The sequence below is a fragment of the Protopterus annectens genome, chromosome 14.part0 (genome assembly GCF_019279795.1).
Source record: "Protopterus annectens isolate FY-2018-M chromosome 14.part0, PAN1.0, whole genome shotgun sequence".
NCBI classification, from domain to species: Eukaryota; Metazoa; Chordata; order Ceratodontiformes; family Protopteridae; genus Protopterus; species Protopterus annectens.
This window is the reverse complement of record NC_056748.1, coordinates 643,911,859-643,983,947: the sequence shown is the minus strand read 5'-3', so window position 1 is coordinate 643,983,947 and position 72,089 is coordinate 643,911,859.

The following is a 72,089-nucleotide window of genomic DNA, read 5'->3' as shown; positions in this document are numbered from 1 at the left end:
TCAAGGTCAGGGTCATACCAGCCTGTGCCACATGCTCAGAGAGCCCCTCTATGTCCCCTATCATGTAGTCCAGGGAGGTACATCACAGGTCATTCACACTGGCACGGACAATGACTGAGTCATATTTCTACATGCCTTGGAGTGACCTGTATGCTTGTGTTGTGTGGTGGATCATAGTGCCCGACGGGCATCTCACCGTGACTTTCTCCTTGTTCAGCCTGGTGAGCAGGACCTCAGTGTACCTGACGATAGAGGTACCTATTACAACTGTAGCAGGTGTGTTGTTAAGCCGTACGGGCTGTGACTGTTTGGCACACAGGCTTTGTGAGCTATGTGTTGCAAGTGCTCTGTTCTGGCGTAACGTTTGCTTGTGTGTCTGCTTCGCAGGTGTCTGCTGCTCAGGCAGGATGCTATTCTGAGACTCTAAGAATGTTCCTGTGTGTTTCTGTGTTTGGATTGCTGTTGTGGCAGGTCTATGTGAGACTGGTATTGTATTCACTGTAGTATCCCACTCCACCTGACAGGGTATGCCAGTACTGAGTTAAGAGAGCTTAGCCCCCAGTTTGGCTATGTGGTTGCATCTCTCACATGTCTTGTAAGTTTATGGGAAGGGGAGAGGGTTGTCTGTGTACATGAGGCAGCTGTAACATTGCCACATGACTCACAGATTCACCAACTGGACCAGAGAGCAGATTGACAAGTGAACTTTGCACATGCTACCATAGTATTGTGAATCCCATAATAATTAACAACACATAGGGCCAATGGGGAACAAGGTACTCAAGGTGAGTATGTGAGGGTCTAGTGCTCCTGATTTGTTAGTGCTGGCATATATAAATGCTTTTGTGAGCAAATGCCAGGTAAGTCATATGCAATGTGTTACAGACAACTTACATGCAAACAGGACGAACAGTGACGTTCTGTCAAGTGAGACATGGACATCAGCACAGTAAGCAATACAGATGTCACTAGGAATCCACAGAGGCACTGTAAATCTGCATTGCAGGTGGAATCAGTGTTTCAGGGACATAACAAGCAAACATGCATACAAACAAAGCTACAGTCAGCAGGCCTGGATCTAGACTATGCTACAACAAACAAAGTGCATGACTTCCAGTAGGTAACAGTGCATATATGCAGGCACTATAAGCCTGTACCCAGACATTCACAGGTGAGACGGGCAGGGTCCAGCCCCACCTCCCACAAGTGTACAAACCATGTACCTTCGTAATGTAGAATAACTGGCCTGAAACCCAAGTGCTCATACCTGAACTAATACACATTTCGAATAACAGACACTGAGCCCTCACTCAGCAGTTCCAAACTTAGTAGGATGTATGCTATCTGTCCTGGCACCACAGTATCCTTGACATGTATGGAGACTCTCCCTCCTGTCATAGTTAGTTCTGTGTTTTGGGACTGTCATGCATGGTATGAGATGTGACCTTGTAGTGCTAGGGTGCTCTTGTGAGTCTTGAACCTGTTGTGCATTACTGCACAGATATCAACATCCTCAAAAATCCTCATTGCAGAGTCGGGTGTGGACAGCATGCAACTTGCAGTTGACATGTCCATCATTGAGTATCAATACTTACATTTTCTTATCCCCTGTGCTACCTATGTAGGTGGCCTTCTGTTGACAGCCTCACCACCAGTATGCAAAGATGTGCAGACATTACACTATGGTAATTACTATGGGTGTACAAAACAATACAATGACATTCATACTGTAACTGCATCAGGCATGCTGGGATATACCCACAATGATATCATTACACTGTACTGTTGACAACATGATACTATTACTACACTTCTATGTAGTCACCCTGTGCATCAGCACCATGTTAAGCTGTTCCTGCACCGATGTTACAGATTGCAGGAGGTGGCACAGTTTCATCATATGCACAGGGTGTGTATTGGTATGCCTGAGTTTGCCACTGATACAACCAATTGACATGTCTGTGTGTGTGTGTGTTGGTGAGGGACAGCAGTACAAGATGGGGCAATCTTGATGCAGTGTGTGTGTGTATGCGGTAGCCCTAGGTGTTATCAATTCGCATGTGTGTATGCATGCACACAGTTCCACCTCATGGCTGCCATATACAGGTGTTTGTGGACAGCCACAGACTGTACCTGCCAGGTCATACAGATCACTGTCTCTGGCCACGGACACAGTACCTGTGCCTGGCAGGGGTGCTATGGACCATATCAGGTACTAAGCCAGACTGGGTACTGTCATCAGAAGCAGGTGGTTGGTGATTGGAGACAGGTCCCTGTTGGGACTGTCCAAAGCCATGTGCACGTGGTCTCCTGGGGCAGTCTGATGACAGCACAGACCCAGCATTGCTGGGGCTGCTGCTGGCACTGTGGGAGCGGCCATGGGCCTGTTGTCATCCGCGACGGCTGCCAGTTGCTGCTGTTGCTGGCATATGCCCATGTCGACACCTCAACCATCCACCATTACCCTGGCTCATGGACATGTAGTTGGGGAACAGATCTAATGTGTCCCCCCAACGTCTGTCAATGACCTCAGTGAAATTACGGATGACAGCCGCAACATCACGCATACTGTCATTCATAGCTGTGCGACATGCTCTCAGCTCCCTCAGACCCTGTCTGGTGTACCATTCCATATGTGACTGTGCCTGCATTACAGCCCGAAACATAGCTGAGGTTGAAAGACCTCTGTGGGCATGTATGACAGGGGCGGTACCCCCACGGATGCTCCCACGAGAACCCCTGGACATCTGCCTGTGTGGTACCATGTCAGGACCCTGGCCATGGCTGCTGTGTGGGGATGCATGTGTCACCGATACCACATTACCCTGGTCAATGCCCACTGTATCCTGTCCATCACCTAGGGACATTGGTGACAAAGGATGTATTGGCAGGATGACTGTGCGCATTGATGGGGTCGACAGCTGTGTACTGTCAATTGGCTGACCAATGATGGACCCTGGCACACCTCCCTGTGCCATTACACAGGTATCATCATTATCACTATCCACGGCATCTGATTCAGGTTCCCTGCTGCACAACACCAGACAAGCACCAGAACCTGTGGGAGTAAGACAGGAAACACAGTTTACAATGTGTACACAATGTCACCACTGATACACACAGGCACACATGCACACATGCACACATGCGCACATGCGCACATGCACACATGCACACAGGTGCACATGCACACATGCGCACATGCACACATGCACACATGTACACATGCACATGGGTGCACATGCACACAGGTGCACATGCACACATGCACACTCCTCAGTATATGAGATATCAACACACAGACACAAACACACCTGCAATCAAACACATAGCACTACTGTTTCAGCCTATTATTACTATTAGTATCAAGAGTATTGAAGGTATTGTTATTACACACTCACCAGCATGGATAGGCTGCCTTGCTGTTACACCAGAGGGACCTGCAGAAATGAGACATTTATTGTCAGTGGGCACAACTGTGCCATTGATACTGTGAGTATGATACAGTTCAGTAGTACAACAGTTGACTTCCATAGGTCTACTGCTGATATTGAGAATATCACTCTTGCACAATAATTACCAAGATAACAGCTACAAACCGAGGACACACCTCACACATGCATAAACTAAAAGTGTACAGAACAGTCAACTATACATATGGCATGTTACCTGCAGGCTCCGAGTCCTGCTGCTGGGTGACTTCAGCCTCCATCATTATGCATGTATGCTGTTGCTGTTGGGCTGGAGCCACAACACTTAGGAGTAGTCCCTCCAGTCTGGTGAGGGGGGGGTGTATAGCCACCCCACCACCTGTGGAAAGCTGTTGCCTGTGGATATCCGACGCACGCTGATGGACATTTCTAATTAAATCACTGCAGTGACGGCGTACCTGCTCATATGTCCGGTTATGTGTGCCTATGTCATTTACCCGACGGACTAGGTCTTGCCACAGTGCAGCCCTCTCCTGCTGGTTCTGGCTGGTGCGGGAAAAGAGTATTGTGAAATCCTGCACCAGGCTCTGGTGTATCTCCTCATCCTCCGCAGCAGAGTACACAGGGTTTCGCTGGTGAACCATAGCCCTGAAAAGGAAAAGAAAAATATGTTAGCAATATATGTCAGCAAAATATGGCACACATAATACACATAATACTCGACTGTAGTGATATAACTTAACCCCCATATATAGTATCTGTCTGTCTATTGGGGGATACACATGTAAATGACCAGATGTCAGTGCTCTGCTGAGAACTGTGCAACAGTACCTGGCACACTCCATACGACAGACTAGTATACTCCAGCAGTCAGCACACTGGTTCAGGTCCAATGCACAACCTCACACTGGGGGTTTGCATCAAGGTACTGTATGGGGAACATTATCAACCCATGCACTGCATGCAATGCACGTTACATATTTCACTGGTAATGCACACTACTCTTACTTGCCATAACCCTACCTACACCACAGTCACATACAGGGTAATACAGCACAACATATGGCAATATAGTATGTTTTGATCACAATACCTCACACATCTGTCTCTGGCCTCACACCAAGGACACACACTACCCTGACAGACAGACAGTCTTGGTGAGCAATCACACCAGTACATAACATGCACCCAGTCACTGGCACACTCATTGCTCCTCACATATTTGGTTTGCAATGGGTTTGTGGGTGTGCATTGTGTCTTAGGTTGGTAGTATGCTATTGGCCCTGGGCCTACAGCAGCATACTGTTATGCTACCCTGCCCCTTGTGACACATGTGATGTGATCGTACCTGCTCCTGTTAAACAGTTACACAGGGTGACTCATATGGCACATTACCTATCTGCATAACATTCAGCAGGGGTATGTCTGACATCTACTCATGGGGAGCCTTGCTTCTTAATGCTGTGTGGTTTACTCCAGGGTATGTCTTATCTGTGGGTAGGGACCTGTACCTCCACCATGTGCTCTTTACTGCGGTGACAAGGACGACAGACATAGGTAATTTGGGTTGTGGTTGTTGTGAGGTGTTACCATGGTTGTTGGACAACTGTCATGGGTGTGACTTAACTATGTATATCCAGCAGTGGTAACCTCTATGTAGGTAGTCTGGGTGCACTCTGTGGTCTTGTCAGTCACTCTGCATAGGTAATGTGTTTGAGTGCATTGACACAGTTACTTACGTATGACTGTGTCCTTCTCCATATCTGTAGCTGTCATGGGAGGTACATACTGTGTAGGACATTGTGGGGTGTAGAGGGGTACAATGACCTACATGTCCATAGCTGACACACCATGTCTGCTGACACATACCATGTACAGGTATTACAGGACTAGTGTGCCACTGTGTATATCAATGGGGAGCCTATTGTACACTTGTTGCCCCTGTTCCCCCCTGACACATGCAGTGGTGGGCAGGCATGCACATATGTGGTGGTTACTGGTGTCAGTGTTTTGGAATGGGGTATGGTACTCCAGTATCCACACTGGTGTTCACTCCATGCCTTTGTCACCAGGCACCTGTTGCAATACATCTGCACACATGTGCCTCAGTATATATATATATATATATATATATATATATATATATATATATATATATATATATATATATATATATATATATATATATATATATATATATATATATATATATATATATATATATATATATATATATATATATATATATATATACAGATATATAGATATAGATATATAGATATAGATATGGGGAGAGAGGGGGAGAGAGAGAGAGAGAGAGAGAGAGAGAGAGACAGAGGGAGAGAGAGAGTGAGAGGGGGTGGGACAGAGAGAGAGAGATAGTCATATACAGACATATCTGTAGACAGTCAGATCTGTCTGTATATGTATATGCATCTACATATATCTATATATGTATGTGTGTATTACATATATCTGTACGTACATATTCTATCTATCTATATATGTCTATGTATTTCTACATCCCTCTCTATCTATGTATACATATATGCATATTATATATATATATATATATATATATATATATATATATATATATATATATATACATACATATCTCGATATACATACGTATACACATGATAGATATATATATATATATATATATATATATATATATATAATCCTTTTTATTTACACATATGTATACACACACTAACGTACTGATGAACATCCATTACTGTACAACCTACATTGTACATTGCACTACAACCTACATTGATATGTGCACATAGCTACCTTCACATACATATGTATGTACAGCCTTCAGTGACAGTTGAAGTATGTCCCCTGCCCTATGCACATCTTCATATACATAGATACAGACCAATAACACATATGGAGGGTTCACAGTATGTAGACTATTATATTAGTACTTTACATTACCTGTGTTTGTTAACAGCTGTTTGCGTTGGCTTTCTGATAGTTGGCTTGCTGCTGCTTCTCTTGCCAGCTTCAGTTTGCCTTGGCAGTGTCAGGTTGTGCTGACAACTTGTTTGTTTTGTTGTTATATATTTTTTTTCTTTCTTTCTTTCCTTTCTCTTTCTCTTTCTCTGTCTCTCTCTCTCTCTCTGTCTCTACCTCCAGAGGGTGCAATGAAAGTATTGCATGTGTGGACTGGGAGTACAGGATGCTTTTGTAGGTATCTGCACATGTCCATGTGATTGCCTCTGCACCAATTGTTAGCCAGCATTTACTAATTGCATGCAGCCTGTTGTGTAGTGATTGCAGTTCTCACTGTGATTTCAGGACAGTGCTATAAAAAGGTTTGTTAGGTAGGCGTAGCCCTTTCAGATTATCAGGGTGGGGACCATGCTGGTATGCTGTGGACACTGTTCTGTGAGTGTAAGGGTTGGTATGTCTCTCATATTTCAGGCTGTGTTGTAGACACTGCAATGCATGTTGTACTGTAACCTGAGTATTCCTTCCTCCAGTTTCCTCTTCTCAGTGTGTATGTAAACTGACACCTATGACTAGTAATACTGTGTATATGGGTGTGTGTGCTTTCCTGTGGGAATCGTGGTGTACTGGTATATAGCAGTGGCTCTTGCAATCTGTTGCTATGGCTTCAATATTTGCCCTTTACATTCACTCCTTGTATGCCTGCTAGGTGTCTTTCCTGTAATGTGTTGCTATGGCTTTCCTATTTTCCATTTACATTCACAGCTTGTAATGCTTGCTATATCTGTTTGAGCAGCAATTCCCTATGTGTTTGTTGTGGTAGGGTGGTACTGCATGCAGTGTGGTCTGGCCATGGTGTGGGCCTTGACACTTAGAAGGGTATTTGATCATGCTGCTGAGCAGGCCTCAGATACTCTCAGGTGCATCTTTTATCAGCCTCATGGAATGGTACATATCAGTGGGATACACCCATGAAATATTCTGATATTCTGCAGTTGTGACTGTGGGTTATTTTGAGCATATGTATTACTACACCATTTGTGACGTGCAAGTGGTGCATACTTTCAGTAATTCATAGTTACCATTGCATGTGTTGTAACACCTTTCTGCCTACTGTTAGTACATTTCACAGGGAGTCAGTGGGGCACAGTTGACATTTGTTTTCAAATCAGGGACATCCCTGTAACTCAGTCACAGTTGCTATGTCTGGGCTCTTAACTATTCAACTATGGCAGTGTTTATCCTGCTCTGAGTATGTGTGTGGCTTGCCAGGTGCTACTGTGACATTATTACCTACTAGCTACCAACTAGCATGGCTGTTTCTCTTCACACAGTAATATTTTACAAATCCACTAGATTTGACAGTAAATATACATGACATGCTTTGTGTACTAGACTTGCTATATTCCCTTTACATTAATTCCTATTATTTCATGATATGTTTCTTTCAGCACAATGTTCTTGTATAGCAGTCATGGCTTAGTGGTTTCCAAGGCCCTGGGTTCGAGACTGACAGAGGAATTTTATTTTGCTGCTGAGCAAACTACAGGCTTTGTCATTCAGAGTGACTAAGGCACTGTTAAGCAGTTTTAAGTGGGTTAGCGCTGGTTTGCGTGGTGCTCATGCATGCGCACTGTCGCTTAGCTTCGCGCACACATGCTTAGCTAAGCGCACAGAAGCACACACCCGCTTACTACTGCTTGAAAGTGCTTACTCTCGCGCACACCCGCACTAATTTCTTTGAAAGAAAAGAAAATGGGGAGATAGGAAAGTGGTGAAAAAGGGGGCACAAAGAGGGTAGGACAGTAGGAAAACAAGCTCAGGATTTGCAGGAGGGATGTAGGAAAGGCCCATAGCTGCCCATTTCTTTATCAGCAACAGCTTTGCGTATGTTTGTAATTTAGTGTGAAATTTGAAACCTTCCACCCTGAGAGAGGGGTGAGGACAACAATATTTCTTGTACAGCCAATTGTAATTGCCAGTTTACATGTCCAGCAGACATGTGTGCGAAATGGGCAGCTATGTATGGGGCGTAATTTTTTTGTGGGAACAGAGTGCCCTTTTTTTTTTTTTTCAGGTGAGAGTGGAATGTCAGGTACAGGAAGTAGGTATAGCTGGAGAGGTAGGTATGGGAGGTTAACAGACAAGACAAACAAGACACATACAGAGGTGGTGTATGACACATGTGGGGGGATACACAATTGACGGGGACAGATGTTTGGATATCTCGAGCCCATGAGCCCACAGATGGCAACAGTGGAACTGAGATCCCCACCCATGAGCAGTTGCCACTGTGCGTTCACTGCCCAGGACAGGGCTGTGCTGGGGGCTGTGTAGGATGGGCAGCAGGCACACCCGTGAGTTGTGCCACCGGTGCCTCAAGCTGGCATAGGGGCGCAAACACAGAATGCCTGATCTCCCTACGCACCACAGTCCGGACACTACGGAGGGTGAGTGGATGGTCTCCTCCGGCCACGCTTGCAGACAGGGGACGAGCCCCATCCCCTGCAGTGCTTCCACCTGCAGGTGGCACAGGGCCACCGGAGGAGGGTCCGGCCTGGGCACTACTTCCAGGTGCACTCGCCAGCTGAGGTGGGAGAGGTGGGTCCGCTGGAACCCGCCTTCCCTGTCGTCCCATGTTTTGCATTATTTTATGACAGTTTGGGTTAGTAACATACAATACCATTCACAGTTAGTTGTAACAGCATGCATTAGTATTCCCATTAACCAAACACCCATAAATTCAATCCATTGAACAGTAAGCATAACACATGCATAATTTGAACAACAATACACAATCCAACAACATGCAGGGTTGATTGATGGCAACAGGCCATCAGGTTTGGATGTATGAACAGGGCACATGCATCAACGTACACGCAAATATGTATGAACCAACAGGACAAATGTCCAGGGGAGTTAATTGTGAATACACATACCCATTTCATGTGGAATGGATTATTTGTGGTTATAGGGTAGGGTGAAGAAATATTTCATTAACAACTTCAAATACCTATACATATAGTGTACATTTCTACTAGCTGCAGATATATACACCCTACAGATCTGACTAAAGTTTCCTATGTGTAAACTTACGCATGTTGGTGATGGGAATGTTACTGCTACATTAATATACATTGCATTTTTATTCATACACATTCATATCTGGCTCTGTTCAGCTACAGCATCCTGCTACATTTGATTTATATGTCTCTAGACAACTGTGGATGTTTGGTATTTCATACAACCATACTATCTGCATATTGCAAAGGTACAGCAACATATCCAAATTGTGGGACACACATTCCAGCTTCAGTACTTTATTGCACACATTTCACTCTTTGGTTGTGCCTGTCACATTCATTTCATTCTGTACTGACTGCAGTATACTTTATTCAGGAGTTATTACAACTTTATTGGCGGATTCATACCACTTTCTCACACTCTCACTTGTTTTGTTTTTACAATTCAGGATGGTACTTAATTCTAGGCTTTATTGATATGTTTTACTTGGTTACAACAATCCTTTCCAACAGTCTCACTTGTGTCATGTTTCAGATTTTAAACGGGGATATATTTCACACATGTGTTGTACTCAGCTTGTGTAGCTGTAATTTACAGCCTGCTGCATGTTATGTACTATTACATTACAGGTGGAACATCTTTATTTCAGACTTGTTTCATTTTTATTTTTGGATTACAGGCTGCATCACACTTATGTAATCACACAGTACTAGCAGAATCTCTCTTACACTGTTACTTGCACTTTTTATTAATAAGTGACTACACTGCACTCTTTTGCAAGCTGTCATACTTATATTTTTTAACAATTACAGGGAGAGAATTACTAACCTGCCTGGTGGCGCAACCGCACAAGCCTATCGGCATAGGCTCGACGATTCATGGAACGGACAACTGCAGCTGTAATATAAATGAAGTAATATTGGAATACACATCTCCATAATATCAGCTAGGTTAATTTCTTACATAAATAATTACATGTAACTTACTCAGTAGTGGGGCGTTGGGCATTTGCCGGGCCTCCTGGATCCAACGGTTCAGTTGGTCCTGCTTCCATCTCTTCAGGTACGCATGGTGGTGACGGACCTGTTCACCAGTCCTTGGTATTCCTGTGGCACTGTTGAGATCATGTGCCAACCGGTCCCACGCCTCAGCCTTGTATGTTCCCCACAGGACCTGGCCCTGCATGAGTTGGGCCTCATGATCATGGACGAGGAGCCAAACCATATATTTGGACTCCTCAACACCCCACCTCTGTGCTCTGAAGCAACTACCCTCTCCTACACATGCCATTCTGACTGCAAATCGATTCCACAATCAGTTATGCTGTGTATTCCCGCCTATGGGGCTTATATATGCCGTTTTTCCCGCACTTATCTGTGATTGGCCATTTTGAAAATGTATCAGCTTTACAAAACCTGCTTTGTCATGCTTGTCTTTCCATTCATTCCTATAAATATGCTAATACTGCATATCTAAGAGCAACTGTCATGGCTTAGTGGTTCAGTACTTTGACTATAGTGCATGGTATCCTGAGTTCGAGCCTGGCCATTGCTTTTTTTTTTTTATGACTGTCTACACAAGCTAGGAGGTGTGTCTGTGTAAAGGCAGTTTTGATACAGCTTGCTCAACGTTGCCCGCCGGTTATCTTGTTGGCACGGTGCGCAGCTCCGCACAAATGGGTTATGCTGATTTACGCGTCATTTGGCTGTCAGCATGCATATTATGCTCAGCTCAGCTATGAGCACACAATTTCAGTGTGTTACAACACTGCTCAACCCCGGGCACTCATTTTACACCTGTTAAACCACTGCTCACCTACGGGCAGATATACTCAGCTTGTTAGAGCGTATCTCAGCTATAGGCACTTCTGACATTTTATTTTTTTTTTATTATCTCACATTTCTTCAAAATACATGGCCCATTTCATTACATTTTACATAAAATATAATTTTATATATGTACATATATGTCAGGGAATTCTTTCGTGCTTATTTCACTAGAAATAAAAATTGATATTGTGGGGGCTCGAACCGTGACTGCCTCGTCTTCAGCCGATGTCTCTCCCACTACGCTATTGCTTCTTGGCATACTTTGCATATTTAGATCTTGAATGCTTTTCCATTGACTGCTAACTGTGGCTAAGCGATGGGCACTCCCACACAAACGAGCGCAATTACGGGCAAACATCTTTAGAACTTATAAAAAAATATATAACATGTTCATTCTTACTTTTTATGTTTATAGTCTGTGGGGCCATGTGTTGTGTTGTGTTTGTTGACATTTACGCGGACTCTCTCATGGGGGTTTACTTTCGGGACTGTTCCTCTTCTGGGGGGCGTGTCCGTTTGCAGGACTCGCCCTGCGGACATGCCCCCTACTTTCTTACACGGACCGTGTTAGCCTTGGGTGTGAGTCAGCATGCCCTCATGAATATGCATGGCATGCTGATGTCACACCGTTTAACTGCAGCCTCCGTGTAAGACTTGTAACTCTTACATGGAGGCTTTGTGAATCCTGCCCCTGGTGCTTTATACCTGGCTAACAAGGGACACATCGTTCAATGCTATGCTAATAAGGACATTTAGGGCCACTGCTTCTGAATCACAGTTACAGCATTTTGTACTAACCAAGTAGTCTAGCAGCAGCTGTGCATGTCTGTGTGATAACGAGGTATATGACCAATTTTCTAATACATGTAGCATGTGTATACCAGCAGCATCATGGCACTGCACTGCAGAGGTATACTAGTACTACAGTACAGCACCATATTGTGTGACATGTGATCTAAAATGCTTGCCTGTTTGCATGGGACTACTGTGTTGTTCAATAAGCTGACCTGACTGAACATGGGCCCTTGCAGAAGGGAATATGGCTGGCTGGTATGAACTTGTAAGGATAGTGAGCTATGTCACTGAAGTCACTAATTCGGATGAACAGTTTCGGTAATGCTGCAGTAACTTGAGGCAGTGCCACCTTGACCTGTTTTGATAGTGGAAAGCATATATTAGGGAGAGATAGCCAGAGATAATATTTTTACTTTTTTCTAGTATTAGTTTGTTCTGAAAATACCTGCTTTACACATGAACTGCATTTTGATTTACAGCATGGATGTGCTGGAATTAAAACGGTTGGATATCAAAGAAGGCAGGAGTGACTCAGTAACTCTGTATGCCATGTGTGGCAGTCCATTGTGTGAGGGCAATGGTGCTGCTATCATGTGTGCTTGGGTAATAATTTTGTCTAATTGTGTTGTGCTTCTGCAGTTCCAGTTGTAGCAGTGGGGGAGGTGCAGAATCACTCACTTGGGTATATGCCAGCTGAATCATCTGGTACTGGGTCTCCCCTGCCAGGCACCCAGGGTTATTCCTTAGCAGAAGAATGATGATTTTTTTGTTGGAGTTGACCTGGAGGTGCCATTGGAGTTCACACGACAAGGCTTGCCTTCTAATGGTGCTCCAGTGTGGTCTGTGTGGTCTTCCAGTATTAGGTGGGGACACTGGTAATGGATGAATTGTGGGAGACAAGGATATGCTTGCCTCAGCAATGAGGACTGCATTCTGTTATGATTCGTTGAGTCACAAAACTGGTAGATCCAACTCACCTGGCAACCAGTGAAGCAGCCACCCCCTAACATCATCCACCCAGACAAAGGATGCTTGGGTTTGTTTTTCTCTGAGCCAACCTGACCTCTAACCATGTCAGGACCATATTCTGTTCCCATGCTGGTGTTTTCTCTACCATATTTGTCATGTTCCATTACTCATTCATTGTACAATCCTCCCCATCACCACTTGTCCATCCTCTGCATGTCTGTGTCCATCAACTGCCTTCTCCAACTTTTATATCTACTGTCCATGCTACCTCCCCTTCTTCATATATCCAATATACAATTTTCTCTCACTATCTTCCCTATATATCCTTTCTTTCCACCTATGAATAAAGGATTTATTAACTAATAAATAAGTTATCCCCCCCAACATTCATGCCTGATGGTTACACCAGCAGGTTTCCTCTGGCTTGCTATTCTCCAGTTTCCTGTATTCCTATCTACCCCGTTTCCTGTCCATTTGTATTATGAAAAGGCATTACATACACAATTTTAGATATATGTTACATTGTGGCAGGGTGCAAATTTTATGTGTAGTACTACCCTGGGCAGATTTCATAACACACGTATCATATGTGAGTACTAATGAAAGTTCATCATATTGATCGCTGCTGCAGTAGCCTTAGCTGTATAGATTATATCCTTGCCAAGGATATAATGGCCAGCCAGCTTTCAAAGCTTCAGGGCACCTTCCAAGTAGCTTGATCTAAATGGACTGAAAGACAAGTTTGGGCACAAAGCCCTTCAGAGCTTTCCTGCCACTGAAGAATATGCCCCTCTGAGGCTTTTAAAGATCGACAGTCGGCTTGTGCTTTCCCTTGCTGGGCAGATAAGTTCTCTTTATGGACAAAAAAATTCCATTTTCTTAAATGTATTGATGTTTTGTTACTTTCCTCTTCAGAAAAGTAATTTTAAATCTAGGAGTGTTGTGTTTTGATGGACTGTCTCAAGACTGTAACACACTTTTAAACAGAGATCTCATTTTGTCTGTCAGTTTAAAAGTAGCGTTAACTAACTGAAAACATATTTCCTGTTGAGAAATTGTGTTTATTTTTCCTTGGTGGGGCTGGCATAGTGTTTCAAAAGTACTGAGTTTTTACTGTCAAAAAGAAAAGGTAATTTTTGTGGACTCGTAGTTTCACAGGCATTTACTGCTTGCCTTCCTCAAGAAACAAGCACTATTTTCGGCTTGGCCATAGAACCGACTACCTGCCCCACAGTAGGGCCTTCTTCCAGCCACAAAAAGAAAAAGTTAAGCAAACAGCCTTTGCCACCACAGCAAGCTAGCAATTTGTCTCAGCCACAGATGGGTGACTCTGTTGTGGCCATTAGGTGTACCTCAGACCAGTCATCTTTTACCCCAGATCTCTCTGGTGTAGCACCTACAGCCACTATCGGCTAGGGGTTAGCTACATCCTCTGAAGTTGTTGGAGTCCTTTCGATGGGCAAGAGACAGACAGTCTTGGTCCTGGGAGTGGGAATAGGGAAGGTTTCCCTGTTGTACCAGAATGCTGAACTCATCCCTGGGGAAGTAGCTGCTGCCATCAGTAACACACTTCACCTCATTTTTCCTATCAAAAAGAAAAAGAAAACCAAGTATGTATCTAGTATTCTTATAATTTCTTAAGACATGAGTAGTTTACTGGTTTTGGCTCAGGATTTAAATCAGGGCATTGATACTTCCAGTAAAGTGGTTTCTGGTAAAAAAAAGAGGAATTCCTCTGTTTCTGAAGAGATTTTGGATTCTGAACCTAAACAGGAAGATTCAGGGATCTATCCATTTTTTTCTGCCTCAGATTTCTGATTTACACTCCGAGATCTCAGTTTCTTTTTCTCTGAGACTATTGCTAGAATGTGCCTGTGTTTTCAGTCCCTCAGAAGATACTATGAGGATTTTCCAGAACCTACATCCATTCCTCCTGTTCTGTCATCTTTAGAGGATGTTTGCATTACTGTCTGCTGTTTTCCTTTTAGTCTGCCAGCTGCCCCTAAAGTGGCAGATAGAATATATAAAATTTCTCAGTCATAAATTTTTTATACATTATTCCCAACCCTGGCCTGCAGTTGTAGCTTTAGTTTATCCCACAGCTGTTAAGCCCTTAATTAATTTCAATCCTCCTGTTGCTCATAAGGACTGGAAAATTAATTATAGGTATGGAGGGCATCCTCTCAACCTCTTAAAGCAAGAAATCTGGACAAAGCCATACATAAAAGTGGTGCAAAGGACCAAAAACGGGGACTTTTTTTTAAATATTAGTCTTACAAACTTAGAAAGTTGATAGAATAGCAGGTTTTGCATTAGCATGAATTTTCTGAAGGGTATGACATCTGAAACTCAAATGTCTGTCATTGTTTTCTAACCTAAATCTTTAATAATTTACCACTAATTTGCCAGAAAACCACAATTTTATAAAAAATGGACCAAAAATATAAGGCAAAAATCTGGACATTCTGTTTAAATCTGTACAGTTAAGAGGTATGTTGGGGGAAAGTGTATACTTCTGCAACTTTGGTTTTCAGAATTCTGAATTGTCAGGTTTATATGTTCGTATGTTAAAGCTTGTTCTGACGAATTGTGAAAGTATGAGGAATTATTTCCTTCTTGTGAAGAAAATCTGCTTTAAATAAATTAGTTTCTTTTTTCAGGTCATTGTTTGCAATGTGCTGTATGAATCTGTTGATACCTCTTCCTGGACTATGGCCACTGGTACTGTTTTAAGGAGGTTTGCTTAAATGCATTCTTGGAATCTTCCAGATGTTGTTAAAAATAAGATTTTAAATTCTCCTTGGATGGAGATATAGTGTTTCGCCCCTTTGCTGCAGAGGTGATCAAACAGTGAGATGAAATGGGCAAACCAGGAAAACTGTAACGTTTGTCAGCTCTGCTTTTGCCTAATTGTTCAAGGGATTTTCATTCTCCTCTTCCATTTTTGGTAGAAATCAGAATAAACAGTCTTTTAACAGAGTACAGGTAAACAGATGGCATGGCAAAGGAGTTCAAAAAAAGTCTCTAACTACCCAAAACCAAGGACCGTTCAATATGCCTGACTGACTATTCAAGACACTTTGTGACCCACTCTCACCCTGGCTCCCTTTTTCTTCCAGAAATCTGTAATCTCCTTTTTTTCTGTTTGGGAACAGATTGCATCAGACAAATGCATTCTAAATATCGTTCAACAAGATTACAGATGGCAGTGAGGAAATTCCTCCTTTCCAGGGAGTCAGTCATCATCCTCCAGATCAGACTCTTTTGTTTCTGCCTGTTCTTCATCACATGCTTTCCCAAGGACTGACTAGCTCTGGATCTTCTGATAGTGCCATAATTCAAAATTATGTCACCTATTACCTCTTCTTCCTCTTTCAAGTTTTCTGGAAACACTAGACTCGTGAGATGTTTATCATCACATCCCTATTCAGCCAGACATCAGATGTTTCTTAAGGTTTTGTATGTCTGGATCACATTATGAGTTTTCTACCCTAACTCTTGGACTTCCCACTGCACCAGCAGTGTATACAAAGTGTCTAGCTCCAGTTATAGCTCATTGCAGGCTACAGGATATCCACATTTTTTTCATATTTAGATGACTTGCTTATACTTGTAGAGTCTTTTTCAAAGTGTCAGGAATCTCTCTCTTGGGCGAGAGCTCTCTTACAGAAGCTGTGAGGGAATACCTCAGGATTTTGGGTCTCATGGCATGTTTGATTCTCATAATAGCCCTGGCAAGACTCCATATGACAAATATGCAGTGGTCCCAGCATCAACATCCTTTTATCTTTTCAAATCCTAGTGCTGGCATTTGTCAGAAGAGAAATCTTTTGATGGAGACAACAGATATCCTTAATTTCAGGTCTCACCTTCTCTCTCCTTGCTCCAAATCAGTCAGTCACCACAGATGTTTAGACTTTGCAGGGTGAGTATTTTCAGGAGGGATAACAGTATAGGGATGTGGGACACCAAGGACAGATGCAAGCACATAACTAAGAGATGCTTGCCCTGATCAAGGCACTCAATTCTCTGAACCATATTTGGCCCCTACAATCTCTTCAAAGTGGCTTCAGGCAATATCACTCTCTTGTGGTACACCAACAAGCAAGGGGAAACAGGTTGTACCCCATTTGCAGTCTAGTCAGATTAGTCTGGAATATAGCTTCACAGCCCAATCTCACTCTGCAGTCTTCCAACATTCCATCAGAGCAAAATTATGTGGCAGACAATCTGAGTAGGACTGGGTCAGACTGTCATGAATGGAAACTAGATCAGGAGGTCTTCCAACATTTGATACATCTGTGGGGAGTTCCTCAAGTAGACCTTTTTGCCTTCTTTTTGATCAATCATCTGGCAAGATTCTGTTCCAGGAAGGCCTACAAGACAGGTACCTTTTCTTTTTTCATTTCTTTTCTTTATACATGAATGTTCCTGGATGCTTTTCTACCCTTTCCACTAATATCCAAGGTACTTTTGAAGATTCAAAATGAATCCCCCAAGATCATTGTGATGACTCCCTTCTGTCCTTGGCAACTGTGTTTCTTTCTTCTTTTGAAAATGCCCAGAGGCAATTACCACAAGATTCCACATAGACTGGATTTACTCACACAAGAATAGGAGTGTGTCAGCCCTACCTCATTTTCAAAGGGATAGGGTTTCTTTGAGAACTAATCCTTCTTTTATGCCTAAAATGGTATCCAAGTTTATCATACCATGGATGTCCACAAACAACTCAGGTGCTTTCTTGACAGAACTATATCTCTCAGATCTTCAGATCAATTATTTATTTCTTGTGAAGGTAAGAATAAGGGACAACCTGTGTCAAAACAAACTATTTGCAAACAGTTGTCTAAGGCAATTACCTTTTGTTATACTCACCATAACATATCTATACCAGGCAGGGTCAAGGCCCTCTCTTCCAGGGCCTTTAGCTTCATTTATGGCTTTTTGGAAAGGGGTTGATTTTAGAAATATTTTAGAAGTTGCTACTTGGTTCTCTGTACATACTTTTAAAAATTATTATAAACTTGATTCTTTCTCTAGGTCCAGATCAACATTTGCTAGGACTATTCTCCAGGGGTTCCTGGACTCTTCTCCTTCCACCTCCCAAATCCAGTTAGCTATGGTAATCGATCCATAATAGCTAAGGCTTCTGCAGCAGTGATCAATATGATTAATGTAATAAAATTCTATAAGTTGAACTAACCATAGCAGTAGATGTTCGAATGATCACTGCTGAAGGAGCCACTCCCTCCCACCCTCCATCTTCCTTGTTTTTAGTGTGTTTTTTTAATACCAGGGTGTGGACACTTATGTTTTGCTGTTCCTAGTATAGTCAATTCAGGGTGAGCCACTCTCTTTCTGCTGTCAAGAAACCTCTGATCAGCTTCAAGCTGCTTCACAGTTTAAACATATGAAAAGCATCCTAATGCTTTGGAAACTGACCAGCTGTTATATCCTTGACAAGTTTATAACCAATACAGCTAAGGCTAATGCAGCAGTGATCATTTGAACATCTACTATTATGGTAAGTTCAACTTACATAACTGTGCTCTTCTCTTTTTGTTTTCTCTTCCACCTGCTAGTCTTGTTGTTGCAATAGCAGAGAAGCAGCTGTGTTCATTAGAGTCAGGGCCTGTTAACACCTCTGGGGCTGTGAGATCAGTGAGCACCAAATCTGTCTGCTTCTCAGCAGGAAGATAGAGGACTCACAGGTGAACTCTCTGGTCACTGTGCGAGAGTGGTAGGGGAGAGGGTCCTTTTCTGTGATTGGCTCAAAAAGGTCTCCTGTGGTCACCCAGTGAAATAAGAACTGGCTAAAGTCATCTGACATGCACTGTCAGCTAGATGCCTGCCTCACAACTATTGAGTACCTCTTGACATGTCTGGTTGAGTCATATGATTGACAGGCTCCCAACAGTCAGACAACCAGAACACAGCCTGTACATGCTACCAGCCATGGAGGTAGCTGATGTCTGTGAAAGCTGACCTTTGGGTCAGTATGGCATCTGCCATATACCCTGCCATGTTACCCATTCTTGTCTTCTCCCACCTTGTGTGTCACTCCCTATACCTTGTTTGTTTTGCAGTATCCTCCATCACTGAGTATTCACCTTTAGTCAGTATGTATTTATCCACTGTTGTCCCCAGTCACTTTGTGGCAGTTCCACATGGTTTGTCTTTGTCTATTTATGTGCTCCTGCAACATCCCATTCTCCCTGTACCTCTTTCCCAATTATTTTTCACATTTCCTCTGTTCTCTTATATTAAAATTAAGAGCTTGCTTGCAAAAAATGCCCTTCATCCTCTCCCTATTTTTTCATTATGGTGACCCTTATGTGCTTTATTTTGTTTGCTATTCCCAATAACTTTGCTATCTCTCCTTTCCTCCCCATTTACATGATTAAGTAAATTGTTATTTTGCTGTGTTGGTCCTACATCTCTTGGCCTCTGCATGTGTGGCAATGTTAAGGCATGTTATTCCAAATATGCGTGGTGAACATGGACATAATTTCTGCAACATCTATTACTTCTGTCACTTGCACTTGACAGCAATACTCTCCCAAATGTGCCTGCATAATGTTATGTGTCCCTCTAACATTTTTTAATTTATTTTTTTATTTTATATTTGATTATTGGGAAAGTATGACTGGATAAAAATCCTTTTTCAGAGGAGCACCAGGGAGAAAAGGTCCACGTTTAACATGTAACAATGATTATAATTACAAATACAAGGTTTACATATACATGACTTGACATTTCTGTTAAATATATAACACTGGATAAAACACATTCATGTAAATATTCTTATTAATGGCATTGTTGTATAGTCTAGTACAGGAAAAGAGAATTAATTGTTTAAGTGAAGAACTCTATCAGGAAAATGAGTGACTAATAGAATGTAAACAAGGTATTATTAATAACAATCAGTGAGTCAGCAATTTTCATAGATATACTACATTGACTGATAGCCTGTAGTAGGATGAGATACAGTAGAGTATAAATATTGAAACATAATTGCAACTTAAGGAGAATAGTTTTACTATAGTCCTTGAATAACATGACAGTACTAATTTCTCTTGCACTATATTGTGCCATCTACCGGTGTTATATGAGCTCCAGTTCATGTCTAAATAGATATTGGCTATAATGTTCTATGACATCCTTGCAATTTAATACTGCACATCACAGCTACAAAGTTCTTGTCTATGAAACACAGTCAATATATATATATATATATATATATATATATATATATATATATATATATATATATATATATATATACTGTTTGATATATTGTTATGGGCCCTGAAAATTAAAGTTACTGTATCTTATGATTTCAGTCCTTATGTAGAGTCCATGTAAATATTTAAATAGTACATTTTTAAGGGATACATGATAGTATTATTAACTACTTTCATAGGAAATAACCAGGATGATTTTTTTTTTCAATTCTGATCTATCACACTCTGAGACTACTTAACAGGGAGTCAAAGGTGACACTTTCTAACCCCACTGTTAAAGACATCTGGTCATTTAACATGGTCAGTGATGGGAAAATTTGACCATAGTTTATCAACCACTTTACTGTTGCTGAAGTACCAATCAAACTTATGGTTCCTTCTCTACATGACATATGTGAGTGTGTGTGTGTGTGTGTGTGTGTGTGTGTGTGTGTGTGTGTGTGTGTGTGTGGTGCAATAGGTGAACTGTGAAATGTATTCAAGAAAATCCTTAGGTTCATCAGCATTTATGAAACAGCAGTGAAGCATATATCATATGTGAGTACTAATAAAGATTGCTGTGAATACTAAACACAGCTGAATTCAATGTTATGCTTCCGCAGTAAGGCTTTCACATTTCCCATGTTTTAATTTATTCGTTCATTGATTGCAGTGACAGTGTGTGTGCCCTCTGTACTCCCTCCTCTGTTCTAGAATAAGACTGTGAAAATGCCTGCTACACAATCTGCTAGTTACCTTCCAGTACCCTTTAGTATCCTTAGCAGGGTACCAAAGGCATATCATATCCTCTTTTAGATTTATTAATTCTTATGCAACTGTGGATCATCTGAATCAAATAGTCCCTTACCCCAAACACTTGTGATTCTCTGTACCTACACAGTCCTAGTAGCCTTACTTCCTCCCTTCCTTTAAATATTCAGTATAACCTTCTCTTGCATTCACACTTTGGCACAAATCATGTTTTTGTAAGAATTAAAAAAAAAATCAGCTAATAGAATCAGTGGGGAGTCCAAATCATGAATACCAAATATGCAGTCAAAGATAAACAATGGCTAGCAGAAGCTATTTACTGCAGCGCTTTTCACTGCGCAATTAAAAAAAGCTTTTGCTCACATGTGGTGCTTTCACAAGTTCCAGCTTGTCTATATATAATCATACCAATTCATTAAATACCATTCATAATCAAAATCAGAATAAATACTAGGAAAAAACATCAAAGGGCTAAATGTCCTGTGTAATTAATATGGTCTACAGAAAAAGTGAGATGTCTTAAGGAAACTACAGTATATGCAGTTATATTTGTATATACACTGTATCACATCACAAATAAAACATACAAAGGAAATGTACTACATTATCAATACATATATTTCAAAAATAAAGCAGCTAGTCATGAAAATGATTCTCATTAATTTGTTTACACATTATAAGAAGAATAAGATTAATTTGCAAAGGTTCTGCCATGTCAGAGTGAGAGATAGATCTTGCATGCAAGTAAACTGTTGATACTCAGAGGGTAACACAACAAAATCAGGGTGGAATTGTTACTGAACAGTAAGTCAGATCATAGCTATTGCAAATGGTAGCAAACCATATACCTTAAGGGTGAAGTAACAGAGAAGCTCAAATAGCAAAGTGATTCACTGCTTAAAACTGTCTGTGACAGTGTGTCAAATAAGGCTTCCTAATACAACTTCAACAGCAGTAGCCAGTGAATATGTGTCAGAGAAGCAGAATGTAACAATAAACCCACAGACATCTGCAACTTGAGTGAGATATGCACAGATGGCAGTGACATGTAGTCATTTATATATACATATATGTGCACGCACACACACACACACACACACACACACACACACACACACATCTATATATCTATATATATATATATATATATATATATATATATATATATATATAAAAGGTGCCTGTCAACAAATGGCACATGATCTACTGACAGACTAACATGTGAATGGTTAAGTGTAAGAGTGCAGAATGCCAAAACATAAGCTTATACTGGCTAATTCAGCATTCGGGATATGTGTGTATGCAAGACTGTACATGACTTAGGGATAAGGTAAGGGTGAGGGATGGGGATAGATGTGTTATTCTTGGGTAGAGGTATGTATGAAGAGAGTGTGTGTCTTGTTTAGTAGTACTGCTAGAGAAAGGGTGTTTTGTAATGTAACGTGTAGAGTTGGGTTATTGTAGGAGTGGAGTTATCCCGTATGAGTAAGGTGGTGTAGATGAGTGAAACTTCCCACCCTACCTTTACTCATGTGTGGTAAGCCTAAGCCTTTCCCTACCACTACCCCAACCCAAACTCTGGATAGTGCATTATCTAACACTCACTCCCTAACTGTACCATGAAAATGTGTAGTATTCAAGGATTAATGTTGTGTTTTAGTTAGTTTTCTCCTGCATGTTGTCCTTAATCACAAAGATTCTGCATTCAGGTATAATTTTTTGAATTAGTGGCAGACACCTATATCAGTTGCACAATAGGTAGCACACTCGTATTTAGTGCAGAAGACTGTGGATTCTATTCCCATTCCAGAGAGATGGGTTCCTGACACTACAGAGTAGCAGTGTGTGTGTGTGTGTGTGTGTGTGTGTGTGTGTGTGTGTGTGTGTGTGTGTGTGTGTGTGTGTGTGTGTGTGTGTGTGTGTGTTGTCCTTTGGATGAGAAGGCAACATATATAATTTGAAGTGACCTCTCCCTCATGCATGGCATAAAGTATTTAGGAGCTGCCTCTGTCCATTAGTAGTACAGGGGGAAGTCCTGGGGTAAGCTTCCTGTTTTCCATCTATAGATCTAGTGACACTTGAATATGAACAGGGATTAACTTTGTTTTTTGTGGATGGGGAGTTTGTTCTACAGTTGCTGTATCCTCTGTATGATATACCTGTCTCTCCAAACTGTTCTGTTGATGTTGCATAACACGTTTAGATCCCTAGATAGAGTATTTTGGATGCCATTTGACTTGCTGATCTGTATTAAATCCATCAGTAATGGGTCAGAGGATATGGTGTACGGCAGACACAGGTCACCTCTCAGCAGTCTGTAGGATACAGAGTACAGTATCAGGACTTTCAGTTGATTCATGTAGGACATGTTGCTGAGGCCTTGTATCCTATTAGTAAGGTATTTCTCTGGGCATTCCAGTTGCTGCATATTTTTGGACAGCTATATGCCAAAGGGGCATTATATTCAATGACTGGCTTAATGAGGGCTGAGTAAAAGGGAACAAGGGCATTCCTAGAACTCATCATAATCCACTTATTTATAAGCTGTGCAGTATAGAAGGACTTTCTTTCAACAACTGGTACAGGTTGGTTAAAGTTAGGTCACTGTCCACATAGGCTCCCAAATCAGGAACATGTGGGTCAAACCATAGAGATGCATTGTCAATGTGGTAGTTTCCTGGGGTAGACAACTTTCCAAATGATGAAATAAAGCACTTTTTGGCATTCAATTTCAGTCCATGATTTTGTCTAAAGTTATTTATTTGAGACAAACCTTTCTACAGGATGGCTAAGTCATTTGGGGATTCAGTGACTATTCTTAAGTTGCAGTCATCTGTAAACTTAGTCAGCCTCAGCACTTTGGTACTGGCTTTTACTTTTGGAAAGTAGATGCCAAACGACACAGGTCCTAGCACAGAGCCCTGGGGGATACCACTGATGACTCTTTGTGGATTTACACTTTTTGACTTTCAAATCTCCTTTGTAATTCATCTTTCAGCATATTAACATTTTTCATACACCTTATTAATTCCCCTCCCCCCACTATTTTATCCACAACCAAAACCATATTTTTTCAATGTTGTTGTTTGTCTTTCGGCTTTTCCTGGTAAGGGATCGCCACAGCGGAACTCCAGTTCGCTAATGATTGGCAGTAGATTTTTTACAAAATGCAGAGGTGCCAGCTCAATGCTCAACCTTCAACGAAGGCACGCCCATTTACGCATGCATGTCTTTTGAACGCTACCCAACCACGAGGAGGACATGCAGACTCCACACAGAAGGCACTCTGAAGCCCAGCCGAGAATCAAACGGGAGAACCTCTTGCTGTGAGGTAACAACGCTACCGCCGTACCACCGTGGCAATATTTTTTCAATATTTCTAATAATATCCATTTTCCATTATATTTTATCTCATTCATTCTTTCATTCCAAATAATCCATATTATACAAAATAATGTTTTGTCTAAACTATTAGGATCACTTTCTTTTCTATTACCATAATAGCCGTATTCTATCATGTCCATGTTTATATCTTATATACTTTTTAAACCTTTATTTTCATTTTCACATATTTTTGCCATAATTGTTTTACTCTTTTGCATGTAAAAAAAAAACATCTTCAATAATCTCTACCTCACTACAATGAATATAAATTCTTTCTTTTATCTTAATATGTGGCATATTTGTGTTTGCTGGCATCTTACTTATCAATACGCTCCACAAAAAATCACATTCAACATATCTCTCACATCTCCTTAACCTTGCTTTTATAGTTTTTATCTTTTTTTCTCATAAACATTTCCATGGAAAAATGTAATAATATTTATTCATTATATTTATATAACATTCCTTTCTTGTTTTCTATATTACTTATATTGATTTTTAATATTAATATTTTATCTTGATATACCTTCATTTCTGCACTTAAATATATTTTCCCTATTTTTAAAAGAATAAGTTTATCCCAATTTTCTTTATACATTTTCATTTTCCTCGCTATCAATCTATTGTTATTTTCCTTTAACCATACCAACACGCTGTAGAAATTCAATGATGGTATATGGAAAATAGGACTAAGCCCAATCCTCCTTCATATTTTTTTAACATAAAGTATCCCTCTTTTAACAGGATTTAGTATTGATCCTCATATAAATGAAAACAATATGGACAATAATTATTTCTCATATTCTACTAGAACCATGCACACACTTATAACCAAACTGATTAAATATGCTTTTTTTGATTATCAATTTATATCTTCTCCAAAGCATACAGATATTCCTTATTTTATTATTCATATTCTTCCACTGTATTATTCTCTGTGGCTCATTATCAAATGTTATACCTAAACTTTTGATCTCTTCTCTATTAAACTAAATTTCTGCCATTTTTCCTGAAGCTCTTAATCCTTTACTTTGTTCCTTATTTATACTTAAATCAATAACCTTTAACTCTTGACTAAGACTCTCGATAGCTATATTCATCCATTCCTCATTTTTAGTAATTAATACTATATCATCTGCAAAAGAAAACATTACTGGCACCTGAATTCCTTCTGCTGTACAATATTCAGTTACCCTCAAAGGTGAATTTATTTTGTTAACAACTGCATTCATAATTAATACAAATAAAATACTACTTGCTGGACATCCCTGTCTTATATCACTTATTTCTACATCTTCACTTAACCAACCATTTATAACTAATTTGACGTTCTTCTTATTAAACAAATATATTAATTATTTTATTACTTACATTATATTCATTTGAAAAATTCCATAGTTTCATGTTGTATTTTATCAAATTATTTAGTCACAGCTCTTTTCAAAAATGTAAGCCCTGAATTTCTATTTATCACATCATCTACCACTTACTTATTATCATCAAAAGTTCCTGACTCCCTTTTCCCTTTATCCCAAATATGGTATAATTCAATAACTTAATTGCTTTCCTTTCTATTCTCTTCTCTATTATTTTCATAAATATCTCATAGTCCATATTATTCAATACTATTGGTCTTCATTTTTTATATCTGTTTTATCTCCTTTTGTCCATATAAATGTCATTGCTCCCATGCATATTCTTTTATCATCAACCATTTTTTCTAATCATTCATTTAACACCTCTACAAAAATTGTTTTTGCCATTCTGGCATATCTTTTATAAATTAAATATTCAATTCCATCCAATTGTGTAGCTGATTCCAAATCCGCTATCTTCAAAACATTTTCTATTTCTTCCACTGTTATAATCTTTTCTATCATCTCATTATCTTTATTAATTAACTTACTCTCCATTTATGTCCTCTTTTGGTTGTATATTCAGAAAATGTTTTGATAATATGTTATTTTATTACATGCATTATTTCTTTCTGTATATTAATCATATATCCCTTCACATTGCATAATTATCTTAATTTTCTCCTATTTTCTTTTACCCCTTTATTTAGGTAAGGTGTTACTTCCTCTTTCTTTCCTTGTAAAATATATTTGTTTAAATAACAGTTTTTTGATTTTTCCTGATTCATTTCACATATCTATCTCTATCACATATTATATCTTTTAACACCTGAAGACTGATATCCTTATAATTGTACTTTTCTTGTGTTCTCTTTACCTTTTGCCATTCTAAATCCTCTTTTAATTTTTTCTTTTAAGCTTATCTACCATCTTGTCCAGCCCCTGTAAAACATATTCAATCTGCCAATAATTGTGTAATAATTTTCTAACTTGTTCATTTAAATCTGTTTCATTTATTCTTTTAATGCTTCTACCTATTGTTTATGTATCCTTCTTTTTCTTGCGTCTCTATCCAGATTGCTACATGATCTGAAAACCTTGTTATTTTTATCCCTTTATATAATATTTTCAAACTTTTGGAAATCATAAAATAATCAGTTTTTTTTTCAGATTGCCCCTTTTATATGGCCAGTCTTTGTTATCCCATAAGTACAAGTTTTCACTTTTTAATATCTCAAAAAGTATCTGCTCCCTCTTTTCTCCTTTTTCTTAAGTCACAATTACAATCTCCTAATAATATTATTTGCATATTAACACTAACATAATTAAGAATCATTCTAAACATCATCTCCCTTTCTTTCTGTAAAGCATATGCATATATTGCAACTCGTTTTATTTTTACTTAAAAACGTGGAGAGTCTGATGTTTATGCTGTACATTTTTTATATATTGCAATAATTCTATATACTTGATTCTTCCATCTCACATCAAGTATTGTCATTCTACCAAATATCACTAAAGTACAATTCAAAATTTCTATTGAAATTTTACTTAAAATTGCTATACCAAAAGACTTTCATTCTGTCATATTAAATGTAACCTCACTGTCCCATAATTCATTTACTTGTCTTCTCTCCTTCTGTTAAAATTCTGGTGTCTAGTAATATTATTATATCCATACCAAGTGACCTGCACTATTCTAATACTCCTAACCTCCTTTTTACATTCTTTATACTGTTCACATTTAAAGCTAAGATATTCACTTTTATGCAAAATTATTTTCCTTCATCATTCTTTTCCTTTTTTGTTCTCTGTCAAACATATATTCTTAAATTTATGTTTTCTATCCTTTTTCTATCCTTAACTCTCTTCCCAATGGAGTTCTTTTTTTACTTTTGATCATCACCCAATTAGTATCCCCCTCTTCACTAGAATTTTTTATTTCATCCTTCCTTTCTTTGTTTCCCCTTTTATATCTGTCATTTACTCCTAATTCTTTGACCTCTATTGATAAGTCTTCCATCTTCTTCTGCTCTTGTCCCACTTCAATATTAGACTCTAAAACAATTTTTCCACTTGGTCTTTATTCCCTTTCCCTGTTTCCTTCTCATTTACTACACATTCCATCCATGGATGCCCTTTTATTCACATTTTATAAGTGTAAGTTTACATCTTTTTGCTTCATGGCCTAATTTGCAACAAATAAAGCACTTTCTTTTATCACAATTATTAATTAAATGGTCAGGTTTACGACAAAAGATACATGACTTTCTTTGCCCCCAATATTTTACAAACCTGCTGTTTCCATCCACATTAATCATACTAGGTACATGTATTAAATTTTTATTTTTCATTTGTAAAACTCCACATTCCCAGCCCAAAGTCTATAAACTTCTATTATCATTTATCTTTGTAATGTCCATGATATCTTTACACACACTCTTTAAATAGTCTCTCAATGTCTCTTTTTCTAACTCAGTATGAAATTGTACGTACATTTTCTTTTTTGCCTCTGTAATAAATGCTTGCACAATGTATAAATTCCAAGGGTTGTCTTTTTTTTTAATTTCATATTGTTCTATGAATTTTTTCATATACTGTCCTAATTCAAAAAATGTCACAAATGAATCTTATTAAAATGAATAAATGCTCTTTCCCCTCTGGAAGTGATACCCAGTGGTGCAATAACATTGTCCCATATTTCATACTATCAAGTTCCTTCTCCTTCTTACTATTTACTCTTGTATGATACTTCCTTTTCACTTTTATTTTATTTTCTTTCCTTCTTTCTCCTTCTCTTACTGTTTGCACATATGAATTTTTCCATTCCCTTCTTATGTCTTCTACTTCTTCTTCTTGCATCCTCTCCATTATTTCACTCCATGATACTGCCTTCTCACTTTCTGATTTGCTTTGATCTATTAAATCTTTTAAATAAAACATCCAGCAACCTTCCTAACTGGTTTGTAACAATACATTCCAACTGTGATCTGGTATCTCCCTCAAAGAGCTTTTGTTGAAACAGTACTTCAGTATTCTTTTGAAAGCTCAAACACCTTCACTTGTGATTCTTCCTGCCTCATCACAATCTCAACTTTTCCTACCTTCTGCTCCTCCATATTTAATAATGACTCCTCTGACTGCAAACTCTCTGCAAAGGCCTTCATCTTAACTCCACCATCATTTCCTCTACCTCCAACAGCATATTCACCCATGCCATTACTTTCTATACTTCTCCCTGCTTCTTTAAGCTACCCCCACACTTGGACCAGAAGCAAGGAGTGCTGCTGTGCTCAACATCCCCCATGCCCTGACCAAGATTATTCCCTTAGTAGTATAAATTGCCACCTCAGGTTTCCCCTAAAAACAGGCTACTAGCCTAGTGGCATTAACCTGTTCAAAAAAGGATGTGTGTGTGTGTGTGTGTGTGTGTGTGTGTGTGTGTGTGTGTGTGTGTGTGTGTGTGTGTGTGTGCATCTATACAGTATATATATATATATATATATATATATAGAGAGAGAGAGAGAGAGAGATACAGCAGAAAGATAGGCACCGTAAATATCAAAAGCAGATCGTCTTTATTGTGCTAGCAATCACCACAGAACAACTCCAACAGCAGACCTAAGGTTTACCTGAAGGGGAATGAATATCAATCACTTCACTCTCAGAGTTTTTGTAATTTGCAAAAATAAAAAAATGCATAGTGCCCCTTGTTATCATTACATTATTAAACATAACATCTGGTTGCAGAGAAGTGGAGTTTCAACGTACGGTTCATTTATTCCAATAGTTTCCTCTCCCTGTTCTATCACTGTTAACTGAATGGCAGTGCCATCACAAGCAAAGAATTATGGTGCTTATGTAAATATGCTCTAAAGAAAAAAGCCCCAAAACCTAATAGATTTCAATCTGAAGTCCTGTTTCAGTTCACAAACCATTTGTACCTTTCCTTATGACTAAAGGGTTAAAGACCAAATTATCACCTGCGTCTAGGAAACAAGCATACATTTCTGTCATGAATACATAAAAAAATGTTTCCTATCCCTGGCTTATTCACATAGAGACATGTTTTTTTGTTTTACATAGCTATAACAAACTGATTGTTGATATTTTCTTTGAATATAATTTATTCCTTCTTAACTGAAGAGCAAGGCTTTGAACTGCTTTTGGTTAAAAAAAATGCTCTTACAAAGAAGGCAACCACTTCATATTCATATAGCTCTTCTTATGGAAATTGCTCATTACTTGTTGTTTATAATGCAAGACTTACATGGTAAGGAAGAGTACAACAAGGACTGCTCTTTGACCTGTGCCATGTGGGTTTCTAGTAGCAAGGTGAGTGACTTTCATTTTAAGAGATGTACCTAGCTGCCCTAGTTTAAGGCACACTTGCATGTCTCTGTATGATTTCTGCATAGTTTATTGTAGTTTAATGTAGATGGCCAAGTGTTAATGCAGACTAGTGCGGTTTAGCACAAATTAGCTTGAGCTGCAGTACTGAGAAGAGTATTAAGTTTTTGTTTATTTGTTGAACATAATATTATAGGCACACCAGCTATACAACGTGTGGTCTGCATTATTATGCCTTGAACAGATTCTAACTACTTGTTTTGTATTCTGGTTCTACTTTTGCTAAACAAAAATGTCTTCTGTGTGTAAGAAGTATAATAACATTTCTGTACTCAGGATCATACTAGGTACAAATGAATCAGAGTGTAGACTAGAACTGAGACTAGTCAGTAATGGGATGCATTACGGTACATATACAAGTATCAAACCAGTTTTAGGCAACTTGTCATTTGAATGTTGGCTTTCCTGTAGGGGAACTGCAACTAAAAGAATAGAACATTAAGAACCCGCCAGCTAATGATGCTCTGACTGGTACATTATAATGTAATATAAGCATACCTTCAACACATTAACCTATTTGATAAGTTATAACAAACTAAAAGGAAGACCTAAAGAAGGAAAGCCAGTTCTGACAATCAGATTACAGTTCAGAGCCAGTATTTGAAAATGCGTTGTAAAATGTATTATCCTGCACCCAAAACTAATGTATATGAAGTAGAAAGGAGAGGCAATATCCAGTTACTGGAAAGGTTATGAATAGTAAAGCCAACAGGTTCCTTACCAGCTGAAAAAGGAGAGAGACACAAGCTAGCACCTACTGAAAGCTCAAAAAATAGGCAATACTGCTAGATTTAAATCAATTCCATGATAAAAGGAATGGTACAAACTTAGCCTTCCCCATGTCAGGGTTAAAATTTACAAATTTTCCTCCTTCCATGACACTGAAATGCAAATGGTGAGACTAGTAAATAGAAAAAACATGACCAAGGCACACGAAAAACAACCAATAAATTCTAAAAGTGCCCAGGGACATGAAAACACCACGAGGATAGCAGTAAAAGGACGTTTATTCAGCCAAATAATAAAACACACCACATTAATATGTTAATTAATTAAACAGTGTTAATGTGGTGTGTTTTATTATTTGGCTGAATAATCGTCCTTTTACTGCTATCATCCTGGTGTTTTCATGTCCCTGGGCACAAATGGTGAGACTAACTAATAATCTGAATGTCATTAAATGTGAATAAATCTAGAGGTACTCCTTCACACTACATGGCATCCAATGTTTGGGAGCACACCTCTCAGCTGTCCCTGATTTTGCAGAATGTTCCTGATTTTGCTTTAAACTTTTGGCCTGTTCCTCATAAGATTTTTGATTTTTTTGGTAGATCACTGAGGACTACAGGCTGTCAATAACACTAGACATTAGAGTTGTAAATTGATACAAAACCTGTTGCTCTGATAATATTTTAAGTACATTTGAGGAATATTTAAGAAATGTCACTGATTTTAGGCCTTTGACCCACCCATATTTTTTCTTTGTCCAAAATTCATGAGCAAAGATAATGAAAAGTATATCTGGAAGAAAAATGTCTATTTCAGTAAACAACTAAGAATATGAGGTCTTCATAATATTCTGTGTGTTATGACCTGGAAGATATGAGGCGCAACTATTTCTTTCTAAATGTGTAAGCATCAGTTATTTCTCACATATGTTAAGTGTCTGCATTTAATACCATGTAGATAAATGAGATGGAATTTTAAAGAGACTAATATAATAGTCAACAAAAACTATTGAAATGGAACAAGGATGAGGATAAGGTTGCAGTAATTAATATAAGAAAGCTAGAAACATGAATTAAAAATCTTCTTGAACTGAGGAAATACTGCATTTATAAAATGCAGAGCTATGCACTATTACTGAGACACTGTTTGGCAAAGAGATAGTATTTCTCAGGCTCAATTACTAACAGGATAGGAGGAGATGAGATAAATATGGTGGTGTATAATCAATTGACATGAAAGTCTTCAGGAATAGATAGTATTCTGGTGTAAGTTTGAAAGCTAGGAGGCAAGAAAGTAATAAACATCTGGAAGGTTTGGTTTAACAGTATTTTAAAAGGAGGATCACTGACATCCTTGTAGAAAGCAGCGGTGGCTGAAATACCTGCAATACCTAAAGACCCTTCAGATCCAGCATTATATAAGCACATTTCAATTCTAAACCATGATTATAAAGTGTTAATAGAACAATGATGATCCAGAGGGAAGAAATTGTAAGAAAATGCCACTGTTGTTGGCAGTGGCGACTGGTGACTTCAAATCAAAGGTAGGGGCTGCAGGAGACAGCTGAATGGGTGGTGCCAATGAGAATGGGTGTGACCAACTATAAAAGGGTGGAGCTATGCTACAAAACACAAAAACTGGGACTTTAATTAAATACGCTGTCCTGGGTGCCAAACCGTCATTATGAGAGTCCAGTCAAGACAAAATGAATTGTAGAAGAAAAATATATATATTTCAATGCATTAGCTACATGACAGCTTACTTAATATCTAGATGGAAACAAAAAGGTTGTGAGGCATGAAAAAATAAATTCTGTTTTAAATACATTACTGGAATGCCAGTGAACTGGTCCATTACTACAAAGTCTGAGGTTATTACAGAATAAGAAATGACACAAGACACCAAGGCTCAAACTTAACAATTTATTAAACAAAAACTTACTAAATAAACAGAAAACTAATAAATCATGTATAACTAATAAATCATGTACTTACAAGCATATGCATAAACAAAATCATCTTTGCCACTGATAGGGAGACTTCAATCCTATTCAGTGCAGATATCTGTTTAGTCAAGGCAGGGCTGACACTGGCAAAATGGCTCTATGCTCAGTTCAGGCTGATGCTGTGATCAAATCCAGATGATGATGATTTCCATGTTTGCCTTTGAGCTTTTTATAGTCTTGAACAAACAACAGGGTCAATAGGTTCAACTAATGACATATTGATCACAAGCTCATCATGAGCTGATGGAATATTTTAGAAAATTACAGATCATTTCTTAAGTTGTAAACAAGTCTCGTAATGTCTGGTCTTATGCCTTACTTCCCTTTACTGAAGAACAGTTATCCCACAAATCTTGTGATATAGTTCCTCCTTGAAATCCCCATATTCTGGTAAACATCTTTTGAGCTGATAAACAACTTACAGGTCAATACAAGTTTTTTTATACCAGTAATCAGTGAGCAAGGCCTGCTCTTAAGCATATTATATTGTTACACTATTAGCAGCATATAGTATTGTAGCAGCATGTCAGATCAAGCAATAATCAAACATACACAGTGGTACTTGGCTCGAGGCATAACAAAAACCAGGTAGACTGTGTGGATCCGTCACAGACCACCCCTTGCATCGAGCAATGTACGCTGTGTATCCCTTATAAGAGTTAACACTGACAACATCAATTTGTATCTTCTCATTACTTTACAGTAAATGCAGCATGATATTAAGCAAAATAACACTGAAACTATTGTGGTCAGTAGCAAGGGATGCAACAACAAATTAAACCACACTGAAGCTTTAGGTGACCACATAAAAATATCATACTAATGCAAAACAGTTATATCCTGTATTTCATTTGTAATTTTTTACAATGGTACCTTTATCTTTAATCATTTTAATTACTGTTTGATGTGCATCATTTAATGTTTTATTTAACAGTTGCAACACTTTTTGTCCTTCCTGCTTAATTTGTTGAAAGTTCGGGTGGACTAGAGATGGCCATCTAAAAGTGTGTAATGGTTTTATGCTAGCATTAATTGTGATGCTCATCCATCTAGTCAATCTAATAAGTTTTCCAGTACAAAAATCAATAATTGCATGGATATTACTTTTATAGTGTGCTCCACCGTTTGTGATTATCCCATAACTCCAGGCTAATTTACAGGAGGATATCCCACAAATTGTGGTATAATTTAGTTGGTAGATGTCTATACCATTTACTACATACCTATGCCAAATACACTCCCCAGTTCCATTATGTAAGCATGGGTGAGTCTTCCTTTTCACCATCATGCATACCCACCCCTGGGGCCAGGTTTCACAACCTGACAAATCAACGGGTACATCATTATAATCAAAGTAGACTCAATTTGAAGTACCCACCAATTATTTCCAAATTGCAAGGGCAATGTAACAAATGGACAGACCTGCTTTGTCCTTTTTTTACTAGCAAGATAATCAAAAATTAGTATACAAGACTTATTTTCGCATGTAAAGTCTATTGGCTTCAACCAGTGATATAGTTGCAGTTCTCTTTGCCAATGGGTTGCCTTTTTAGCCCCCCAAGTTTGGGCAAATTGTAAATATTGCTGATTGGCAGCCAAATGAGATAAGATACAAAATGTCTGATTTACTTCTGCCGTGAGATTATTTAAAATCTGTTTTGTATATGTATTAGCGTGTTCAATCCACCTCCACATGACAGTTTGAGTTAAAATACTGTCTACAGTTTTTTGTTACAGTTCGGGATCATGATCTGCTAGTAGTTTAAAGGCCATATTTAGGTCAGTACCCAAATGACCCAATTTGCTACATAGGGTATCTATATCTACACTGTTTAAGAATCCAGTCCTTGTTCCAACTGCACCTAGTGCAGTACCTAGAGTACCTGTAACATCACGTCTATTTCTTTTATATTTATAATGTCTATAATTGATATGCAAGGAATTAACTGCCCACAATTTCACAATTTTACAATGTGGATACCTGGTAGTAATATCAACTGCTGACATGTTAATTATCATTTTAATACGTTGTATAACTCTAGCACTACTTACAGTTTTACATCCTCTTGTATACCTCACCACATGTCCCAAACCATCAAATACAGTTAAACTATTGTCCATGGCATATATCTCCAAACTTGGAGATAGGGTTTTGGTGTCATTTTCTCTTTGAAATTCAGCTATGCAGGAGGAATCTAATGGAGACTTGGCCAGTGGAAATCCCAACTAATTTAGCCTCTGGTATAAACCTCCAGAAGGGTTGGAAGCACACTTTTTAGGATGTCTGTCATAGTTTAGTCTACGTACAGTTGTGATGTTCTCCATCTGAGTGATGCTCCAAGTTAGGGCAGGTTTTGGTGTCACCGCATATAGATCATCCCCTAATTTCTAGTAAAAATCACAGTCTGCCGTTAGATTTGAAACATCTTTTTCATCAAATAGGGGAATAGGATCAAGACAGTCATATGGCCCATCTAAGTGTTGTCGCCGCATAAGGTTGGTGCTTACCCAAGCAGTGGCAACAATCTATTGAGAGGAAAGTACAATGGTTGTTTAGCAGAATCAAGTAATACTAAAACAGTATCACCAGGTCCATCACAAATTACAGTCCCATGTTCATTTGGCTGATTGGGTGTGGTTATTATAACGCTCATCCCCAGCCATTTGCTTGGTTTAGTATCACAGTCTTGTAACAAAATAACAGCATCTTGATGCATACAAATTTTTACCAAAAGTTGTCCTTTTTGAATCATCTGTGTCTTGTTATCTAAATTGATAGCCTTTACTATCACTTCCTGTTTTGGCTCCCATAATGTAAAAAACTCCCAATTTTCCCCTAATAGTCCTTTTTGCCCCCAGTACCAATTTTCTGGGAGATAGAGTTTCCAACCTGCCTCAACCAATACTATATTTTGTGCTGACACTCTTTGTTCAGTCAATGCGCATAGCCAGAACCAGGTTTAATCAGCATTTGTCAGAAGAGGGTATATGGCATTTGGGTTCAGCTTTTTCAATTTTAAAATACAACAGTTGGACTGAATGTCATTTATATGCATTTGCAAAGGGGTTCCTTGATGATTTCAAGGCCTATTATTCAGCTGGCTCACAGCTAATTCTTAATACCTTTGCCCAGCCTCGTAACGTTCCATCACTTGTATTCTTTCGGATTTGTTTTTTAAGGAGCCCATTATACCTTTCAATCAAACCAGCAGCTTGAGGATGATATGGAATATGCAGCACCCATCGAACTCCATTTTCTTTTGCCCATTCTTGAATTTCTGCTCCGGTAAAGTGACTGCCTTGGTCACTTTGTATTTCACTGGGAACCCCATATGTTACGCACAATTTATTCAATACTTTTAACACTGCTTGTTGGTTTGCCTTCTTGCATGAGGACACCATTAGTAACCCTGAATAAGTGTCCACCATCGTTAGACAATATTGCTGATTTTGATCCAGTGGTAAAGGACTAATAAAGTCTATTTGCCAGATTTGTGCTGAACGACTGCCTCGGTAAATGTGTCCACATGCTTCTGCTTGCAGTTGCTTTCATTTATTTCTTTGACAGATTTTACATGCAGTTATTCCCTTATTTAACTGCATACCATGCCTCCGTGCCCATTTTATTGTTGCATCTCTTCCCAAGTGCCCACTCCAATCATGGGCCCATTTTGCCATACTAGCACTTTCAATTTTCTCTTTGGAAACACATACCACAGCCATCTTGTCTACCTGCTGGTTATGCCTCCTCTCATTTGTCACAAGTGATGCATGGGCATCTACATGTCCGACACAGATTTTGCATTGTTGAGCTTTTTCCCAAATTCGTTGCCAATCTTTCGATCCTCCCCACAGAGGTCTGCCATGGATCTTTCAATTCTGTTGCTGCCAGGCAGGTAACCAGGTTGGCAGTCCCTTAAAAGCTGCCCAGCTATCAGTATAGCTGTATGCTTCATCTCCAGGTGATAAATTATCGATAACTAGGGTAACAGCTCATAATTCTGCCTGATTATTTGAACCGGCAGTACCTTTGTCAAATAACACGGTTTCTGTTTGTGGGCAATAAGCCACTGCAGTCCAGGTCCTGCCATTTGATCCAATTTTAGCAGAACCATCAGTAAACCATGCGTGTTTCTGTTTTTCTGCATTTAAATTATTAAATGATGACGCTTCAGTGATTGGTGGCTTTGGAAGCTCATGTCGCTGTTGTTCTGTCACATCAGTATCATCCAAAATTACTAGTCCAGCCAACTGTTGTTGTACTTGAGATACTCCAGATACAATGTTGGCCCTTTCTTGCAAATACCTTTTCCATTTTTGTACGGTCGAAGATTGTGCTATTAGAGTTTTCATCAAGTTATTATCTCATGACCACCCCTGGATTGGGTAGTCTATCTTAACTGTCACTGTTTGTTGTTTAGTTATTCCTTCCACATGAATCAATGCTGTGTACACTGCCAGCACATGTTGCTCAAGGGGGCTATATCTAACCTGCGCTCCAGTTAGGGATTTGGACTAAAATCCCAATGGTCTCTTTATCCCAGTGTCATCCTTCTGCCACAGCCCCCAAGACATAACATTATTGGCAACAGTTACTTCTAAGATAAAAGGTTGCTTTGGATCAATTGGACCCGGTCCCACACTCTGCTGTAGGGCCTTTTTTGCTTCTTCAAAAGCTGTTTGCTGCTTGGGACCACATTGAAAATCACATTTTTTCCTTGTTACATAGTGAATGGGCCACAAAATCAGTCTAAGGTGAGGTACAAATGCCCTCCAAAAGCCCATTGCTCCCAAGAAGGCCTGTGCCTGCTGCTTCATCTTTGGGACTGCAATTTTTTGAATACTCTCTAGTGCCGCTGCAGGAATTTTTCTTTTCGCTCCACTCCAAATCATACCAAGGAATTTTACTGATGTCCCTTGTTGTGTTTTATTTTCATTTATAGCCCACCCTCTGTTCTGAAGGTGCTGGATTACAGTTTTTAATGCGCTATCTACATCACACTTCTCTCCGGTAATCATTATGTCATCAATATAATGAAAAACAGTCACTTTGTCCAACTGTAACTTGGCTAGATCTCTAGCCACCAGTCCATGACACAGGGTAGGGCTGTGCAGATAGCCTTGTGGTAACACTTGGAAGGTGTACTGCCTCCCCTCCCAAGTAAAAGCAAATTGGGCTCTGCTTTCTTCTGTTATTGAAATGGAGAAGAAAGCATTTGCTAAGTCTAAAACTGCATGATATGGCCCAGCAGATGAAGACAATCTTTCCACGATTGTAACAATGTCTGGAACAGCTGCTGCTAAGGGTGGGGCCACCTTGTTCAGACCTCGATAATCTACCGTCATCCGCCATGATCCATCAGGTTTCTTTACTGGCCACACCGGACTGTTGAATGGACTCACAGTTGGCTCGAGTATGCCAACCCGAAGCAGTTCTTGGATCGTTTCGGTGATCTCGGCGTACCCACCTGGGATGCGATACTGTTTGATGTTTACTATTGTTTTAGGTGTGGGAATATAAAGTGGTTCCCATTTAGCATTGCCTCGGACTACAGTCTTGACTGCATTGAATGAACAATGCCGCACTCCAAACCTAAATGGCCCTACAGTGGTTTCCAAAGTTTTACCCTTTAACACATCTATTTCTAAAATGTGTTTGGGTACTGGAGCTATTACTGCTTCAATGAAAATAGGAATACCATCTCCAAAAGCTATTTTAACCTTGGTTCTGGCACCTAGTGTTTTTTCCCCCCCATAATCATCGATCTCTACATATTGTCCACGAAATTTACGGGTGTTGCCTGCAAAAATGGTTATTTCTGATCCTGTGCCTACCAGAGCCATTACGTGTTGTGGCCCTCCCCTCTAAAAAATGGTAAGAGGTATGTAAGGGTGTCGGTCCCCAGGTGTAATTGCTCTTACTGTACCCCTAGCTACTGGGGACCCGCCTACTAGTCAAATTGTCTCTGTTTTTTCAACCGGGGTTCTCCATTCCCTTTCTCCCCAATCTTTCTCATCACTGAATTCTCCCTTTTGCCACTGTGCTAACTCCTCATCAGTAAGGATGTCAGGATATAATTGATTCCACACTACCTTCCCTTTAGTGGTACTTCTGGTTGGACTTTTAGTAGGGGTTTGCTTTTTGCATGTAGAGCTTGATCCTTTCTCCTTCTGTTTTTGTTTCCATTTTTTTATATAATTCCTCGGTAGCTATCCCATCTATTTCTGCAACTTCTACCGCCCACCTTAATAGATCCAGAAACATTTGCTTTCTCGTGACTTTCTCACCAGATTTATCTTTTGGTTTCTCTGCATTTGCCTTTCTAGCTCTTCTCTGTTCTTTTTCTTCCACTAGTTCTGCAATTTGATTTAGAGTGGCTATTACATCCCATATCTGCTCACCTACACAGCCTGCCAGGGCAGCCATCAGCTGCCCTTTTCACCACTGTGGTACATTTTTGATCAATTTACTTCTCATATTGCTGATCATTATTTGTGCATCTGGTCCTTTCGGAAGCACTAATGCCCCATTCCTTAATTATAATTAATAAATGGTAGCCAGCATAGCCATTTCTCTTAACTGTTGTATTGCCTCTGCTATTGTTTTTTAAGGCTTATGTTCATCAGCTACTGCTGTAGCATCAGGCCAAGTAACTTGGAAAGCTGAGGCTAAATACACCACCAGTGTATTCACCTGGGGATCATCATGGTTCACATTATTTACTATTTGCTTTAGACGTGGGTGAAACACCAAGCATGCACATTGGTGCATTTCTTCGGCATTTAGAGACACTGCTTCTCCCCCTGTGTCCCAAACCTGAAGAAACCACGCTAAAACAGTTTCCCCTGGCTTTTGCTTATAGATTTGGATTACATTTAATAATTCAGCTTGGGTATAACTCCGCACCTCAACCCATTGTTGTGGCCCCCCCAGTGTACTGTCCCTTTTTCTCAATAACTGGACATGCCTCCACTGATGGGGAATTTACTATTTCAAAATCACTATCACCCTCATCAGTTGAGGGATCACTTCCCACTTCTCGGGGTCAAACTCTGCCTTACATATCAAAGCATGAACCCGGGGCCTTGAGGCCGGACGGCGTAATTCTTTCCCATTTCATTGTCTACGCTGTTGAATTATTCAAGTAGCTAGAGTCACTGAATTAGATTTCCAGTGTTCAGCTTCCTCTCCTACTTTAACAAGTGCCATATCTGCCTTCTCCAAGGCATCTCTATCCAATCTGTGTGTATGCATCTGTTCTTTACATCACTCTTCTAACTGTAAGACTTTTTCTTTTATTTTCTCTACGTCTCTGTCTAATTCCTGAATTGCCTCAAAGAACAGCCATCCAGCCGCTCCCACCCCTTCCTTCACCTTTTTCCCCTTATCATCCAATTTTAGCTCTGATAAAGCTCTAGATAGACTATCAGGGTCTGCCTTAGGTCTTTCTTGCAAAAGTTTTGGGGAAGGAGGGGGTGAAACTTGACTTAATACCTTAGCAAGAGGATCCCATTTCCCAAACAATGCTGGCATCATGGTACCAATGCCCAACTTATTTGGGGTACCTGACACAACATCCTTCTTGCCTATGCCTATATGTTTTAAAGGAAAAAAAACATTGGTTGTTGTGACATTTCCACTGCAAACCTCAGACCCTGCTCGCTGTGCCACATTGAACTAGTCCATTACTACAAAGTCTGAGGTTATTACAGAATTAGAAATGACACAAGACACCAAGGCTCAAACTTAACAATTTATTAAACAAAAACTTACTAAATAAACAGAAAACTAATAAATCATGTATAACTAATAAATCATGTACTTACAAGCATATGCATAAACAAAATCATCTTTGCCACTGATAGGGAGACTTCAATCATATTCAGTGCAGCTATCTGTTTAGTCAAGGCAGGGCCGACACTGGCAAAATGGCTCTATGCTCAGTTCAGGCTGATGCTATGATCAAATCTGGATGATGATGATGATTTCCATTTTTGCCTTTGAGCTTTTTATAGTCTTGAACAAACAACAGGGTCAATAGGTTCAACTAATGACATATTGATCACAAGCTCATCATGAGTTGATGAAATATTTTAGAAAATTACAGATCATTTCCTAAGTTGTAAACAAGTCTCGTAATGTCTGGTCTTATGCCTTACTTCCCTTTTCTGAAGAACAGTTAGCCCACAAAACTTGTGATATAGTTCCTCCTTGAAATCCCCATATTCTGGTAAACATCTTTTGAGCTGATAAACAACTTACAGGTCAACACAAGTTTAGTTATACCAGTAGTCAGTGAGCAAGTTCTGCTCTTAAGCATGCTGTATTGTTACAATATTAGCAGCATACAATATTGTAGCAGCATGTCAGATCAAGCAATAATCAAACATACACAGTGACACTTGGCTCGAGCCATAACAAAAACCAGGTAGACTGTGTGGATCCGTCACAGCCAGTCAAAATCAAATATAAAAAAAGAAGCAGCACATAACTCAAACCACTTCTCCTTGCACTGCAGTTCTAATTATAATTTATATTCAGCTTTATAAAAGTACCAATTAACATGCTGAAAGTAGCAATCTCTGTGATACCCCCACTTGTAAAACTGTTTCTTATCCAAAAATGACCTGCTGTCTGACAACAACTATCTACTTGTTTCATGGGGAAAACATGTTCAAAGTAAAAAATGAACAGCAAATAAGAAACAAGCTCAAGATAAATTGCTTAAAGGATTACTGCACACATTATGGACCACACATGATATATTGGCATTCTGTTTAGTTTACAGGAAAAGCCTGCAAAGATGACAGCAAGTCTCCAACAAATGTAATGAGCTTCTGAAAATACTGTAATCCTGTCCTTTATTACAAATACTGTCATATGCATTTCAATACCTAAGGCTTATATGCTATCTAGTTATGTAAATATTTTCTGCATAGCAACAACAAAAAGGCTTTCGGTGTTGGTAATTCTTTAACAATATACTTATTAAAGCTTACTTGCATCTTACAGTCTCAGACAAGCTTACCTGATGGTCATTAAAGCATTTCTACTTAAACACAGAGCAATAGGCACTGCAACAACATGCATTTTCTGACTAAGAGGAAGCATAAATCAACAGTATAAAAATATGACAGAAAACCAGAACGTTCTGCAAAATCAAGGACAGATGAAAAGCCACTGTAGTACTTGTGTCTACCTTGGATGGGGGATACTCTACACACTTACACTGCATAACTGCTCCTTGCCTTGCTTGGACAAATCCAGAGTCACTACATGGGAGAGTGAGGTTCAACAAGTATGTCACAATTTGAAATGTCTCTGGCTGATGGTGATGGCCCTGACACATTTGTCATACTGCTCAGCCTCAGATCAAAAAATCTGGATGAAGCCATAAACAGAAGTGGGACAAAGGCCCAAAAATAAGGACAATTTTAAATATTGCTCTTATAAACTTAGAAAGATAACAGAATAGTAAGTCTTGCATTAGTATGAATTTTCTGAAGGGTATGATATCTGAAACTCAAATGTCTGTCATTATTTTCTAACTTTAAACTTTAATGATTTGCCACTAATTTGCCAGAAAACCCCAATTTTATGAAAAGTGAACCAAAAATGTGATGTAAAAATATAAAATAGCCACACAATACAGCTGGGAACCTATCAAAGAAGAGAAACCTTTTTAATATTAGTACTGCTAATTTGAGCAGCTGACAAAATAAGAGAATCTGCATGCATTTCTAAAATTAAAAGTAATCTATAACTCTGATTATTACAATTATTTATTAATTATAAACTCTCCACGTTTTCTTCCAAATTTGACATTTTGCGAAGGGATTATTAGGGGCAGAGAAACATTTTGAGCCACAATTGGGGGACAGTTGAGAGGTTTGGATATAGCTAATTCTATAAAGTGATTTATTTGCATGTACCTCTCAACCTCTTAATGCAGGAAATCTGGGCAAGGCCAAATATATTGGGGGAACATACAAACAGTACTAAAAATTGCTGTTGTATAAACTTAGTTGACAGAATAACAGGTCTTGCTTTATCATGCATTTTTCTGAAGAGTATGAAGTTTGAAACTTAATGTCTGTCATTATTTAGTGACTTTATTCCTAAATGATTTGCAAGGAAAACCACAAATTTTATGAGGAACAAACCAAAAATAAGAAGCAAAAGCCTATTCATTCTGTAACAATCTGGACAGTTAAGAGGTATAGTTCAGCCAGGGCTGTCTGAGTTTGCCGCCCTTTCCCCCTCACAAAATCATGGTCGAATGGGACCTCCCCCGTGTCCCATTACTTGGCTATTTTGCCCCATTTACCATAAACAATAATGTGCACACTGCTTTACTTCTACGATGATTTGGATTTCATTTAAAAGTTTTATTTTACATTTTACAGCACAAACACTAATAGACATCTGCTAAACAAAAAATGCAGTCTCTCAATGAAAATAGACTTAGCATTACAACTTCTCTGCCCTTGAAACTCACATTCATTAAAACAACATTGAAACCCACATTCAAAGGAAATACATTTGGCCAGTGGCAGATAAAGATTAACTTTGGGCTGTTTTCAAATCATAGGCCCCTTGCACAGGAAACATACATGTGTTCTTTGATATACCTTCCTGATTGCATTAAATTATATTCCTTGTATAATACAGTACAGTTGTTAAAGGCCATTTTAAATTTATTGTTTTGAACATTTTTCCAGTGAACAATGAAAAAAATGCATGCACCAATAATGACAAAACTGCCCAGTTCAGAACATTTCCATCATACAAGTCTACTCAAACTTCTACAGTCCACCAGTATCAGTAAATATACACGATATCTGCAGAAGTAAAAGTCATCTAAATAATTCCACATTAAAGAGATCTGTAACTAATGTAGAGGTTGCTGCTAGCAAACAACTTTATATCTCCTTGTTTCATCTACAAATAAAGTGCCTGTTGCCCTTGAGGAATAAATTGCTTATGTTACTTTAAAAAATGATAAGCTAGTAATACTGCAATAGGGAATGGATGGCAAACTGATAGCAGGTTCATCGTTACTAAGTATCTCTGCCAAAGAGGACATTCTCAGGACTGCAGCATCTATCCTCTTTAAAAGTACAACACAGTACAGTATCAGCAATGCATCTATATACTGTGGGAGTAGAACCCACAGCCTCCTGCATCAAAAGCAATTACACTACCTGTTATGCTACTAACAATGCAAGCAGACTTAGCATAAGCAGCACTAAACTTCTCTTCAAGCTCTCAGCTCCTTGTAAAATCCACTTGACACTCAAATGTATCTCTCAACTTTGAAGCACAAGAAATCTGGAAAAAGCCAAAATTTATTGGGGGGGGGACAAAAGCCCCAAAACTAGGGACACGTTTTAAACATTGCTTGTATAATCTTGGAAAGTTGCTAGACTAAAATGCTGTGTTATCACTGTGCATTTCACTGCCAAGTCTTGAACCCAGGACCCTGTGCACTACAGTCAGAGCAACATACCATGATGCCAAATCAGCTATCATTTAGTGAATTCAGTTCTCACCATAGCTCACAAACTCTTAGCACAAAATACCTACACAAAGCCAATAATTGGGGAATACAGCCCTCAAACATATTCAGTGAATTCAGTTCTCACCATAGTTTTCAACCTCTTAGCACAAAAAACCTGGACAAAGCCAATAATGGGGGAATACAGCCCCAAAAATAGGGACACATTTCAAATACTGATTTTATAAACAGAAAATTGCTAGAATAAAAGGTTTTGTGCTACCATGCACTTTCTGAAGAATATTAAGTCTGAAATTCAAATGCCTGTCATTATTTAGTAAATTCAAAATCCAACAGGAAAACCACAGATTTTATGAGGAACAGAACAATAAATATGAGGCAAACATTTCACAAGTGGTGGAAGGTAAGGAATTCAAGCTCTTGCTACCTGCTCTCAAAGTAAATGGTTTGAGTCTAACCACCAGGTATAGTTAACTGGGGCATTTCACATACACACACACACACACACACACACACACACACACACACACACACACGTGTGCGTGCGCATCCTACCTGATGAGTTGCCCCACTCCTGCTTCAAAGGCATCCATTAGCACTTGAAAGCCCCACACACCAGCCCTACCTGATGAGTTGCCCCAGTCCTGCTTCAAAGCCATCCATCAGCACTTGAAAGTCCATCCTACCCACAAAAGCAAGCTGCTACCCAGCCTACAGACACTGCAGTCTGATCCACTTTCAGTCTATGCAGTTCTTGGATCTCTGCTGTTGCATGCTGTCTTCCTAATCCAGACAATCTCACCAGCAGTCCAGATTCTGTGCGCATGCCCCAGACTTGTTCAGCAGCAGTCTGGATATTGGGAATGCTATGTGTGCATGCATGAAGTTCTGGGAATTGGGTTTATTGTTTTATTTAAGTTCTGGGGGACTTGTGTTTGTTGTTTTATTTATTTTTCTATTTTTTCTGTCATTTTTACAGCTGGGGGGCTGCAGTCCTGCAGCCGAATAGCACGAGCCGCTCCTGGTTGTTGGTAGGTCTTGATGCAGAAAAAACATTTGACATTTGACAGAGTAAGCTGGGATTTTATGAATAGGGCAATGGAAGCATTTGCATTCCCAGATCAAATTATAAGATCGATTAGAAGGCTATATGAGGGAGTGGAGGTAAAAATAAAAGTTGGGAGGGGTCTTTTCTCATAAGTTCTGTTTAAGCAGAGGAAAAAGGCAGGGGTGTCCTTTCTTCCCTTTGTGTTATATTTAGAATCATTGTCAAAGAAAATAACTCAGAAATTCAAGGATATAATATGTATGGTAGTCAAGAAAAATTGGCTTTATTTGCAGATGATATTATTTTATACCTGATAAAATCAGAAAAGGACATTTCAGTGTTGTGGAACATTCTGAGAGAGTGTCAAATCTTTTCGGGATACAAAATTAATGAACATAAAACAAAGGCAATAGTTGTAAACTATGTATACACACACATGAACTGGTTCAGCAATACCCATATTTATGGGGACATGAAAAAATGAAGTACTTAGGAGTATGGATTTAAAAGGATTCTGTTTATGATGCTAAGGATATCTATGAAGAGACTAAACAAAAAATAATACAACCACTGAGAAAATGGAAGCGCTCATTTATGGATATGAAAAGCAAGTTACAAGCAGTGAAAATGTTTTACTCACTTTACTTTTATACACAGATCAGGAATATTTTTATCAACCAGAAGAGAAGCTGAGGATAGTAATTAACAAAGAGTTGAAGGATTTTATCTGGGAGGGGAAGAGGGCAAGAGTCAAGTGGGATAAGTTGATCCTTTTGACGAACAAGGTGGTTTCAGATTACCTAACTTAAATGGGATATTTTAGAGCTACACAGGGCTGCTACACTTAAAAGCAGAAATCTATAATTCAAAGTGGAAAGGGATGATGATGAAATGGGGGGTGGGCATCAAGAAATAAGGAAATACTGGGATTTTGGATGCAGATCCTCAAGGAGAAAACAATAATGATGCAGAGTATTATATGCATAAATTAGCAGTAAGTATTCTAAGAACTAAGCCAACAGGGGAATGGAGAAAGGAGATTCAGCTGATATGAATGACTGCAATTAGAGGTACAGAATATAGGCAAGGGAGGCTGGACTTTACTGGAGAAAACTGGCAAAGGAACCAATGTATTGTGAGCAAATTATTAGACAGGGAAAGGTAACAGAATGGGAATAGGCCAACAATTAATTTGGAATGCAGGCTAGAGATCCTAAGTGAAAGATCAGCACTGGAGGAGTTTTTAATAGAATCTAAAACAGAAACTGAGGTTAAAAATGAATATTTAGTAGGGCATATAAAATATTGCATGAGAACTATAGGAATCGGAGTTGATTAGACAGGACTGGGAATAAAGACAGGATAAGCAGTTCACAAAGAAACAATGGGAGGATATATGTGTGGCTCCCAAATATGCAAGTCTAGAAAATGTAAGATTTTTGCTTGGAAGTGTTTGCATTCCAGACTACAAAGAATTTTTCATCAGGTAGATTGCAAATATTGGATGTGTGATGGGGAAGAGATAATTGGGAACATATTTTTGGGGAGCATAATGAGTTGGCATACTTTAAAAGTTCCCTGCAGACTACTCTTTCAGAAATATGGGGTGAACAAATTGGTGTAACTAAAGAAATCATTTTCTTTAGCTGTGATACAGAATCGGAATTGTCTAGACACACAAAGGCCTTGTTGAATTTAATTCTGATGGCTGCCAAAAAAAGCAATTACTAGAAATGGAAATCTTAATTTAAACTAACCATACTAGAAGTAATGAATATAGTTGTTGTTGTTGTGTCTTTCGGCTTTTCCCGGTTAGGGGTCGCCACAGCGGAACTCCGGTCCGCTAATGATTGGCAGTAGATTTTTACATGCTGGCTTGCCGGGCCTAATGCACAACCTTCAATGAAGGAACGCCCATTCATGCATGTCGCCACACAGAAGACGCTCTAACTGAGAATCAAACAGGCAACGTCTAACCATGAAGCAACAACGCTACCGCAGCACCACCACCGCAGTAAAAGAGATAAAAAAAATGGAATTAGGATCTTTAGAAATGGGTAGGATAAAATTACATTGGAAAAATGAGAATTGTGGGAAAAATACATGTAGAATAATGCTTTGGAGGTGGAAAGAAGTTTAAGGGAAAGCAGGAATTGAATGAACTATGTAATATTTGACTGATAATTACTGTACAAAAGATTATAAGTCTAATTGCAATTGAAAATATATCAGTATGGTTTGTTTTTATTTGTATAAATGTATGATTGCCTCTGTCATAAGTGACAATTCAGTATAGGTGTTTCTTGTTTAAAAAAAAGACCTGTTAGTGAATATGTTGGAAATGTGTGACTGTATACAGATTGAAAGACTGAAAAGGATACAGAAGTATTTTACATGTCAGATTAAAGGCTTTAGCTGAAAGAGTTACAGTAATAGACTGAAGGTGATATCTTTATTTAATTGAAATATTGATTACTAAGGAGAGATTTAATTGTTATGCACAAATGCATTAATTCAGAAAGTTATGGGGCTAGTGAGAGTATATCTAGGATAAATCATCTAAAAGCAACTAGAAAAGCAAAATATATTGTGGAACTAGAGAACTGTATAACCAGATTCATGAAAAAATAATTTCATTTTAGAACTGGCTGTTGGTGGAACTCTTTGTCTCTTAGAATTAGAAAGTTGGGATTTGTTTCCTTGTTTAAACAGGAATTAGACAGATGCCTGGGTAAAAGGGTGTAACTCTGGGTAAAACTGCAATCCAAATTGTAGATCCCCACCATGCCCCAGGATTCCCACTCCTCTTTTCTTGATATACCAGAAAATATTAGGGTTCATCCAAACATCCTAATACCCTACCAATAACTGGGAAAACTACTCATGAACCAACTCCTTCACTCAATGCTTTCTGGAATTCATAAATTCCAATGCCCTGGATCAACTTATCCACACCCCCACCAGGGGCAACAATATCCTAGACCTAGTCATTACCAACATGAGTTCCACACCTGAAGTCAACTCCTTGTTGGTCAGATCCGACTATAAGCTAATCACACTAGATATCCACATCCCACCCCCAGCCACCATTAAGGAAACCATGGTAAAAAATTTCTCCAATGCCAACTTCATGCTTCTTAAGACAGAAGTGGTGAACTTCATGACATCCATGCAGATGGGCAATACAGTTATGACTGCTGAATCCTACACAAATGCACTCTATAAGCACTTACACGAGTGCATGGATCGTGCAATCCCAAAAAGAACCAAGACTCTATCCTCCAAAAAAGGAAGCCAATCTGGTGGTCCCCTGCCATAAGCAAACTCTACAACAGAAGGAAGAAACTGTTGCAAAAGAGAGTAAAATCCCATGACTGGAGGAAATCCCTGGTCAGCCTCAGTAAGAAGCTGAGATCTCTTATAAGATCCTCCAAAGCTAGCTACGAAAACAAAATCACCATGGATTCTAAGGGCAACCACAAAGCATTCTATAGTTATGTCAAGAATCTCAATGGCAACACCCAGATCTGCTCTGAGTTACACAACACAGCGGCAGGAAAATTACAGAACCAACTGATATTGCCAACGTCCTGGCAGATAGGTTCAGTGCTAAGTTTACCCCCCTCTCACCCTATAAAGGGCCCATATCTATACAGGAAGAATGCAGAGTCCTTGTAATCACATCTAAGCAGGTAAAATCTGCACTCTCTAAAATCAAAAACACAGCATCCATGGGACCGGACAACATCCCAGGGTGCGTTTTACACAAACTTCAGAATGAACTAGCTCCCCACCTAAGCACTATGTTCAATCACAGTATCACATCAGGCTTTGTGCCCACTGAATGGTGCACAACAATAATTATCCCACTCCACAAATGGGGGAGTCACCACTGATCCTGGGAACTATCGCCCTATTAGCCTGACAAGCCAGGTCTGCAAGGCCATGGAATGTATCATCATGGAACGCATAAACAAAGACATTGGTAACCTCCAAACTCTGGACCCCACCCATTTCGGGTTTGTGAAAGGCAGATCATGCCTTCTGAACCTGATTGACTTCTTTGAGGCAGTCACCAAAGCCGTAGACGAGGGTAAGGTGGTTTACACAACCTATCCTGATCACGCCAAGGCTTTCAACACCATCCCCCATTCTGGAATTATAGCTAAACTCACTAAACTAGGTAAAAATCCCTACATCACAAGATGGTTTGATAACTGGCTCACTGACAGAACCCACATTGTAAAAGTTGCAGACTCCAAATGTGACTTCAAACCAGTGACAAGTGGAGTACCAAAGGGTTCAGTCCTGGGACCTCTCCTATTTGGTATCTAAATCTCTGAAGTACAGGCTAACACAGAAGGTCTCTGGCTAGTGACGTTTGCAGATGACTGCAAACTAGGAGCCATAGTTGAGTCCCCAAATGATGTGGACATCCTACAGAAGGGCCTCACTGTGACAGATGCCTGGTGTCAGAGGCATGGCCTCAAGCTCAGTGCCAAAAAGTGCATTGTCACCCCCTTTGGTAAAAACTCTGCACCCATGAACTACCACATAAATGGCAGTCTACTTAATGCCGAATGTGTGATAAGAGACTTTGGGACCCAGGTGGACAGTAGTCTCTCCTTTGATAATCACATTGCCATAGTAGTCAGGAAATCCTTCTATGTGGCACACCTCATCACAAAAGGGTTCTCATCCAGGAAAAAAGAGGTTATTGTTCCCCTCTACTCAGCACTCATTAGACCCATTATAGAGTACAACGCTCCTTTTGGAATGTACCTCACAAGACATCTGCAGCAGCTGGAAAGGCCACAGAAGTACCTCACAAAGAGGATTACTGGCCTCAAACAGATGCCATACACTGACCGCCTCAAAAAACTCCAGCTTTACTCTGTAGCATATCGCCTACTCTGAGGAGATCTCTGCCTAACATATAAAGCTATGTTAAACCCAGAGCTGTTGGACATGCTACACCTAAAGAAATCCCAATCCCTCCAAACTACACACTCTAGGTACCTAAATCTTGTCACCACAATAAACAGGATATGCTGGAGGGATAGATTCCTGTCCCAGAGAGTTCCTATACTCTGGAACAAGCCACCCATCTATGTCAAGCAAAGTTCCTCATTAGCACTCTTCAAGAAAAATCTTGATGAGTGGATGGGAAATAGGAAATACACCCCGGGGATCACTTCTGTGGCTCTACTCGACAGGGGCACAGGAAATTAACTTTCTTGGGTGGCATAAGCCAAGGAACCTTGTTGGCTAGGCTTACTTAGGCCCTTGGGCCAATAGCCTAGTACCTACCTATGAACCTATACCAGAAGTAATAGAGGTAAGCTGTTAGAAGGCCCTTTAGGTCCTGAGTTTGTATATTACAACACTGAACATTGAAGCTGTTTTTTTTACATATTACTATATATGGTCCCCCTGTCTGTCTCTCTCTCTCTATATATATATAAAAAAAAATATATATATATATATATATATATATATATATATATATATATATATATATATATATACACACACACATATATATATATATATATATATATATATATATATATATATATAGGTTCATAGGTTCATAGGTTGACACTAGGCTATCTGCCCTAAGGCATTTATAAGCCTAGCCTGAGTGTGTTTGGCTTTCGCCACCCTTTTAGATTAGTTGACTGTGCCTCTGTATAGTAGGTCACAGACGGTAGACCTTTTAAGGTTAGTTTACTGTACCTCTGTCAAGCAGGGACACAGAAGACATCCCGGGGGTAAACTTATGATCTCCCATCCACTCGTCAAGATTTCTCTTGAAGAAGGTCAGTGAGGCGCTCTGCCTAACATGGATTGGGATTTTGTTCCAGAGTGAGGGGAGCCTCTGGGATATGAATCTGTCCCTCCAGCATGTCCTATTTATTTCTGTGCTGAAGTTCAAGTCCCTGGAGCGTGTAGCTCTAAGGGATTTGGATTTCCTGAGGTGAAGCATGTCCATTAATTCTGGGTTGGACATGGCTTTATACGTCAGACACAGATCACCTTATATATATATATATATATATATATATATATATATATATATATATATATATATAATTTGCCTTACAGATATATGTGACAGAAAATAGATAAACAATGTGCTGCTGTCAAGTCCCAGCTCATCAAAAAACACATATAGTTATTATAGATTTATACATAGTTAAGAGTCGAATGATCCTCATCACCTGTGTATGAGTTTTGATTTTTTAACAGGCTGAACAGCAACTGGACCTCCTAGATTAGACTTGCCATGAAAAATAATGTGCTGATTAGCTGATTAAATGATCTATTCTTGAAAATTATTCTTTGAATAAAAATACAAAACCTAAAATAATGGAGAAAGGAGTTTATTAAAATATGGCAGAAAATCAATATCAAACAGTTTGTTTGTTTGTGTCTTTCAGCTTTTCCTGGTTAGGGGTTGCCACAGCGGAACTCCGGTCCGCTAATGATTGATTGGCAGTAGAGTTTTATGTGCTGGCTTGCCAGGCCTAGCGCACAACCTTCAACGAAGGAATGCCCGTTCACGCATGTCGTCACACAGAAGACGCTCTAACTGAGAATCAAACGGGCAACGTCTAACTGAGAGGCGACAACGCTACTGCAGCACCACCACCGCAGTACAAAATCAATATCAAACAGTAATGTAGAAAATACAGATGGGGTTCTACAGAAACAAAAAATGGAACTCATTATTGAGTGGGGGTAATGGGAATCAGAAGACTGTAAGAAAGCAGAGTCAAGTGCCAGAGAGAAAAGTCACAAATAAGGAGAAAACAAAGGGAAAAGGTAAGACAGCTAGACAAAGAGGAGAACATTATGTGGGAGAAGGAAAACTGTAGGCTCCATTAGATATATCATCTTCCAATAATCTGCAGTTGGTTGTGAAATGTACTTCGAATTCCTTAAAGTGCCTAGCCTGAGCTACGCAGCTCATGCTAGAAAGGCCCTACTCCTGTGATGTGCTTATATGTGATTCACAAGTATGTTAGCTATGACAAGGTAAGACCTCATCACTGGCTAATTTCCATGTTTCTTGAATCTCAGTTATTACCACAACATGCAAATCATTGCCAATCTGCACATTGTGGTAGTAACGTGCTGCTCCAGTAGGCAGTGCCATCCCCCCAGTCATTCTCTAACACACACATGCAAACACACACACACACACACACACACACACACACGCACACACGCACACACACACACACACGCACACACGCACACACACGCACACACGCACACACACACACACACACACACACACACACACACACACACACACACACACACACACACGCACACACACACACACGCACACACGCACACACACGCACACACACGCACACACACACACACACACACACACACACACACACACACACACACACACACACACACACACACACACACACACACACACACACACACACACACACACACACACACACACACACACACACACGCCAGTCCATATACCTGTCACCACTCAATCTGCCCTTCTATGGTTCTTTTCACCCCCATAATAGTAAGTGTGCCATTATGCCACAAATCAATTAAGCCCTGGTAATCTAATTTATCCCCCACTCTCTGGTTAATTAAGTGTGTATGACCGAACTTCTTCATCCTGTTGGGCATATCATACTGTGTAGAGTGGGATTATAAAAAGAAAGGTGTTGATGTTGTAAAATAAAATACCTATATCTGTTGTACAAGTTGTGAATTATATAGATATTAATGTTTAGATATATTCAATAAATATGTATGAGCAAAAAATGATACTAGGTTTTCCTCTCAGCCTGTCGGTTATTCTGCTGGGTGGTAAGATGATGTGTGGGTCACTAGCAGGGCATAGTATACATTGGCAAAGGATGAAGAACAGGTGACAAAAGCACAAGACATAATGGTATGTATGAAGAAGAAGACAATGCATAGTAATTAGGATTTTGCACTCCAGGATGAGCTGTAAACTCACAAAGGAAGACAGAATATAATAAATCTGGATTTTACACTATATGGTAAAAGTATTAGTTAAAGAAGGCAAGTCAATTCTCTTAGAATGTCCATGTGACAGGGAATACATTTCCAGATATACTACTGGTGATTCAGAATTCTGAAGGCTAAGGTGGAAGACAAATACATTTTTTACCTATATGGCCCAACATTTTACCTTCTTTTTCACCAGGTGAAAGGTTGGAATTGAGGAGCTGTATGTTGGTAGCATGAGACACAGATGAAATAGTAGCTGGATCGCACCTAAGGTGAGAGAAAAGAAATGTACTAGCCTAAGGTACCTTTATATAGTTTACCTGCTTTTTTAGGGAATGAAGACTAAAGTATCAGGATGAGTACAGGCAGCATTCAACACATCATCCTGGGCTGCTAGTAAAAGAGGGGATGGGAGAGGAATGAGGTATATCCATTTGTAACATGTAATGGTATATCCTCAGTTTAGGGAAAACATCTATTTGTTCCCATAAAAGTACAAATTCCTCCACAGAATGAGAAAAAATAAGGTTTTCCTTGCAATCAGAGACTGGCTGAGAATATGCAGAAGAATAAGCCCTTCCTCTGTCAAAATCAAACTAATCAAACCCTGTTTCTTTAGGAATACGTTTACAAGCAATGCCCATCTATAAATGCTTCTGCATATCAATAACTCATGTTTTTTAACAATAGTAACTTCAGACGAACAATGTTAATTTTTTTTCTTTTTCTTAATTGGAGTTCTGGTAGAAGAGAACCAACTCAAAGGAGGAAAGTCTGTCCAGTCTGATGGTCTCTTGCCCTGGTTACTCTGAAAATAATCACCCAGACTGTCTACCAGACATAATGAAGATGGTTCTCCCATGCTTGTATCAGACACTTGAGTAGCCAAAGAGAACGTGGCTGACTCCCATGGTTTACACTGGCTGAAATCACTACAACATACTGTCCTTATGACGGGTAAGTGAGCAGTCTGAGAAACAACCAATGGCCTCTGCCGGTTCACTCTCTATCAGCCAAGGCATAGACTTAGTCCATAACAAGAAGGATTCCTGAGAAACTGATTTTTTTTCTTTCTACATACTGCATGAGAAGAGCCATCCACCCCAGAGTGAGCATCCAAGCTGTAACAAGGGAAGAAACACCAAAAGCAGTTAACAGTAGATAAAGTGACTCTTGGAAGATAAGTCATCAATGACTTTTCAAAAGCAGCACACTTACACTCAGCCGACTGATGCCACCAGCTGCATCTGCAATTACATCCTACTGATGTCTCTAGGCATCAAATATCGATTGTTCATATTGGCAGTAGTATTTCCAAATTGATCCAACATACAAAGTATTAAAAACTTCATCTTAGAGATTACATGATAGTTGACCTCTTACTAATGCAGCTAAACGAATATTAATTGTTCATATAATATTCATTTATATTATCATAAATTTCATGTCCTTCTAATTATCTTGACAATCAAGTACCATATACAGAATTTCTTTGCCTCATATGTAAGCTCTCAGCTGGATGAACAAAATGCTACCAACAATTTATGTCTAACTTGAGTGGTTCCTGAGATATTGTAAGTTGTTGCCAAAATATTACAAACTCAATAGCTACTGTGTTCACTGTGACTTATAAAATCTATTTTAAGACTTAAAACGTAAAGAAACTACCATTATAAAATAATTTATGCTGAAGAGTTTGCAATTTATACTTTTTAGTGACCCCTGTGGTTCCAGAGATGTGAATATTTGTTTGAAATGGGATGACATAATTTGATTCTATCAAAAAGCTTAGGCTCTGCCCATTGGAAGTTATGGTGCAAATTTCCAGAGCTCCATTAGTGGAGATGAGTTAAGTTACGAAATGTGAAGCAGAACAGAATTGCCTGGTCATATTGTTCAAACACTGGTATACACACTGACAGAATCAAAATGATGTGAGCATAAGCATTTCACTGACATCAAGTTCCTAGCCGATCCTCTGTAAACTTTTCTTTCTCACTAAATTCAAAGTTTACACACGCAATGCACAATTTTTTCTCAATATTAATCCCAAATACTTTGATAACACTCTGCATTAAAAATAGTGATCCCTTACAGGAAACTTCCAATACTGTGAAGAATACTGGATTTCTTAAAGGGGAAATACTGCTTTTAATCAAACATAGTTTAAATGCTATTTTTCTTAAAAGGGCAATCATTTCTGAATGGAGAGGTTCCCCAATAGGACTTCACTACCAGAAACAACACTCTTAGCTGACTGTTGCTCGTGTGAAGCCCGACAGATGTTTTTTCTCGAGATGGCAAGAAAGTACTGAAGATAGCTGTGACCGCTGATTTCCCATCTTGGGATTAGTCAAACAGCAGTCAGAGTGAAGGAGTGGGAAGGAGGAGCCAGAGCTTTTTCAAGCTGACTGTTTGTTGTTTCCTAAGCAGGAAAGAACCCATACAGCATAAGGGCTACTGCAGCAGTGCGAAGGATGAGCATTAAGAATTATAGATACTGAGAGTGGGCTGGTTATACAGATATTTGACTGGTTAAGTACTCAATCAACCTTTCACCCTTGACGAGAAGAGCACTGAAGAGTTAATGATAAGGCTGTATATAACTCATATGAAGGGTCTATATTAGATACTCGAACATTTGAAAGTTCGACTACCATATGGTTGACACCATATGATCGAACTTGCAAAAGTTTGAATATCTAATAAAAAATAAATTACACAAATCACCTACCTGAATGCTCTAAGCAGGGGGGCAAGCCCCCCTGCAGCCCCCACCCCCCGCTCTTTTAATATGCCAACTCCAAGATTATACTACAGTGCAGAAAAGGGAAATCTTCCCATTCTATGCTGTACGGACATTTCAGTTACAACGTTCAAACATTCAAAAATCCGATCATATGGTGTAAATCATATGAGATTTGGAATTTTGAATGTTCGAACATTCAATACAGACCCGATATGAAATTTCTATCCATAATAGTTAGAATTATGTCCTTGGAAGCATAGAACTATGCTATTAAGAAAATCACATATCAGTGATAGTATGAATGCAATTTACAATTAAGATAAATGGAAATGTACGAAAGGTAAAACTGTATGATGTTTCAATGAAATGCAAGTAATGCAACTATTTATCCTTTATTAACAGCAATATAGAAGTTTGTTTAAAAAACAGTTTCACTTAAATAAAACACTTTTAAATAGTCTGTCATAATTTTCATAAAACACTGTTAACTCTCAAGGCATATTTTGCAGCAGGCATGTGCTTTGCTACATAACATTGGAAAATGCTAACTAGTCTATTTAAAAACATGATTGTTCAGTTCACATAAAACTATCAGGGTTTCTGAACAATTGTCCAGGGGCCACAGTATAACACTGCATGCTGTCTTACTATTTGCAATATATCTTGAACCATCCACCACAGGCCCTTAGCCACTCTGACTTTAGTGGTTTAGATACAGGTGGTTTATAAAATAAGGTTGCTCTTCTTGGAAATGATTAGCTGGTGTATCTCAAAAAGGCTGAGAGGGTTCTTTTGTGCATTTTTATGATTTACAGATAAGTGTAGAAGAATTCAGAATATAGATAGCATAGGTAAACTCTCCCAGCTAAATATCAGTCCATCTGTAACTCATTGAATACTACATTCACTCACAAAGAGAACCCAGGAAGTTAGAATGGGCAGATATACCTCCTCCAAATGACCTGTCACAAGCGATGTACCCTGAGGTTGTCTTTGGGCCACTGTTCTTTGGTATTGACTTTGCAGAGGTCAAAGCTAATGTCAATAGCTTGCAGCTGACTAAGTCTGCAGATGACTGTAAACCTGGTGCTATCATAAACTCCCAGAAAGACACCAGAACCCTCCAAGAGGGCCTATTCTGAACAAATCACTGGTGTCAAAACTGGGTCTATATTGAATTAGCAAACGCTTAGAAAAGCGAACGCTAGTTCATTGACCATTTTTAAGCAAAAGCTTAAAATCTCGAACACCCGGAATAGTGATTTTTTTCACAGGGAAAAAAATTGCTGGGCTGGTTTTGTGAGTTCGCCATTTCCTCCACTGTGGTGCGATCTCAGAGTTGGTATATTTAAGTAGGGGGGTGTGGGGGCAAAGCCCCCCACATTAGATAATTTTTTAAGGTTTTTTTTTTGTGGACCAGCAATTTTTTTCCCTGGGAAAAAAAAATCGCTGTTCCGGGTGTTTGAGATTTTAAGCTTGCGCTTATAAATGGTCAGTGAATTAGCGTTCGCTTTTCTAAGTGTTCGCTAATTCAATATAGACCCGTCAAAACCATAGACTAAAATGAAATGGTAAAATGTGTGTAGTCACATCTTTTGGCAAGCATGATGCTTTTAACTATTATACCGACAACACATCCCTGAACATTGATCCAATAGTTATGGATCTGAAAACCTATCTGAACAATGAACTCTCATTTGATCACAATGTATCCACTGTTGTAAGGCTGCCTAAAGGCATTACATCCAGATCCAGGGATGTAATCATTCCACTGTACTTAGTACTCATTAGGCCAGTCATTGAGCATAATGTCCCTTTCAATATGCACCTGTCCAAAAACTTGTCGCAACTGGAATGACCACAATTTCTCACTACAAACTCAAGTGCCTAAATCATCAAAACTATGCAGACTATCTCAAAACCTTGCCCTTCTTCTCAGTGTCATACAAGCTACTAAGAGATGACCTCTCCCTCATGTATAAAAAGATCGGCAGACCAGGTTCTGTAAGATCTTTTGCCCATTCTCAAGTCCAGCGGTATCTTAAACTCCCATTCAAGGGATCTCAATCTCTTTTGCAAAATAATAGAACATGCTGGAAGGATTGGTTTGTATCACAGAAAATACCACATCTATGGAATCATCTTCTTCTCCCCATAAAGTAACATACTTCTCTTACTCTACAAATCCATTCAGCTAAACAAAATTTGAGTAATCAGAAATTTGCCTGCTGTTTAGCACCCCCTGTCCATCATGCACAAGAAAAATATGTAAATGTCTCAAAATATCCCTTTTCAGCCATTCTATGGATTATTCATATGCAACATATGAGGGCTAAAACTACCACTGGAATGAAAGGTTAGACTTCTTAAGATCCTTACAGCTCAATAGCTTAGCAAGCACCTATGAATGTATAAGGTAAACATGATTAATACACAGATGGTGGATATCAGGTACACACCCCTAATGCAGGTGAGACAGATCCTTTAGGATGATCTGGAACAAAGACCCAAGTTCCTGTCTGGGCGTAGCTGGTATTAGTCTGCCTTGCTCCTTTACTTATTAATTTCAAATAAATGTGGCTAAATCCAAGGAACTTTAGAGAAATGAGAATAAAAAGCCTTGAGTTATTATTGGCATGTATTGGCTGTGAAGATGTCTCAGTTCTCACTCTTGTTACAGCTACAGCAGGATATTCATTTCCTGGTCCTTGTGTGAGAGTTGTAAGCTATCTAGAGTAGAAGTTGGTATTTGTCTGGGCAGATACAGACACATAAGTGTCCACACTTAGGCTATGTAATGCTAATAGAAGAACAACTGGTGATACTGAAGTGGACTGCCACTATTTGTAGCTCCACAAAAAGATTAAATTGTATTGGATGGCACTTAATTATAAGGTTGAATAGAAACTGATGGTGTTGACTTTAACTAGACTGTTGGTTAATTCAGCGGATATATATAAATGTGGAAAAGGCATTTTGTATAATTTCTTGTTGGGTCTACAAATGTAGAAAGCTTTCCTGCATCTGCTAGAGGGTATGCAATGGATTAGAATTCTAATGTCTATAAGAAACATCAAGTGAATTTCAGTCTGGTGGGGCAGATTGGTTTATAAAGTATGAGCACTAAAGAGGGTGAGGTCTAGGTATCATTTCTTAGACCTATATCTTTTTAGATGATATGTCTCCTCCTTTCAGATACTTCAGTATTTCCAGGTGAAGGACTGTCTTTGTAGGGGGATGGACAAGATTTGTGAAGGAGGGATTATGCTGGCTTTGATCAGGTATAGACAAATGTCATAGAGAGAGTATTTTTTGTGAAAGGATTGCTGTAGTTGGTCCTTAAGATTTTTTTTAGAATCATTTCCACATCTGATGACGTTAATCTGAATACAGTGGGAAGAGATCTTTTAGATTCAGTTGTGAGAAAAACATAGGTAAGTGGTGTTGGTTTTAATTTCTTGGGTCACAATGGACTTAATTGTCAAAATATTTCTTACGTATATTCACCAGTATGTATAAGTCCCTGTCACCTGGAGCAAATATATCCAGGAGTTTAGTTTGGATGTTACAGGTATAGACAGCCAAGAGAGGAGACTGTAGTCACATTTTGAGAAGAGGCTGTAATAATAATCATGATTTTTGGGGAAAGAAGTTTTATCTTTTTTTTCTTTTTTTTTTTTTTGTGGCCTATCAAGGTTATTTGAGGTTTTGCTGGCACTATGTGATAGAACTGGTTTGGGTTACTATTACTGAGTTTTGCTCTTTTGGCTGCCAAGAAGGTCCATGCTGATAGATGGGAAAAAAAATTATCATCTTAGAGGGAGATACGAACATGTAACAGTAAAAAAAAAAGGATACATAAAATGGAATGTTTCAAAAATAAGTTCAAAAAGAGGGTGAGTTTGAATTATAAATTGCAGCCCCTGATGGATGTTCGCTATGAACAACATCCAGCAAAGCTTTCTGCCATGTCAGGGAAATGATTCTTATGGATTTTTTTTAGAGTACCTAGATTACCTCCTTTCCACAAGAGATATGGAATGAAAACTAGTTTAGAAGTCTATGCAAATGTTGGAGTATGTGATACTGCTTCCCTCAATTTTCTCCTTGAATTATGACTATGGTTTGTTTAAGGCTTACAGAATGTGACTGGATATCTGTGTGTCATTTTGTTTTACTTTATTCCAGTGTCTCTTTTTGCATGGTTCCTGAATGTTCCTCCATACACCAATTATTTGGTTATGATGGCAGGTAGGATGCAATAAAATATATAGCCTTTTTGTGTAAATCACAACAATTCTTTTTTATAGACGTATTGGATTTGCCATTTGTATAGACTACTATTTTCAGTAAAGGTATTTGTAATAAAAAGGTACACATTTTGCTTCTTTTGGCTGATTCCAAGAGTTACTTGGAAAGTACTCCATATTTCACAATCCTTCAACTTTCTCATAGATAATATATAAATAAGATTATTTGACTCATTGTATAGTTTCTTTTATATTATGCAGGACACTTGAAGAGATACAAACTACATTCAAGCTTTATGTGTTTTTTTTTTTTTTGCCAGATCAGGTCAGGTATAGAAATAACTACTACAGCAATGAAGAAGCAACTTCTGATTTAATGCTTTCATGCGGTGACCAAACAAATTCAGGCAGTGATTGCAAAGGATTAAGGCAGAGTAATGGATATGATCTGCTAACAAATTTCATCCTGAAATCCAAGGTTTGATTCTATCAGTCTCCATTTGTCTGCTGTGAGACTCTGTGCAAGTCATGTAACTAGACAGTGCTACAAGGTCACCTTTTAAAAGAGGCTTGTGCCTGGTTGGCTTAATTAGATAGTAATGAATAAATAGTTAAAACAAAGTTTTGTTTCTGAGTTTGGCACAAATGGAATGCAGTTTTCATCATACATATTGTACACTGATATAAAATGGATACTTTGACTGGTACAAATATTTAGTGCAAAACAAATAAATAAATTATAATGTGTAGTAATATATGGGTATAATGTGATAAGGAATTACTTCCTAAAACAGATTTTGCCTACCTCAATATTTTTAAAAGAACATTTTCAAAATCTTTCCAGTAAATAATTATTTCAGTGACTCAGAAGAATAGCAAAGAAAATATTATATTAAAATGATCAAAATTCATTCTTATATTATATTCCACATTGTTATTTGAGTTCATGCAAAATGCTCTATATGTATTAATAGTATTTCATAACTTAAGTCTATTCATAAATTTCTAACCGAGCAAGCTGAGGCTAATGGTTTCATATGCATATTTGTATTTCTGTTTCGTACCACATTCTCTAAACAATTTTGTGCTGACACTGCTTTTGATAAATTTCATGAAATAAACTATCTGAAAACATTATAATAACATAATTTAACACTTCTATTTTTTCATATGCTGCTAAAAGCTGTAGAGCTAACATTTGTTTATATATGCTACTGTATGATTAAATGAGTATTTTGAACATCTAAACTGCCAACAAGAAAATTACAGGAACTACCTATTTCCAATAGAGACCATTATTTGTGTAATGTTCTGGACTCTGTCCTGGGTAGGTCTATATTACGCAACAAACCATGGGAATATAATCCACTGATTATGAGTAACACCAAAAGCAGCTGTAGTATTATTTACAAGACAGCTTTTGCATAGCACGTCACTGCAAGCATTGCTTATAGAGACACTGTTAAACTCAATTTGAATTGTAGTATTAATTGATAAAACTCTGTATCTTGGTTACCAAATTTCTATAACTTAGTTAATTATGTTGATTGCTTTATCTGCTTCATTTTAATGAATATTACAAATGTGTTGACCATTAATGCAGATGTAGACAGCCATTGTATTAAATCTGATTTGCTATTACATCTTTCTACTCAGCAGGCATCACCTTGCAAAAAATAAATACATTATTTATATTTTTGATACCATCCTACATGCTGCTGTATCACAGATGCAAGACAGTGCTAGTAAAGCTTTCAGAAATAAAAACTATGCCGTCATTAATCTTTCTCCTCTATCAAATCTTGGCTTCCTAGAGCAACTTATTCTTAAACCCAAATAAACACTCTTCACACCTTAGCAACTATCTGAGAAGATAAAAGAATATAATCTAACCTGCTAATAATACTACAACTGAAATTGTACCTCACACAAAGTTCCATGGAGTGACCATAGACTATAACAGAAAATTTGACCGGCAAATACAAAACAAATTTCAAAAAGACACATCAAAACCTTGGTTTACTTTATAGGGTAAAACCTTACCTTACAGACAATGCCAGGAAGTCCATTACATCATCAAACCACCTCACAGCTCTCCTGTATGCCTCATCAAAATATATAAACATACAGACTTCAGAAAAGCTTAAATTAGATGCATGCTATAACAAAACTTCAAACCATAATAACAGAACTCACCACTGCAAATCCCTAAAACAACTCAACTGGCTTGAATTACCTATCCACCGCACATATTCTCAAGTTATCCCTGTCCACAACCTCATTCATGAGTTCCAGGACCACCCATCCATCTATCCATCCATCCATCCATCCATCCATCCATCCACAACCTCTCTTTCCCATTTTTGCATATGGGGTCAGGGCATCAAAGAGTGATGGTCATCCAGAGCCAAGGCCACAAGACTGCCCATCTCTGAATAATATTCTACTATACTATCTGCCTACTAACCTTTGCACAAGTAACAAAAACCTACTAACAGTAACAAAATCAAACAACCACACAGGAGACTCCCTGTATTCCACTTATGAAACCAAGCTATGGAGCGATTTACCACTACACCTCAAACAGCTAGACAGATTAGTACTTTTCAAAACTAACCTTAAACAACTAAAAGAAATATGGCTTGGCTCATGATTACCTCCTGGATAATCTTAATATAACAGAACCTCCTCCTTTATTGATATCTTCCCAAGTGCATTGGTAGCTGGCTAATCTCAAGATTTAACTGGAATGATATGCAATAATAATCAATCTACTTGTATTACTGAATGAATGTAAATATTGTTATTGCTACATTACTACTGAATATAAATCTTATTGCTATTTTTCTAGTCTTACATTTAATCTTTTACTATACTCATGTGTGATATATATCTATAGATTGTATCTAGCATTCTGTTGTTCCATTACGTCCTGTTATTCTACCTAACAAAGTATTTTCTACTTGTGGAGCTTTTCTCCCCAACGCTCCACTGAAATGGGGCACCATGCTCAGTCAGACTCTTCCAGTCAACAAAAATAATTAAATAGTAAGTAATGTGAAGGATCATGCCATAAATGTAATACATGATCCATTTTATATTTTAACTAAGATGTCAAAACAAAATGTAATGTATTATTCAATATCTGAAAAATATGGACACTCACATCATCTCTGCATGTCTGAGGCTGTGTGAATGTCAAAGGGGGTGAACAGCTGAAATATGTCTTGCTTCTTTACATGTTACTCTATGAGTACCAGTGTCCAGAGCTGGATTCTGCACAAGGCTCTTACAGTAACCATCATTGGCTCTTTATTTGAATCAATGGGAGAGATTTTCTGGAGCTTCACAGTCAGAGTATACACGTCTTTAGCCGGATTCACTAAAACATGTTGCATTTGGGATGACAAAATTCACATTTCACATTCAAATGCATGAACAGCAACCCAATGGTGTTTTTCACTTTTGAAGAAGCTGCCCATTATGAGATGGATTATCTCACTGTAGATTTACTCTGCGTGTGTTTGTGTGTGCGTGGTGTGCGTACGTGTGTTCATGTAAGACCTGATGAGTGCATTAGTTCAGACCTGACTACTTCAAACTACTCTTAAGCCTTAATATTCCAGTAAGTCACTGAGAATTACAGTCAGGAATAATGCCAGTCAGATTTTCATATGCATTATTGGTCAGAAAGTGCTCTACCCTGGTTTATTTTTTATTTGTTTATTAACAAGATAAGACAATCCAGGAGCACTGTCTGGTGAAGTGGCTTGTACAGAGTCACGCAGTAGGCAGACGGCAGTGGAAAGAATCAGAACCTGTGCCCCTAACTACAGAAGACAGCTCATTAAGAGCTTGGAACCTTAATCCCTTGCACCACCCTGCACACCTTCATTCATTTCTTCTTCTAGTAAATCACTAAGGATTGTAATTGAGGCGTGATTTTAATTCATCAGTGCTAAATGCATTTTTAAGTTGTTTCTTATGCTTTAGGATCAATGTAGGAAGGAGAAGATGCCATAGAAGTGTGTGCAATTCCTGAACTTCTGGCAGGGTCTTGACCACCAATGGAGCCCAAACACATTTAAAAGCAGACAAAATTCCTAGGTTGTAGATAAACCACTTTCTTTTTGTAATGGACATCTGATAGTTGTGATGATTCTTATTTTTAAAATATTTATATTCATTACTGACTATGTTTCCATCTATGGTCTGGCTTCACCAAATTTAAGCTTCAGGCTTTCAAGCTTTGGGGCATCCTTAATACCCCATTTCTCCTTACTTGGACTTTTAAGACCTTAAGTAATAAATGGAAGTCATCTTACATTTCTTCTACCATAAGTTTAAGTTCAGTGGAGAAGATCAACCTAGTTATAGCTTTTTATTCAGTCATTACCCATGACTGTCCATGCCTTTAGCTATTCAAACAAAAATCATTCATAGGCATTTCATTTGATATCAGAGAAACTATTTTTTTTCCTCAAAAGTACTTCTGGAGCTGGAGTCCAGTGAGCTCCAAAGCTCAGACACCTTGTATAAACCGTTGCCTGGATCTACACTACTAGTAGATTTTTCTGTTGAGACAATCAGCCTGGTATGACTGGCTATGCCTGAAGAACTTCTGTGAAGAGTTATATCTAGGGAGCAAACATATTCTAAACTCTTCAAAAGTAACTCCTGCCGGCAGTCCTATAGCTAGTACTGAATTTAGCAGAGTAAAATGAGACCATCATATCCATGAGATTATAATCTTATTAAATGCCATCACTCCAAAGTGGATAAATGCCATTCGTGATTGGTATTCTTCACTGTCAAATAATGTTCAATTTCTGAATGCTGTAATATCAGCATGTAAATGTTGGCATAGAAATGTCATTGGATTGCACTTAACATTGAGTGTCCAGTTTTAATGAGATGTTATGAAAAGCAAAAATAAAATGATCAGTTACATTTTAATGTTCACAGTAAGCATGAAGGTAAAATAATTTATATTGTGACAAGAGTTGGAAAACTGTTGTAGTATCAAATAAAGCAAATGTAACATTCACACATTCAACCATAGACACCAGCTCCTTTCCATTATTTATCCAATGGGTAGAAGTCTGATTGTTGGGCAGAAATCACTGAACCATGTGCCTGATGGCTGATACTCTGCACGTGAATCAGAGATTCATCTTCTCCTCAAAAGGTCTATAGAAGATACACATCTTAAATCTAGTCTAGAAATGCTGAAGTTTGAACCAGCGATTATTATATTATTACTATTATTTATTTTCTCATCTGCCCCCATTGCTTAGTCCTCGGTATGTATTTATTTTATTTTATTGCCATTTGTTTACCAGGAACAACAGAGGCCAGGAAGAAAATCTCCAGGTTACATCACAAAAGCATTCTACAAATATTATATTATACATTACAGAATTATTACAAGAGACATACTACAATACAGTCTACAATAATAAAACATTTTGTTTACAAATATTATACAGCAACACAAAATCCTTTTCTATATGAATGGTAAGTCTGAGATAATGGAGATGGATAGATGATGTTAAGAAGTATGCCTTTCTATCCATATATAATGCGCAAGTAGAATAAAAGAACATGTAAGAAATATGGCAAAACTACTGAGGTGTCATTTTACATATGTAGAAAAGATTATAAAGTATTTCAGGTTTGAGAAGAGTCAGATAACATGAAAAAAAAGTTATTAAAAGAAAGGCAGATAACAATGACAGAGTAGCAATGGAGATAAGAAGGGTATATGAGGCAGGGAAAGAGGAAAGTAAGGTGGAGGGGGTTCAGTCTGGGGTGCAGCAGGAACAAAGCCATGAGTTAAGAAGGAAGTCTTTGATAATATATTTAAAAGCAAGAAACTTGAGTTTGTACTGATGGCTAAAGTTAAAGATTTTCAAAGTTTGGCTATGGAACAGGAGTAGAGGCTTTGCCCTGCACTTTTATTAGGTTTATGAATAGAGAAGAATCATTTGTCTTCTGACTGGGGATAACTATTTGGGTGATAGACACAGAGAAGGGATTTCAGTGAAGGACTGTCTGATGGAGTATGTACAAGTTTATCTGTTCTAAGTACTTATACACAGGTTAGGTGATTAGGAAGTTCAAGACACGTTAGAGTTTCAAGTGGTAAACAGTGGTGTGTGAGGTAGGAGGTACTTGTTGTGAATTATTCGGTTTTGTTACAGCATATTTTAATTTTTGTCTTTAGAGAAATTTATAAATGAATGAGAGCTGAGCTCCATAAAGCAAAAAAGGCAGGAGGAGCATGCCATCAAGGGTGGCTCTGGTATTTGTACTTAGGAAGTGTTTTTGCCTGGAAAGCATTTCTGATTTTTGGTATGTTTTTTGATATTACTGTAAATGTGAAGATTAAAGTTGAGTTTGTCATCTGTTCTTATGCCTAGTAATTTTATATAAGAGACAACTTCAGTTTCTGTTATTTGGGGAAATTACTTGAAATTTGGTATTATTTTCACTGTGTGTTTTTGTTGTGAATAAGAGCATTTTGTTTTATTAGGGTTTAACAGGAGGCTGGCAGTGGTAAGCCATTTCCTCAATGGAGGAGAATGCTTCTCGAGTTATTTGTAGGGAATGTGACAGTTTATTAAATGTGCATACAAGCAGAGAGTCAGCAGGGTATTGGGCTTGTGAGGCTTGACAAGAGGCAGTGTGTAGGTTATTGAAAAAATTGAAAAGTAGAGGGTCAAGAATGGAACCTTGCGGAATGCCTGTGCAACTTGCTAGATGTGGAGAGCAACAGAACTTTGGCATTTTACACATTGTTGTCTATTAGGTAGTTACTGAACCTGTTGATGGCAGGGAGAGACAGAATCCAAAGGTGACAGTAATAGTAAGAGTTTACAGTGAGAGACTGTAATAAAGGATTTAAAAGGGTCAAGGAATAAAGAAGAGACAATACTGCCTGCATCCCTTGATTTATTTACAGTGTCTGTGAAGGATACGAGGGCAGATGTTGTACTGTGTGTGTTGGTTCAAATGTCATGATGAGTGGAGGTAAGGAGATGATTTTGAAGGAGATATTGAATATGTTCTTTATGGATACATTTTTCTAACAGTTTAGAAAGGGGACAGTTTTGAAATGGGGTGGAAAGTTGATATTTCATTTGATTTTTTCCTTTTATGTAGGAGAATGATCTGGAATAATTTCCAGATAAAGGGAACATGTTCTTCCTGCATAGATCTATTGATTATAATGCTTACTGGGGCATTATCATGTCAGTGACTTTAGGTATTTTAGTGGCAGGTTGTCGGCAAAGGTAGAGCATGATTTCAGTTTTAGAATTTTTTTTTATTATGCTGGTAGGTAGTAGAGTTAAAGTGAAGTGGTGCAACTGTGACATTCATTCTCTTTTCAACAAAGGCAAGAGTCAAGTGAAAGGGGCAAATGTTGCTGTTTTTGCAACCCTGACATCCCCATTTACAGTCAGCTGTGTGAGTGAAGGGGTGTGAAATGGATGTTTCCTTATTTCTGCAAGGGACATTAACTTCAAACAGCTGCACCCATCAACTCCAAAGCTAAGGAGTTAGTTTCTCTGATCCCCAACAGGAAATCATACCTGTCTAGTGTATCCCTGATTGTAAACAACCCTTCAAACCCCCAGTAGAGTTGAGTGGGCTATCCCTCCTTATTTGGAGCTTTCAGTGCTAGAACTGCTAACTGAATCCCAATCACCTGGGCCACAGTCAGGGTTCCGCCAGTCTTTGTCGTATAACCAGGCTAACTATGTTTTTTGAAACAAAGAAGTGTTAGTCCTTTATAACTTCTCATTGATACTAAATATGGAGTCCAGAATGTGATTGAAATGCAGCTTTTCTCTGTGCTTCTTACTAATTGCCTGATGTCTATTATACAGATCTGAAAGTTTTGTTCCAGTCTTATCATCATGAAATGATTTGAATCAAAGCTATCAGTTGTTTTTTTGGTAGTGACTATGCAGCTATTACATCTTATGACAAGTCATCTTTCAAACCTTTCAAATAGTGCACTTTTTGATCACATCAATTTTGGGAAATGTTTTGTTATTTTTTTACCCAGTCCCTAGAGTGCTGCCTCCATACTAACTTTCCAAGACTCTCTTTTGTAACTCCATCTCGTGTTAAGAGTCAGTATGGTTCTGTTTGTACAGAGGAACTAGGCAAGGGTGTCTTCTTTCCCCTTTTTATTTGTGTTATACTTAGAACCACTGTCAAAGAAATAAGATACTCAGAAATTCAAGGCTATAATTAGTATGGTAATCAAGAAAAGTAGGCTTTATTTGCAGATAATATTAATTTGTACTTGATAAAACCAGAAAAGGATATTTCAGTGCTGTGGAACATTCTGAGAGAGTTTCAAATCTTTTTTGGGATACAAAATTAATGAAGATAAAACAAAGACAAATCTCTAAACTATGTACCCACACACAAATGTTCAGCAATACCCATATTTACGAGGACATGATAAAATTAAATACTTAGCAAGTTGGATTAAAAGATGCTGTTATGGCAGCTAAGGATATGTGGGAAAAGACTAAACAAAACATAATACAAAAAACTGAGAAACTGTAAGCTTTGTTTTATGGATATGGATTGCAAGATACAGTGAAAATGTTTTAGTCCCTTTGGTTTTATACACAGGTCAGGCATATTTTTATCAACCACTGGAGAAATTGTGGAGAGCAGTTAAAGAGTTGAATGATTTTATCTGGCAGGGGAAGATTGCAAGTGTCAAGTGGGATAAGTTGATTCTTCCAATAGAACAAACAAGAAGGTTTGGGATCACCTCATTTGTAGAGATGTTTTAGAGCTACACAGTTAAGGCTCCTATACACAGCACAAGCAGAAAGCTATCATTCAATGTAGAAAGTGATGGAGTTGAAACTGGGGGAAGCTCAAGAAATAAGGAAAGACTGGTTTCTTGGATGTAAATCCTTAAGGAGAATAATGACAGCAATACAGAATATTATACTCATAAAGTGGCAGAATGTATTCTAAGAACAAAGCAATATGTGAATGGGGAAAGGAGATTTTGTTGATAGGGATGACTACAATCAAAATAGGCAAGACGGTACTCAAATTTACTTGAGAAAACTAGCAAAAGAACCAAGATACTGAGAACAAATAATTAGACAGGGAAGGAACAGAATGGGAGCATGCCAAGAACATAGTGGGACTGCAGGCTGGAGACTGCCTTCCTTATAAAGGATTGATATCAGAGTATAAGCAAAGAGAAAGGCATAGGGGGATCCTAAATGAAAGACCAGCACTTGTAGAGTTTTAGTAGACTCTAGAACAGACCTGCTGTTAAAAAGGGATAATTAGTAGGGCATATAAATTACTACATGATAACTATAAGAGGTTAGAAAGGATTTTGAAGAGGGATTGGAAAAGCAATTCACAAAGAAGCAATTGGAGGATATATGTATGACCCCCAAACATGCAACAAACTCTAGAAGGTTTAGGATTTTTTCTTGGAAATATTTTCCAAGAAATATTTCCTCAGATAGATTGCAAATGTTGGAGGTGTGACTAGGAAGCATACAATAATTGGGAGCATATTTAACGAGTTGGCAGACTTTAACAATTTTGTGCAGGCTACACTGTCAGAAATATTGAGGTTGCAAATTAGCCATAGCTAAGGGAAGGATTTTTTTGAGCCGTCATACAGAATCTGAATTGCCTAGACACAGTGAAATCTTGTTGAGTTTAATTCTGGTGGCTGACAAAAAAAGCAATTGATAGAAAATGGTAATCAAAGTCTAACTAAACTGTTTTAGAAGTAGTAAATATAGTAACAGAGATTTCTAGAAAACAGTAGGAGCAAATTACATAAAAAAATATGAATAGTGCATGTAGGATAATGTTTTGGAGGAGGAATGAGGTTTAAGGGAAGGCAGGGAATGAATGAGCATTGTAATGTTCAATTGACAATTACTATATAGAAGATTATATGTGATGTATAATGTTTCCAACTGAAAATATATTAATATAAGTTGCTTTAATTTATATAAATGTATGACTGCCTATGCCATAATTAATAATTCAATAAAGATGTGTTTGTTTAAAAAATTGTTAAGAGTTAGAATCTCCTGGAAGTATAATCAGGTGGAACATTTCTGGCTATCCTCAGTACAAATAGTCATGTCTCAGTGGAGGTAATGTTTGATGGAATTGCTACAGCAATGAGGAAAGATAATGCTTAAGAAATGAATAAATGTTGCTGCATAAAAGAGGCTTCCCTCAAAACAGTTCATCAAAGTCTTCAGTTTTAAGTCATCCTCTTAGAGTAAGAAATCTGGACAAAGCCAGGACTATGGGGGTCAAATACCCCAAAATAGGGACAATTTTTAAATATTGCTCTTACAAACTTAAAACGTTGATAGAATAGCAGGTTTTGCAGTAGCATGAATTTTGTGAAGGCTATGAAGTTTGAAACTCAGATCTCTGCCATTAATGTTTTGGTTCAGTCCTCGATGATTTGCCAGTGTTTTTGGGGAAACCACAATTTTATGAGAAGCAAAGCAAAAATATGAGACAAAAATCTGTACAATTGAGAGGTATGTTTTAAATCCATCCATTATACACAGAGCAAAATATTACTGTTGTGTAGTGTATATACAGAAAGCCACCACAAGCAGTATAGGCAAATTCAAAAACACATTCAGAAACAAAATCATCAAGTTATCATCTGTTATTAGACAAGGGGCATATTCTGTTACAGCATACTGCAGAATTACTTCAGCATACAGAGACCAATGGAACAGACACATGTACAGCTGCACATGAAACTTGAAATGCCAGAGTCATATAAAATGATAGTTTGTTTGCCAGATAAGACAGAATATTTAGGTTATGGTGCGACTCGGAGCAGGTCACTAAATCACACAGTGCTCTCAGTTTGTGCTTAAAATGAGGCTTGTGTGTCTAATGTAGTTAATCAGTTAACAAATGAACAATAAATAAATAAATGTGGCAATGCATTACTTAAACAACTTTATCTAGCTATATAATTAAAATATTTATCTAACAACTAAGTTTGCTAGTATTTGATAAGAACAACTGAACTTCATTATGTATGAGCCTGTATATATATCTGAAGAGATTTATAACTGTGTAACTACAAATGGTGCTACTAGAGATTCAAGGTTTAAAGCCATGAAACTTCATATTGGAAGAGATACGGTCCACCTTACATATTTCACATTTACAACACGGTCAGCAAACTAAGTACTAATGCTTCTAGAACACCATTACAGAATGACTTCCTTTTGTGAGTCTCCATTCATTGATAAATATATGATCAAGTATAAACGGAGTACATACCTCACAAATGTCCAGATGTTTACCTCATAGTTTTGGACTGTTCCTCATACAATTTGTGGTTTTCTGGGAAATCAGTGAGGACTGAAGTCTCTAACTAATGACATACATTCGACTTTCAGATTTTATAACCTTTGGAAGAAAATGCATGCTCACACAGATTCTGTTATTCTAGTAAATTTCTAAGTTTATAAGAGCAATATTTAAAATCTGTCCCTATTTTTGGGCCTTTGTCTCCCTAATTATTTTAGGGGTTGTCCAGATTTCTT